Source organism: Zingiber officinale, chromosome 8B (assembly GCF_018446385.1).
Source record: "Zingiber officinale cultivar Zhangliang chromosome 8B, Zo_v1.1, whole genome shotgun sequence".
NCBI lineage: Eukaryota > Viridiplantae > Streptophyta > Magnoliopsida > Zingiberales > Zingiberaceae > Zingiber > Zingiber officinale.
Genome location: NC_056001.1, coordinates 96,289,974 through 96,361,583, shown reverse-complemented (window position 1 = coordinate 96,361,583; position 71,610 = coordinate 96,289,974). Strand labels below are relative to the sequence as shown.

The window sequence follows — 71,610 nt, the reverse complement described above, 5'->3', positions numbered from 1 at the left end:
TGTTAAATTTAGTGAAGTTTTTAAAATAATTTTTAAATGAGTTTAAAATAAATTTTTAATTAAGTTTTAACATAATTTTAAGTTCCAATTAAGTTTAAAATAGGTTTTAATTAAGTTTTAAAATAAGTTTAATTAATTTTTAAAAATAATTTTAATTAAGTTTTAAAATAAGTTTTAATTAAGTTTTGAATTTTAAATTTAAGTTTTTAAGTATTAATTGTTAAGATAATTTATTAATTGAATGGACATTAATTAGTGAGTTAAAGTTTAAATGATTAATCATTTAATTAAGATTTTATTTATTTTATTAAGTTTTGATTAATGTTGGAGTTTTTAATTTGTTTAATTAAATTTTTAATAATTAAGTTGATAGTTTTAAATAGCTTAGTTAAGTTTAATTTTAATTAAGTTTAAAATTAGGTTTTAAAATAAGTTTGAAAATAATTTTAATTAAGTTTTAAAATAATTTTTAATTAAGTTTTAAATGATTTTCAATTAAGTTTTTAAATTAATAATTAATTAAATGTAATTAAGTTTTAATAATTAAGTTAAACTTTAGTTAAGTATTTTTGAATTTTGAAAAGGTTGTTCAACCCATGTTAGATTTAAACTTAGTTTTGGGTTAATCAAGCGAGCTTCTTAAGGATAAGTTTTCAGTTCAGTGGTGAGACATATGACCTTCTTGTGTATCAACGATGGACCACTTGCTGAATACTTTCCAAAATAGTCCTACCCAAAAAACTTAATACTAAGTTTTAGTCTAACTTGCCCATGTTTGACTGGAGTAGCTTCGGTCAGATCCACTAAGTCTAGTGCACCAGGTAGAATACACAAGATTCAGCCTAGACATGTCTTCAACAAAGTTTCCTTGACGTATTATCATCCCAATCTATTCTGATGCTATGTTGTTAGGGTTTGGTAAACCTTTTTAACTAACCATTCTAAATTAAGAGAAGATGCATGACATGTTATATAACAAATAAGTATGTATGATCATAGCAAGCCAAACAATTCAAATAATTCAAACAAGTCATGCATGATACTAATTGTTGGTGTTGTTATTGTTGTTTTTGTTGTTTTATTATTGTTTATTAATATTATTATTTTGTTGTTGTTGTTTTAATATTATTGTTCTAATATTATAGTTTTATTGTTGTTGTTTTAATATTATTGTTTCATTATTATTGTTTTATTGTTGTTGTTTTAATATGTTGTTTTAATATTATTATTTTATTATTGTTGTTTTAATATTATTATTTTATTGTTGTTGTTTTAATATTATTGTTCTAATATTATTGTTTTATTATTGTTGTTTTAATATTATTGTTTTAATATTATTATTTTATTATTGTTGTTTTAATATTATTGTTCTAATATTATTGTTTTATTGTATTTGTTTTAATATTATTATTTTATTGTTATTATTATTATTTATTAGTTTCATAATTAAAGGGTACATGATTATAATTTGGTTTGTGAAAGTTTTGTTTTAGATTTGGTTTTTTTTATAACTTGATTTTGTGAGTTGATAAAATTATTAATAATGTTTTCTAATTTATCAATTTTATTTTTCAAAACATTATCTTGTTTTTCTAGTTTTTTAAAATTTGATTTTGTATTTAATTTATAGTTTAGTTTCTTATTTTTATTTTCTAAATTTTTATTTAAATTTTGTTTATTATTATTTAATTTTAGATAATTATTATTTTGATTCAAATTATCTTGAATATATAAATTTTGATTAACTGGATCTAGGTCTTGATTGAGGTTTAGGTTGATTTGGTCAATTTTAATTATTTGAATTAATTAAGTTTTTATTAATTACATTATTTTTGTTAAGTAATGTTAATGTAGGATTTTTCATGCATTTTTAATTTCATATTACAATTCAAACAAGAAGCATGCAATTTTTCATGTAAAATAAATTGTTTTACCTTAATTGCTGTAAAATAAATTATTTTACCTTAATTGCTCCCCCTGGATCCTTGGATATTCTTTCCGGACATTGAGATTTGTAGTGTCCCAACTTTTTGCACTTGAAACATTCGATGTGGTCCTTCATTTTTCGGACTCTAGGCATCATTTCCTCCTTTGCCTCCGGTTGTGCGAATCAGTTCTTTGGACATTGATTTTTGTAGTGTCCTTTTTCATTGCACTCAATGTCACGCCCCCAGAGGAGTCCCTGTCCGAGAAAATTTCGGCAGCATCTCCCCTGTACGGCGGACAATCAAAAATTTCTACAAGCACTAAATACTCAGCCACATGCGGCTGGAATCATAACAATAATAAAAATCAATCACCACGCAGTTTATATATATATATTCAGCCTCTGGCTGACACAACCACGCAGTAATAATACTCTGACTCGAAATCCACCCTACTCCACTACACTCGTAAAGCTCAAATCCGACAAACTTACCTCTTCTGCCGTCCAGGCAGGCATGTAGTAGAATAAAACCAAATCCAATTTCATCGACATCATAAAATCCATACAACGTCCATAGGTGGAATAAATCTAAAACATAACAAGTTTTAAATAGTCTATAACAGAAAAGAAACCAAAACGGAAACCAAATCCTATCCTCGAGGTCTGCAGGGACCAGCAACTGGAACTCTCTCCTGACAGCATCAACCTGAAAATATCAACAATGGAGGCGGGGTGAGTCCAACACTCAGCAGGTACAGATGATATGCAAAGTAAAGAAATAACACCTAACACTAATCATGCGTACAGTCTCCTGATATAAGAAAGATATAAATATGCATCTGAAGTAAACAGGAGAATGCTGTACTAACCAGGTCCTGAGTATAAGGTCAAACAGTCCGAGTGGTATAGGAATCCTGTATGCATGCCAAACATAGGTATACAAACAATTATGCAACATATAAATGCAACAACCACAAACACAAGAAATAAATGCATCATGCATATGATGCCAATGATGCGTCCTGGTCACCCCTGACGCCAGTCGATCATCTCATACAAAAGTGAGGCCGAGTGGGTAGGGCTGTGACAACCGTGCACTCTGTCGTCACTACTCCTGATGAGTGACCGAGTGGACGGGATGCTGTCGGAGTACACCTATCCTCCTACCCCAAATCATAAATGGGGGAGCGCAATGCTCTCATCTCCCAGTACGTAATGACGGGGAGGTATAACTGCCGGCTACCACGCTGCGTCTCACTACCCATGAGCGGACCAACGGTGCCTAACAGAGTCCTGCTGCAACACACTCTGCCTGAATCGACCACTAACCCATGAGTGGTGGTGTGTGCAGATCCATGTAACTGGCGATGTGCTCAACAATAATGGAGCGGACTATCGCACAGCATGCAATCATGCAAATGGTGCATGGCACTAACCACAATATATCCTGAGCTAAACCATGTTATATATAGAAGGTGCACCATAAGTTAATGAATCAAAACAACGGTACACAGATCAGATAAGGTATACAACCTAGGTCCTGAACATGGTGAAGCATGGTATAATCAAAGGTACACTGAAGGTATAAAAACCTAGGTCCTGAACATGGTCAAGCATGGCATATCACTACCCCTATAAGCATGTATAAACAGGTAAAAATATACCTGAGATGCAAAACCAATCAATCAATCAAGCATGTAAGATTTGGGTAGTGATTAACCGAAAACAGATAAGAAACACAATTAATGCAACATGTTAATTTAATTACTAAGCATATCAAATGACATAAGTCAAAAGTACCCGCCTCCGATAAAATGGTCCAAATCCTGACTCCGAGATACTCGTCTCGCGTCAAAGTCCTGTGTCACCATATTTAATTTAGTTAATTCTATCATGCCTTCATTAACTAAACCAAATCATAATTTCAACCTACCTTAATTAAATAGCTAAATAAAAATCTCCTACACTAGATTAGGGCACAAACCCTAATCAACAATCCCATAAATCTAACCCAGAACCCAACTCATACCTCTGTAATCTGAGCCCCAAAATCCACACTTGCTGGCCAAGACTCAACAGGTTCTGGTGTCACTGCTTGGATCTGAAATCCAACACAGATCAAAAGAGTACTACATACAAGGAGGAACAACAAGGATCCGTTGCTCACCTCACTCACCTGTGAGCGGAGAAAGAAGAACGACAGATCGGCAGTGGAAGCTAAGCCGCGGGAGGGAGAGCCTCTGGTCCAGAAAAGCCGATCACCACAGATTTTTAGGAGAAGCCAAGGCTCGGAACTAGGCACAAATGAAATCCGGCCACCGTCGCTAGGGCACAGAAAAGGTGGCACCGTGAGATGGGTGTCGCGGCTGAGGCTGGGCAAAGAGGCGACGTCGCTGGACTGCTTCGTGCGGGAAGAAAGAAATCGGGGCAGAGGCTAGGGCAGGAGGGAGGTCGACGGTGTCTCGTCGGAGGGGTAGCCGGCCACGGTGCTAGGGCACAACCCAATCGACATTGGCGTTGCTGGACGGTGTCGGCCGAGAGCAATGGGGAAGGTCGGCTACCGGCGCTCGAAAGAGGAGGAGAATCGGGTGGTGGCTCGACCGGCTCGGCAGAGAAGGAGAGAAAGATGAGAAGAGGGAAGAAGTGAAGATCGGCTCGGGAGAGGAGAGGGGATGAAGAATCGCCTCGAGCGGTTAGGGCTCGGAGGCGTCGGGCGCGCGAAGAGGAAGAAGTCGGCACGCGGGTTCAGCGTCGGAGAAAACCGGAGAAAAAGAAGAAAAAAGAAAAAGAAAAGGAAAAGGAAAAATTTAAACTTTTCCTCATTAAAACAGGGTAGCCTAAACAGGCTTTTCCGGACCCCGTTTTCATCCCCGTTAACTCGTCCTTACGAGCTCCGAAAAATTCCCGAAAAATTCCCAAAAATTCCGGAAAATTCCCTTATTTATATTTGTCATTTTTCCGGTATTTTACATTCTCCCCCACTAATAAAAATTTGGTCCCCAAATTTCAATATCTACCATCAGCAAGTACAAACAACATACATAGAGTATAAATGCTGAACGGTAAATAAATCACATACCTCAAGTGAAAAGATGAGGATATCGAGCTCGGATAGTGTCCTCGAGCTCCCAAGTAGCCTCCTCGTCCGAATGGTGCTGCCATCCGACTTTAACCAGCCGAATGGTCTTGTTCCGCAACTGACGCTCCTTCCGGTCGAGAATCCGTACCGGAATCTCCTCATAGGAAATGTCAGGCTGAACTGGAACTGGAACATCTGCCAGCACATGCGTCGGGTCTGGCACGTATCTCCTCAGCATCGATACGTGGAATACATCGTGAACACCTGACAGGGATGGTGGTAGTGCCAGTCGGTAAGCTACTGCTCCGATCCTCTCCAAGATCTCGAAAGGGCCAATGTACCGCGGAGCTAGCTTACCTCTGAGGCCAAATCTCTTCACCCCTTTCGTGGGTGAAACTCGCAGAAATACATGGTCGCCAACAGAGAACTCTAGTGGTCTGCGTCTCCGATCAGCATAACTCTTCTGGCGATCCTGCGCCTCTGACATCCTCCGTCTGATAGTACGGACCAACTCTGCATCCTGCTGAACTCTATGAGGTCCCAACAACTGAGCCTCTCCAACCTCATCCCAAAAGACGGGTGTCCGACAAGGTCTACCATACAACGCCTCAAACGGTGCCATCTGGATAGCCGAATGAAAGCTATTGTTGTAGGCAAACTCAACCAACGGCAGATGGTCCTCCCAACTGCCTCCGAAATCCATAACACATGACCTCAGCAGGTCCTCTAAAGTCTGAATGGTCCGCTCTGACTGTCCATCTGTCTGTGGATGGAAAGCTGTACTGAAACGGAGCTGTGTGCCCAAGGCCTGCTGCAGACTCTGCCAGAAACGAGACGTAAACCGTGGATCTCTATCCGAAATGATACTCAATGGAACGCCATGTAGTCTGATAATCTCTCGGCAATACAAATCTGCTAATCGATCCAGGGGATCAGTCCTCCGAATCGCTAAGAAGTGCGCTGATTTGGTTAATCGATCAACGATTACCCAAATCGCGTCATGGCCTCGTCGTGTCCTCGGCAACCCTACCACAAAGTCCATGGTAATGTGATCCCACTTCCACTCAGGAATAGGAATCCGCTGAAGTAACCCTGCAGGTCTCTGGTGCTCAGCCTTCACCTGCTGACAAACAAGACATCTAGCTACGAAATCCGCGATGTCTTTCTTCATGCCGTTCCACCAGTAGGAACGCCTCAAGTCTCGATACATACGGGTACCGCCTGGATGGATCGCAAATCGAGAACGGTGTGCCTCCTGTAATAACTCCTGTAAGACCGGATGAGACTGAGGTACGCATAATCTGCCTCGGAAGTATATGATACCCTCCTCGTCTCGTGTAAACTCGGTCTGCTGCCCGGAAGCTATCTGACTGCTAATAAACTGCAAATGCTGATCACTAGCCTGTGCCTCTCGGATCCTCGTCCTGATCGACGACTGAGCAACCATGGTAACAAGAATACCCTGCTCGCCTCAAGATCTAACTCAGAAACTCAATCAAGTCCGTGATCAAGTCGGTGGCAAGCCAAAGTCCCTCTGGACTTCCTGCTGAGTGCATCGGCAACCACATTAGCTTTCCCCGGGTGGTAGCTAATGGTACAATCGTAGTCCTTCAGGAACTCCATCCATCTCCTCTGTCGAAGATTAAGCTCCTTCTGAGTGAAAATATATTTGAGACTCTTATGATCAGTGAGAATCTCAAATGTGATACCGTATAAATGATGACGCCAAAGCTTAAGAGCAAAGATGATGGCAACAAACTCCACGTCATTAACAGAATAGTTCTTCTCATGCTCCTTCACCGAGAAGCATAAGAGACTACTCGGCTGTGCTGCATCAAACCCCGTAGAGACACGTCGGTGTAAAGTACAAACCCATCCTCTCCGAAGGTAGAACCAAAATCGAGCCGACACTAATCTCCGCCTCAGCTCCTGGGTCGCAATCCTCGGACCATATGAACTTCACGCCTTCCGGGTAAGACGTGTCAGCATAGCAATACGCGAGAATCCTCGACAAAACGCGTCGGTAATATCCGCCAATCCTAAAATCATGGATCTCTGAATCGACTTGGTTGCTCCCAACCTGTGACCTCGATCTTCGAGGATCAACTGAAATACCTGCTAGAAACCACGTGTCCCGAAAACCAATCAAGATAGCCGAATGCACACTTGTCGAACTCGCTGATGCCGTCTAAGAATCTCCAAGACAGTGCGAAGATGCTGTGCATGCTCCTCCTCGGAACGAGAGTAGACCAATATGTCATCAATGAAAACGATAACAAACTGATCCAGATACTCCAAAAAAATGCGGTTCATCAAATCCATAAACACCGCTGGAGCATTGGTAAGCCCAAATGGCATTACCAAAAACTCATAATGACCGTATCTGGTACGGAAAGCTGTCTTCTGGATATCAGAATCTCTGACTCTCAACTGATGATATCCGGATCGCAGATCAATCTTAGAATACACTGAAGTACCTCTGAGCTGATCAAACAAATCCTCGATCCGTGGTAATGGATATTTATTTCTGATGGTCACTGAATTCAGCTGCCTGTAGTCAATACACAACCTCATGGTACCATCCTTTTTCTTGACAAACAGAACTGGAGAACCCCATGGTAAATCCCCTGTCTAAAAGCTCCTGGAGTTGAACCTTCAGCTCGTTCAACTCTTTTGGTGCCATACGATACGGAGCTTTCGATGTCGGCGCGGTTCCCGGAATCAGCTCAATAGCGAACTCCACTGGCCTTCTGGGAGGCAAACCTGGAAGCTCCTCAGGGAATACATCTGGATACTCTCGAACAACAGAAATGTCGGAGAGCTGCGAACTACTGCTGTCCTCAGTACTGATCAACGATAACAGAAAACCATAACAGCCGTGAGACAGCAGCTTCTGCGCCTGAATCGCCGAAATAATCGAGATGCCGTCGTCTCTGATGCCAGTGAAACTCCACGAGGGTTGGTTCGGAGGCCGGAAGGTGACCACCCTCGTCTGGCAATCAACGGTAGCATGATATATTGACAGCCAATCCATGCCAAGAATGATATCAAACTCGACCATCTCCAATACTAGAAGATCTACCGTAAGTACCATGTTGCCAAAGTCTAACGGGCAACCTCTGATCTCCTGGGTAACGTCTAAAGTATCACCGGACGGTAGGGAGACAGTCAATCGCCGCAACCTAACAGTAGGTAATCTACCAATCTCCCGCATAAAGGTACGGGATATAAAAGAATGCGAACTACCAGTATCAATCAAAATATCAGCGGAAAATGCATAAATAGAAATCGTACCACGGAAAACGGATCCGTCGGCCCGCCGAGCATCCTCTCTGGTAATCGCATGAACACGACCGGTCTCCGGCGGAGGAGGAGGTGGTAATCTTGCCGGGCGTAAGCTCGAGGCGCACTGGACTATGTGCGGATAAGACCGAGAGGATGGTGATCGATATCACCGGCCGAGATCGAGTCTCGACATCGCCCGAGTCTGGATAATAAGGTCCGGAGCAAAACTGGGGGTGCTATGGCACCGAGTACTCTGCCCAAGCATGCCAAATCTCTGCGGAGGAAGCCGCCTCGCCGTGAAGATTGGGCTTCGCCCTCCTCGATATGCCTCGATCGACTAGACTGCCCCTCGACCTAACCCTCCGAAGCCGTGTCCGAGCCTTCACCGACAATCTCGGCTCAGGTGCCCCGGCAGTTTGCAATAAAAGCAAACTGATGTCCCAGAGAGCAAGCTGGGCAAGGTGATCTCTGGATCCACATCTGAAACAAGGAGTATCACTGGAAGGTGGTGGCCGGTTCTGCTGAGAAAACCGGGAACGTCGTGAAGAAGATGGCCCTGATTTCTGAGGCCTACGTGACGCCCCAGAAGTACCCTGACCTGCTCTGAGGCTGTCCTGTAGCCTGTGTCTGCTGGACCTGCCCTAAAGTCTGACCCGAATGCTTTCTTTTCCTGTCCGGATATGCTGTCTGCCGAGCTAACTCTATCATCAAAGCTCGATTCAATGCATCAGAGTAAGATGAAATCCCTAATCCGGCAAGCTGTACATGCAGATAACCATCCAATCCCTGTATAAACTGCATCATGCGAGTTCTGTCCTCCGCAACTAACTCTGGACAAAACTGAGCCAACCGGAGGAATTCAGTATTATACTCGGTCACAGAGCGATTATTCTGCCTCAGACTCATAAAATCCTGTCGGCGAGCCATCTGATAGGACAGTGGAAAGAAACGGCTCTCAAAAGCCTCTCTGAACCTGGTCCATGTGACGTTGCGCTCACCCATAATAGCACGCTGAGTAACCCACCAGGCATTAGCTTCATCCGTAAATGATAGGCAGCTCCGCTTTCTCCCACTCGGAGCAAGCCATATAGAAGAAAGTCTGCTCCATAGTCTCTATCCACGACAAAGCCATACTCGGATCGAGATCCCGCGGAAAAGAGTGAAACGAGTCTTCATCGACTCGGCCAGTGCTGGAATCCTAGCTCGTGCCATGACAATATCGATGATCGTGACGGCTGCAGGAACTGGTGGAAACACTGGAGTGCTACAGGTGGTACTGCTGAATAGACCGGAGGAGGAACTCCTGGTATAACGGAGCATAAGCCGTCGGTGGTACCGCCAGGAACAAAAGTGGTGGCAATCGGAGGCACTGTAGGTAAAGGTACAATGTGGAGCAGCCATCAGAGGCAGGGGTACAAAGCACCGGTATAGGATACTGAGATCCAAGTGGTGGTGGCAGAAAACGTCGTGAGGTGCCGGTGCGTATGTCTGCACACCAATGGTACTCGATGGTACTGTAAGTAGGCGTGGATACCGGTGTGGCCAAAGTAGGTATCTCTACAGGAGCTATCGGGATTTGAGAGCCCGATGCTCCTGCTGCATCTGACTGACAGGCTCACTAACAGTGGGCATCTCTGGCATATCCAGAGATCCCGTGGTCCTCCCACGTGGTCGTCCAGCACCACGTCTCGCAGCAATACGAGTAGATCGTCTCATATCTGTTAAATTAAATTACAGATATCAATACCAATATAACAAACATAAAATAACAACATACCTATTTGCTGTCTGGAGATGTTCCGTCGCTGTCCAGTCCCCAAAATTCCGAACGAGAATATCGCCGGAAATCCAAATAAATCCGAAACGGAAATCCGAAACATAACCATATCGAAAATCCGATAATGCCCAGTTTGACTCGCAAACCTGGCTAACCCAAATATCCAGAATACCAACAACCGGTATCCGATAAATCTCCAAAAACCAAAAGCAGGTATCCATAACCTGCTCTGATACTAATAAATTGGTATCAGATAAATCCCGAAAATCCAAAAATACGAAACAAAAGATCGTAAAACTGTGCTCTGATACCACTAAATTGTCACGCCCCCAGAGGAGTCCCTGTCCGAGAAAATTTCGGCAGCATCTCAAAAATTTCTACAAGCACTAAATACTCAGCCACATGCGGCTGGAATCATAACAATAATAAAAATCAATCACCACGCAGTTTATATATATATATTCAGCCTCTGGCTGACACAACCACGCAGTAATAATACTCTGACTCGAAATCCACCCTACTCCACTACACTCGTAAAGCTCAAATCCGACAAACTTACCTCTTCTGCCGTCCAGGCAGGCATGTAGTAGAATAAAACCAAATCCAATTTCATCGACATCATAAAATCCATACAACGTCCATAGGTGGAATAAATCTAAAACATAACAAGTTTTAAATAGTCTATAACAGAAAAGAAACCAAAACGGAAACCAAATCCTATCCTCGAGGTCTGCAGGGACCAGCAACTGGAACTCTCTCCTGACAGCATCAACCTGAAAATATCAACAATGGAGGCGGGGTGAGTCCAACACTCAGCAGGTACAGATGATATGCAAAGTAAAGAAATAACACCTAACACTAATCATGCGTACAGTCTCCTGATATAAGAAAGATATAAATATGCATCTGAAGTAAACAGGAGAATGCTGTACTAACCAGGTCCTGAGTATAAGGTCAAACAGTCCGAGTGGTATAGGAATCCTGTATGCATGCCAAACATAGGTATACAAACAATTATGCAACATATAAATGCAACAACCACAAACACAAGAAATAAATGCATCATGCATATGATGCCAATGATGCGTCCTGGTCACCCCTGACGCCAGTCGATCATCTCATACAAAAGTGAGGCCGAGTGGGTAGGGCTGTGACAACCGTGCACTCTGTCGTCACTACTCCTGATGAGTGACCGAGTGGACGGGATGCTGTCGGAGTACACCTATCCTCCTACCCCAAATCATAAATGGGGGAGCGCAATGCTCTCATCTCCCAGTACGTAATGACGGGGAGGTGTAACTGCCGGCTACCACGCTGCGTCTCACTACCCATGAGTGGACCAACGGTGCCTAACAGAGTCCTGCTGCAACACACTCTGCCTGAATCGACCACTAACCCATGAGTGGTGGTGTGTGCAGATCCATGTAACTGGCGATGTGCTCAACAATAATGGAGCGGACTATCGCACAGCATGCAATCATGCAAATGGTGCATGGCACTAACCACAATATATCCTGAGCTAAACCATGTTATATATAGAAGGTGCACCATAAGTTAATGAATCAAAACAACGGTACACAGATCAGATAAGGTATACAACCTAGGTCCTGAACATGGTGAAGCATGGTATAATCAAAGGTACACTGAAGGTATAAAAACCTAGGTCCTGAACATGGTCAAGCATGGCATATCACTACCCCTATAAGCATGTATAAACAGGTAAAAATATACCTGAGATGCAAAACCAATCAATCAATCAAGCATGTAAGATTTGGGTAGTGATTAACCGAAAACAGATAAGAAACACAATTAATGCAACATGTTAATTTAATTACTAAGCATATCAAATGACATAAGTCAAAAGTACCCGCCTCCGATAAAATGGTCCAAATCCTGACTCCGAGATACTCGTCTCGCGTCAAAGTCCTGTGTCACCATATTTAATTTAGTTAATTCTATCATGCCTTCATTAACTAAACCAAATCATAATTTCAACCTACCTTAATTAAATAGCTAAATAAAAATCTCCTACACTAGATTAGGGCACAAACCCTAATCAACAATCCCATAAATCTAACCCAGAACCCAACTCATACCTCTGTAATCTGAGCCCCAAAATCCACACTTGCTGGCCAAGACTCAACAGGTTCTGGTGTCACTGCTTGGATCTGAAATCCAACACAGATCAAAAGAGTACTACATACAAGGAGGAACAACAAGGATCCGTTGCTCACCTCACTCACCTGTGAGCGGAGAAAGAAGAACGACAGATCGGCAGTGGAAGCTAAGCCGCGGGAGGGAGAGCCTCTGGTCCAGAAAAGCCGATCACCACAGATTTTTAGGAGAAGCCAAGGCTCGGAACTAGGCACAAATGAAATCCGGCCACCGTCGCTAGGGCACAGAAAAGGTGGCACCGTGAGATGGGTGTCGCGGCTGAGGCTGGGCAAAGAGGCGACGTCGCTGGACTGCTTCGTGCGGGAAGAAAGAAATCGGGGCAGAGGCTAGGGCAGGAGGGAGGTCGGCGGTGTCTCGTCGGAGGGGTAGCCGGCCACGGTGCTAGGGCACAACCCAATCGACACTGGCGTTGCTGGACGGTGTCGGCTGAGAGCAGTGGGGAAGGTCGGCTGCCGACGCTCGAAAGAGGAGGAGAATCGGGTGGTGGCTCGACCGGCTCGGCAGAGAAGGAGAGAAAGATGAGAAGAGGGAAGAAGTGAAGATCGGCTCGGGAGAGGAGAGGGGATGAAGAATCGCCTCGAGCGGTTAGGGCTCGGAGGCGTCGGGCGCGCGAAGAGGAAGAAGTCGGCACGCGGGTTCAGCGTCGGAGAAAACCGGAGAAAAAGAAGAAAAAAGAAAAAGAAAAGGAAAAGGAAAAATTTAAACTTTTCCTCATTAAAACAGGGTAGCCTAAACAGGCTTTTCCGGACCCCGTTTTCATCCCCGTTAACTCGTCCTTACGAGCTCCGAAAAATTCCCGAAAAATTCCCAAAAATTCCGGAAAATTCCCTTATTTATATTTGTCATTTTTCCGGTATTTTACACTCAAAACATGTTATGTGATCTTTAAATTTAGAATTGACAATTTTACCTTCTAAATCCTTGTTAGGATTCTCCCCCTTGGACATTGTCATCTTAGATTCAGACTTGGACACTTGTTCTGACTCGAGTTCAGATCCATCAGCCTTCTTCTCAACCACTAGTACGATGAAGTTGATTTGGTCTTGTTCTTCTAGGCCTAGCTCTGAGGATAGCTCTCCAGATTCAAACTCTGATTCAAGCTCACTTTCGCCTTGATCTTCTAGCCTCGATGGAGTCTCATGAAACTCGATCAATTTTGTCCATAACTCGAATGTGTTCTTGTAATCTTCTAATTGACACAAAATTTTGTTAGGCAAAACACTAATTAATATGTCTATTACCTTTGTGTTTGCTTCTGAGTTTTGAGATGATTATCTCAATGTGGTCTAGTTGTCAAAATTGTTGCTTCCAATGAAACATTCTATTATTTACCTCCAGGAATTGAAGTAGACTTGATCATACGGTGGAGGGTCATAGATGCTTCGCCCTTCTTGATATGACATCGGCATTCTTGCAATCAAAGAATTAAAATAAAAATATTTCCAAGACTTTCATCTTGGGATTAGTAGTGCGGGATAAAGAAAAAAATATTACTTAAGAATTAAGAGAAAACACTTTTAAAGAAAAAGAAAATAAAATAAAATTGCTCGAAAAATGATTAAGTAATTTCAGAGCTACCAGGCTCTGATACCAATTGTAGGATCGAATGAGTGCGATAGAGGGGGTGAATATCGCACTCTTAAAAAAAACTTTTATTTTCATATTTTAAAGACAATCAGAATATGCAGCGGAAAGTAAAAGACTCAGTTCGATTACTTGGTTCGAAACCTAGGTCGACTCCTACACCAATGCCCGTGATCCTTGACCACACCGATGGGCAAGCCACTAAAATCCTTCTTTCTGAAATCCTTGGAAAGAAACAGATCGTACAAATGCAAATAGAAGATAGTAACGACTACTATCTTCTTTTAAACCAAATACAATGCAAGCTTTAAATAATTATACCGATAAGAGTAGAAGATGAAGCTCGATCGGCCGGATGGAGTAGCTTGCTTGAAGATGTGTAGAAGACTTGTAGTACGAGTAGCTTGCGCAGAGATGAACTTCGAACCGATCAAATTGTGTTTCCCAGCCTCGGATCTCAAGCTCTCTTTTATAAGAATCATCGATGTTCAGTCGACCGATCCCTAGGTTCGATCGACCGAACCCACTCCTTTCCTTCTTTGCTAAGATCTAATCTTTGAGCATTAACTAATCTTTAATGGTTCAGTCGATCGATAACCTTATTCGGTCGATTGAAAGGTGAACTTCCCTTCTCGCCGAAATTCGCACTTAATGCTCCATTAATTCTTTCATTGTTCGGTCAACCGAACCTCATTTTCGATTGATCGATTATGCTGTGATACCATGTTTGCGAGCCTGATCTATTTTGCTAATTTTGCCTGTTCGGTCGACCGAACCTTCGTTTGGTCGACTGATAAAATGTCTTTTTTGATCGACTGAACCTCTTGTTCAGTCAATTGAACCCTTGGCTAAATAAAGGTTTCTGAGTGCTAGACGCGTGGCCATTGACAGAGCCTGATTCTGAGTTCTGAGTCAAAAGTTATGACTCTTTGAAGTTCAAGGGGTTATATGATTCTGTAACACAAAGTTAGTTCGATATAACAATAATATTCCTGCAAAATAAAGTTAGCACAACTATATATGAATAGTAAGATGCATGAGTAATATTAGACAGTAGAACTGTCTTAATCTGAATTTGAAAACCTTCCCGATTTCTTCAGTTGGATCAGCGATCTTAGGTTGTTCCTAACAGGAACACGACCTCACTGTCGCTCCTCTAGTTGCTTACCTCAACTTACCTGCCAAACATTTGTCCTCCAGACTTGTTTGGACTTTCTCTGCTTAGTGTCTGATCACCTGATCCACTAAGACCTTTCCTGCAATACTACATTAGACAGCAGCAATAATAGTAATACAGAATGCTATAGTAAAACTAAACTTAGAATCACCAAGATCCGCCGATCAATCTTGCTTGGAGTTCACTCCTTTAAGACTTCTCGTTACGTAACGTTACCATTCCCTAGGGTTTTCTCCACCTGGCTTCACTCACCAAGACTTAGTATTTGGCTACCCAGGGATCAGGTCCTTTAAACCTATCCACCTGGCTTCTACGATCTACTGAGACTTCCCTTCCCTAGCCTACAACTAGGACTCAGTATTCGGCTACCTAGGGATCAGGTCCTCCAGACCTATCAAATTCACTTGACTTCCATGATCTATTGAAATTTCTCTTGCCTAACCTACAACTAGGACTTCCCTTGCCTAACCACAGTTAGGACTAGTCACTTGGCTAACTTCCCACCCTTGCCTAGCCACAACTAAGACTTCCCATGATCAAGCTCCATTAAACTTACTTAAACATATTTGTCGGGCATTAAAACCTTGGAGGTCGATTACACCAACAGTTCCGACGACAGATTGGCCGTAATATGGAGATATATGTGTACGACATATTAATAAAATCCCTCTAAGCAACTGAACTTTGTGCAAATGTCAAAGAGACCTGCTAAACCTTGAGGGCGTACGAGATCAAGCTTAACCCGAGTAAGTGTCTGTTCAAGGCGAAGAGCGGACACTTCCTTGGTTACATTATGATGGAGAGGGGGATAAAAGCAAATCATGTTGGATCGAGTCACAGGGGGGGGTGAATCATGTGGTTTTAAAAAACTTATCTTTTTCATTTTAAGAACTTAGTACGCAGCGGAAAACTACGAAAAAAAGACTGAAATAGAAAAGCAAGTAAAAGAACACACATTTGGTTTTACTTGGTTCAGAACCTTTGTCGACTCCTATTCCAAGACTCAGGTCCCACGGACCTATCAATGGGTAATCCACTAAAATACCTTTTCCAGTACCTCCGAAAAAGGGAATCGAGTACACAGAAAGAAGGAACAAGTGCAACACCCTACACTTGTCCTATTGCAAGTAATTAAGTATGCAAATTATAGTTTGTTACCCAACACCTTCAAAGATTGTCAACTTAGGCTCGGTGTCGGTTGGTTCCTCGACAGTAGTCGGGCGCAACCGCATCGTAGCAAAATCACAGTGGTAGGCCGGAATAGTCAAAACCTCAATCGGACGCACAGAAACTTGAATATGAGTTCTGTCTTGAATCATGCACAAACAAGGCTTATATAGGCTGTGGAAGGTGCCTCCACAAGCAAATCTTATCCCCTATCTTCGATGATGATAAAATCTGCTAACTTTGGGCTTTATCCTTTGGAAGGCACCTTCAAAGTATTAGTATTAGCCCTAGTATCAATTATTGGATGATTGTAAAGGGCTCCTTTTGCATCATATTTCATTATCAATAAAAGGTAATGTTGGTTATTATATTTATTTCAGTTAAGTGTCGAATGAATAAGTATAATAATGTCCTAGGGCAGTAGGTTCTAATCTACAACATATCAATTGGTTAAATTGATAGTGAGATATATAAATATATATATAACACCACTCTAAACTATTCCTAGTCAAGCATTAATATACAAGGACAATATTAATGCATTGAGACTAGCATGTAGGTCAACGGATGACTTAATCTTATAAGTCATAGATATGAGATATAAGGTTGATACATGGGTATATATTAGAGAATATATACTGAATGACCCGCCAAGAGAATGTTCATGGATTGTTATATGAGTATCATAAACATTCTCATGTGACTATTAGGATGAATACTCATTAGACCTGAAGTCACTACGATTCCCTACATAAGGAGTTGTGTACTTTGGTATCGTCAAACGTTACATGTAACAGGGTGGACTATAAAGTCGATCACTAGATATGCAATGAGTTATGCAGAGGGATGTGAGTGATGTAGATAAGATATATCCCTTCCATATGACAAAAATGATATATGTGGGCCCCTTGATTAAAAGGACACAAGAATGTATAGTCATGCTCAAATGAGTCAATATGTGATATTGAGCTTATTTGTTTTAGTATGTCTACTTAGAGATCAAGAAACACAAAGATTGATAAGAGCATGACACGATCTATGCCTTATTGATCAATCTAGATATCAAGGATAGAAGGACTGAGTCATACAAGATAATAATCATGGACAAGTTATGTCGGATCTCGACATTCTCGTCACTTGGGTAGCAATGGTACTTTGCTAGATGTCACTCATTGCTTATGTATCTAAAATAGTTTTAAAGACATTACCAACATTACAAGAACCTATTGTATTGGGTCACACACAAAAGAACATATTAATTTGGAGATAGGTTCATTTTAGTCTGACTAAAATGTAATGAACCATTGGATGAGATTATTTTAGTGATTGACACTTGAGCTAGTGGAGATTATTAGTATTAGCTCTAAGAGTCAATTATAAAATGATTGACACATCTAGATTAGAATCATTGAGTTAGACTCAAGTGAACCCAACCATATGGATTCAATCTAATCTGAATTAGACTTGAGTTAGACTCAAGTGAATTCATTCACTAAAGAGGATTAATGGAGATTAATTCTTTATTCAAAATGACCTTAATGGAGTGTTAATGCTCATTAAGTCTTATTAAGTGAATTAATGCTCATTAAGTAATTTCATTGGATGAAGTACAAAAGACATTTTTGTCTCATTTTTTAGGGGAATTCATTCTTCTTCCTCTACTCTCCTTCTTTGGTCGAAGTTCATCAAGAGGATTGCTAGCACAACCTTGAGTGTTAGTCTTCTCTATTTTCTTGTATTCATGTGGATACCGAAAGAGGCACGGACACGTGATCGTGTTGAGATCCTAGCTGTCGAGAGATCGAGTGCACGCTTCAAAGGTATAACTCCCTATTATCATGAAACTTAGTATATGTTGTTTCCTTCCTTCGCATGGATCTTCTAATAGGAGCTAGATATTTTCCGCTGTGATTTTTGCGTGTTTAGCTCTCTAGTTCCTTACACAAAGCACTTCAAGGTGCCTTCTAGCAAGCTCAAGGCGTCTTCTACTGCTTGAAGGCGCCTCCAACTGCTAGTTTGACACAACAATCTTCTAAAGGCCATAACTTTTGACTCCAAGCTCAGAATCAAGCTCTGTCAATTGCTACGTGTGTAGAATTTGAAAGTCTACATTTTTCTCTATAACATAGAGTTAGAAAAAATATATTCATGAATATTTTATAAATATTTATGAATTAGATCCTGTCCTCCCAAGACCCGGAACTAGTCAAGATCTCAAATTAGGGATTCGAAATGGACCTAATCTGGACTGACGCCTACTGTCCCCTCAATCGGGATGCATTCTCACTTAGTCACTCTCCTCCAATGACTTACCTTTACTTACCAGTTTGTCATTTGTCTGGTCTGCATACCCAACTAGACTTCCTGTCAAATATTCAATCGGTTCGTCGACCTATCTGAACTTTGCACTAGTTATCTGATCAACCCATTGACCTAGCTAGACTTCACACCAGCTATCCGGTCAGCCTATTGACCTAGTTGGACTTCTCGTCAGATATCCGATCGCCCCGTTGACCTATCTGGACTTCGCACCAACTATCTGGTCGGTCCGTTAACCTAGCTAGATTTCCTGCCAGATATTCGGTCGGCCCGTTGATGTATTTAGACTTCTTCTGCATACTTGGTAACGTGGTTAGATCACAACAACACCTAACTTAACTCACTTGTCATTCATCAAAACTTGAGTTAGACCGTTAGTGAAAAATGCACCAACAAATCCAAGCAAGGTGAAGACGCTGTAGGACATGTCCCCGCCCCATAACTTGAAGGAGGCCCAGCGATTGACCGGATGGATCACTGAACTATCAAGATTTATCTCTAAGTCATCCTATCGGAGCCACCCATTCTTCAAGATTCTGCACCAAGCGACAAAGTTTCAGTGGGACACAGAATGCGATAAGGCGCTGGAGGAGCTTAAGAAATACCTAACCTCATTACCTGTATTGGCTAAGCCCATCGCTGGCGAGCCACTCTGGATATACTTGTCATCCACAGAATGAGTGGTTGGCTTGACGTTGGTGTGGTAAAATGATGCTGAACAATAGTCGGTGTATTTCTTAAGTCATATATTGAAAGATGCAGAATCCTGCTACATCTGTCTCAAAAAAAATTAGTGTACAGGCTAGTTCTCGCTGCTAGGAGGCTTCATCCATACTTCCTCTCACATCCCATAGTGGTGCTAACTGACAGGGCACTGGGAAGGGTCCTCCTTAACTCAGAAGCATCCGAACGACTGATCAAATAGACCACCGAGTTAAGTAAGTTTGACATATAGTATCAAGCCCGAACGATGATCAAGGCTCAAGTCTTTGCTGATTTCATCACTGAGGTACAGAACACTGAGTCGGACGTGACGTGGAAGATATATGTGGATAGATCATCCACCCAGCAAGGCAGCAGAATAGGTATCCTCTTAATATCACCGCACGAGGATAAAATGCAACTATTTGTGCGGCTGGACTATCGGGTCACAAATAATGAGGTAGAATATGAGGCCTTGATAGTCGGTCTGCAGGTAGCTCGGCATGTGGGAGCCACAAGAGTTCTCATCCACTCAGATTCTCAAATGGCAGCTCAGCAACTATTCGGAGTGTTCAAGATAAATAACGCCCGGCTTAAGTTGTATGATGAGGCTTTCAAGAAATTGAAGGTAGGTTTCCAAAAAGTGATTATACAGAAGGTCCCCCAGTTAGATGACTAGTATGCGGATGAGCTGGTCAAGTTAGCGAGATCTTTATCTTCGGTCATCCTGGATAGGTCGATCAAGCAAGTTTTGCTAGTGGCACATATTGACAGGGCAGCTGGAATGGCTTACAAAGTGACTGGAGGACTCCACTAATTGAGTTCCTTTGATCGGGTGCTACACCGACTAACTGGGAGGAAGCTCGGTTGTTAAGGAGGGTCGAATGGTTCACCCTAATTGGAGATCACTTATACAAGAGAGTTTTCTTAAGGCTACTGCTCAAGTGTATCGAATCAGATGACAGTTAATATATATTACAAGAAATTCACCAAGTCTCCTATGGTAGTCATCCGGGTGACCGATCATTGACCTACAAGATCTTGATGGTCGAGTATTTTTGGCCAACACTACAGCTCGACACTGCTTGGATGATGGCCACATGCTTGTCCTTCCAAAAAATCATAATATATCACACCAACCTACTGAAGAGCTGAAGGCATCCACTGTATCCTGTCGTTCGATCAGTGGGGCATGGGCATCTTTGGACCATTTTCCATAGTGATTGGGCAAAGAAGATTTTTACTCATAACGGTCGATTATTTCTCGAAATGGGTGGAGGCTGAGCTGCTCGCCAAGATAACCGAGCACATAGTTATCAAATTTATATGATAAAATATCTTGTGTCAGTTCGACATCTCTCTTAAGCTCGTCTCAGACAATGAGAGGCATTTTGCAGGGCGGAGGCTTAGAGAATAGTGTAATGACCATGACATCTTGTAGGCCTTCACATCGATGGCCTACCCATAGAGTAACGACTAAGCGGAAGTCACCAATAGAGAAATCTTCAGAGGGTTCTGGGCTCAGCTTGACCACACCAGAGACAGCTGGGTCGATAAACTCCTGAGCGTACTGTGGACCTACCGCACCATGCTCAGAGAAGCAACCGACATAACTCCGTTCCACTTGGTGTATAGAGGTGAGGCAGTGGTGCCAGTCGAAGTAGGGATAGAGTCCGACCGGGTGCAACTCTACGACGAAGGAAATGTCGATCAGCGGCTTATAGAGCTCGACTTGATAGACAAAGTTAGAGATAAGGTCATTGCTCGGCTCACAGCATACCGATGGTGCATGAAGCAAAGATACAATCGAAGGGTGATCCCAATGTCATTCTAGGTCAACGACCTGGTATGGAAGAGAGTGAAGTCAGTCGGTAACGTCACCAAGCTATAGGCCCCTTTGGAAGAACCATATAAAGTCATTCAGAAGCTCCATTCGGGGGCTTACTATTTACAAGATGAAAATGGGAGAAATCTCGAGTGGCCTTGGAGCGCAAACCATCTCCAGCTCTACAGGGATGGGTGAGAGGTTCGTAATTAAATTTGGATACATTTGTATAAATATTTGTTCCATGAGTGCAAGAGAATATGAATGAAAATCCACCAAGTGTCCTAGAATCTTGAGTCATCCGACTAAGTTATAAAGCAAGTAGAGTTTTTGCATAAAATATGAAAATCAACAGTCAAGCGATAACTATATACCCTTGAGCAGTGATGCTTAAAGCCGAGTGACAGCTATAAACGTTTGTTACGAAATTACTGTAAGATGAGCAGTGGCTATAAACTCTCGTTTCAAAATGACTGAAAGTCGAACGACGACTATAAACTCAGGACCATCATGAAATCAACAACCGAATAATGACTATAAACTCTAGCCTGTTAGAAATTAAAAGTCGAGTGACGACTATAAACCCTGAAACTAGTAATAGTCATTAGTCGAGCAGCTGCTATAAACCTAGGAAGGAACAAAAATCATAAGCTGAGCAGTGGCTATAAACCCTTGTATGCGAGAATAATAGTTGAGTGGTGGCTATAAACCTATGTGAAAGTAATAACAGCTATAAACCCTAGCATCATCATTTGATAAAGGTCGACAGCCGAGCGGCGACTTTAAACCCGAGCACAATGGAAATTGACAATCAAGCAGCGATTATAAGCCCTAGATTCAAGCAGAAAGTTTCATATGTCGAGCGGTGACAATAAACCCTTAAGCATTGATAATCTAATAGTCAAGCGATGGCTATAAATCTTGGGCTAACAAGCGAATGAATAGTTGAGCAGTGACTATAAACCCTTGGGCCGTAAACTATCAACAGTCGAGTGACAGCTATAAACTCGAGCACAATGGGGAATCAACAATCATATGGCGGAAACTCTAGGGTAGCAAATAACCAATAGTCAAACGACAGCTATAAACCCTTGCATGTGAGAATAGTAGTCGAGCAACGACTATAAATACTTGTTTGTTAGTTGGCAGCAGCCGAGCGGCGGCTATAAACCCTAAATTCCAAGTTTAAAGAGAGTATTGAAAGCTGAGCTGTGGCTGTAAAGCCTAGTAGGCATCATTGAGACTTTCAAATAAAAATACAAGTGTCAAACACTCTTAATCTAACCGGGTGAATTATAAGTGAGCAGTAAGGAATCTTCGTATGAAAACGTCAAGGGTGGGAGATACTCGACCCGATCGAGGCAAGCGCCCGTTCTAATTTTCTACAAAGGGATGCCGCTCAGCCACAGTTCATGGGAGAATCAAACTATTGCATGAGTGATTAAGTTATATAGAAAGAATAAAGAGGATATAAAGTAGGTAAATTTTAAAGCACCGAACGGGGGTGCATGGATTAGTACTTAAAAAAATTTACAAAGACGGTTCCCCATTACAAAATGTTGGAATAGAAAAACTATGCCAGATCGGCAATGATGCCTCGGGGAGCAAGACCACAAGATCATCCTTTCAAACGAATGTAACGGAGACATCGACAAACAAGTGGTCGCCATCCTTCAACTATTGAATAGTGTCGGCTATGCCGAGATCGAAGAGCCATAGGATCCGATCGGAGAAGAGCTGGTTGAAGACTTCTGAGTCGAGATACTTAGCTGGGAAGTCCTCGATCCGAGCGGGCTCATCCTCTTGAAACCTAGCAAGCTGGGCCTTGGATGCCTCCAGCTCAGCCTTCAAAGATTTCAGCTCAGCATCTTGGTCGGCTATTTTTTGTTGCTCCAGGGATCAACTCAATTGTTCTTACACCAAAGCTGTCTTGGTTTCCTTAAGTTTCTTGTCCAAGGCCCAAGCCTTTAGGTTTTTCTTCTCTAAGTCCTCTATGGCACGGAGTTTCCTAGTGTTCGCCAATTTGACCTTGGAATCAAAATCCCAAGCCTGCTTATTGAGCCGCTCGAGCTAATGAGCTTGCTCCTGGCTCTTATTCTTCACTGCCGACAGCGCGCCACTCGGAACCCACCAGCTGTTTGGAAGATTTTTCTAGATCCTCCTTCAACTGAACCACCTCAATGGTGAGCGCTTCAGCAGCAGCTCGGGACGCACTTGCCACTCCGATCGGGGTCGATAGTTGCTTATTTTCATGCTCGAGGAAGGCCAACCTCTGACACAGCGTCAAACTCTCCACCCAAAATTGTAAAAAGGAAGAATCAGAATGGTGCAACAAAAGCGAATAAAAACTTTTGAAGAATGTAACTTAACATAGTGGATTTTTTAGTGAAGCTGTCAACTAGCTCCCTAGGCAGAATGATCATCGCCTTCTTCTCGACATCCACCCAGGTCTGGCCCAGAGGACTCTAGATGTGGATCGTGTGCTCAGGTGATCGGGGCATATCATCGTCTGGAGACTATTAGGCGTTAGTGGGTAGGTGAATCAGAGCCGATAAGTGTCTACGGTCGATCAGATTGGAGGGCTCTAAAGTTGCCTGACCCTTGGATTTGGACTTCGAGGAGTGGATGGTGGAAACTGGGGCCACCAAATCAACCGGCGGCGGGAGGAAAGAAATTGGTTGTGCTAGAATCCTTCCGGTCGGTAGCTCGAGCACTGATGGAGTCCGGTCGGACGAAGGCGGCGTTGGTAAAGTGAATGTCCTCTTGAGGATGACAGAAGATGAACTCTCACCCCACTCGGATGGGGGTCGGGAAGTGGGCATTTCCATAAGCGCCAGTGTTGAGGCTCCCGAGCGGGAGGTACCTTCGAACAGAGTCTTTTTCTCTGTTGGCGTCGAAGTAGCGGCTTACCAGAGCTTGCTGACTTAGTCGGCACCGACTCAGACGGTATGGCCAAAGGGACCATGGTGTGCCGCATAGGAGGAAGTTCCCCAATGGTAGCGGCGACATTGCTCCCTACCACTCAGCCCGCCTCACCGGTCTGATCAGTCAAGTTGCCGACTGGCGGAAGTCCGCGGTCTTCTAACTCGGGCTCACCATGAGCATTGATCTCGATGTTAGAGAGCTTGCTCTTGCCGCTCAGCAAGGACTTCAACATGACTTCAGTGTAAAAATGAAAGTGAAATTAGTTAGATTCTAAGGCAATATAAGAAGAAAAAGTTTTACCTAATGAGATGGGCAGCCATGAGCGAAGGGGACTTAGTCTAAAAATATACAAAATACCTTTGTGTAGCAGCTTATGTATGTGGTACTTCTGACCGGCCAGATGAGCGCAAGGATAAAGATGCTTCGGAGTATCAAAAATGAAGAGGAGTAAAGGTTTAAAAACCTTGGGGGCGACCGCTCTGGGTCATCCGATCAAGGGCTTCGGAAAACAAAGCCTCAATTTGGTGTTGAATTTGAAAAGGCAGCCATCATATCAACTGTAAATATCTTCCTATCACATCAAACGTGCGGCGGGAGAAAGTGGGATACGTGGTGCTCTGTAACAGGGTGCATTAATGAGGCTTAATTAAAGGGCATGGGTGGCATGCTCGGTACTAATGGTCGGGAATTTACACAGTCTTCAAGAAACCGAGATGACGTCAGCGACCTAACAAGGCACTCACTTGCCAAAGAAAGCGGCGGGAAGTTGAAAAATTATTAAGTGTTGCCCACAAGCATCCCGAGTGGACTGTGCGGATTGAGAAACGGTCGAGCGGAGATATAACCAAGTGGCGGCTCTATACCCATGGTAGAAAACAATAACTGAGCGGCGACTCTAAACCCATGGCAGAAAGCAACAGCTGAGTGGTGGCTCTAAATCCCAGTAAAGTCGAGCGGTGACTATAAACTCTTAATTTCAAAACTCAAAGTCGAGTGATAGCTAGAAGCTCTTGATAAGCAATGATGTGAGCCGAGCGGCGGCTCTAGGATCAAGAATGTCTGATCGGGTGGAAAGGTCACTGAAGACACGACTTGTCTAGTCAGTCGGACTTATAGCCTCCTTCGACTAGATTTGAGGGGAAGGCTTGTGATGTAGTGGTAAAAGGAGCCAGTCAAGGACAAGTCAAAGGTGGGAAAAGCAGTTGATATGGAGGTCAAAGTCAAGGCGGTCAAAGACATGTATTCACCAAGTCATGAAAGTTGGCCAAGCATATGGCAACGGGTTGATCGGGCCTAAAGGGTTTGATTGGGCATGGCCGCCCACTCAGCAAAAGGAAGGCCTAGTATCAGGGTGCCGCCCGGGGCAATAAGCAGCACTTCGATAGCCGGATGACTAAAGGGAGGAGAACAGATATTCACAACTGTGACGACCCTATAAGGGCTAGTCCGACCGGATTGCCTATTCGGCCATACAAGGAAAAAACCTACCAAGCCGAGCGACCATAGAGAAGAACATCCTCAAGTGACCAAGCGGGGAATCCCGGCTGAGTGGCTCCCTCGCTTGGCCAAACAGTGGGACCTCTTGCTTAGCTCATCATATCCTTATGAGAGTTAGTATTGCTGACAATAGATCATGGTCAACAGGTAAATCATACGGCGGCGGAAGCTTCCACTGTCATGTCAGGGATTTATACGTCCTATTAAGGAAAAGTGTCAGGGATATTTTTTTGACTTGTCTTTTTATAGGACAGTTGGAAAAATGTGCACGCACCTGGAGAAGCATGCACGTCTGCTACTGGAGCACTATATAAAAGGGGGTTCATGCACCAAAGGAGGTATGTGTTATTTGTGATTATGCTCTTGTTGCTGCTACAGTTCTCTTTGTCATTCACTATTATCGGTGACTGACTTGAACGTTGGAGGGTCAACATTGGGAACCCCTTCCCTAGTCCTGCACTGACGTTCTTGGTTTTACAGAGCGGAGCGGAGTCTTCACACATAAAACCGTAGAGTCACATCCCTAGCCAGCTGTCTCCACTACTTTCAGGCATGATCTCTTATTATATTTTAATTTTTGTTATGTGATGATTTTTTTTATATATGTATTTGTGATATCTCGCTCTTTGCCCCTCTTGATAACATTTCTATATCCGCCCCTAATCGCGGGTGTCTAGGTGACAACTTGGCGTATTTTTGCTGCACCTTAGTCCTGGGGGCATTGTCAATGTTTTCTTGCCCCTTTTTCATATACTTATCAAGTTGATCAATATAAATCTCTATCTTCATTTTTTTAAAATCCAGGTATCCAACTATTTAAAACAACTAATCCTAAAGGTCACTAGCTTAGCTACTAGTTAGGATAAATTGGGAAGCGCTAATGGATGCATATCTTGTAGGACCCTTTGGCGGTCGGCTAGAGCGGGGTGAATAGCCCCGTAAAAGATAACACGAACCTTCCTCGAAAGTTATAACTTAATTAAACTAACACTTGCATAAAAAATAAATAAGAAACTAGAAAGAAGAGGCACAACGAAGTTTACTTGGTTATAACTAGGGAGGTTGTTAATCCAAGAAAATTGAAGTTTACTATCAAAGTTTCTTTCAGGCAGAGAAGCCTCTTACAGCGTTAATCGCTCACAAACAAGTAATAGAATAAACTAGAAGTGTTTACAAGTGTTATGTCTAAGTTTCTGGGACTAGGGCTGTATTTATAGCCCTGGTCGGGGGGGCTAGAAGGGTTCCAAGTCCCTAGAGGGGGATAAAATTTTATCCCCATCGCAATAGATTATGTTTAACGCGATTTAGATAATTTTCATGGTTTGGGCGCATGGACTGAGTCCAGGTGCCCAGATCAAAGTTAACCTTATGTTAACTTATTTGGTATGGGTTCTTGCTCCGGCTCCGCTCGCTTAGGTCGGGGTCTTCTGCTCCGGCTCCAGCTCCACTTGCTTGAGTGATTTTGGCCATCCGGAATAGGGCTCAACTGAACCCATTTTCCAGCCTTCGAGTAGTCTTTTGCTCCGGCTTCTCGTCCCTCAGAAACATCACGCGCCTCTTTCTCGTTTGCCCGCGTACTCTTCCGTAGCACCTCGTCCCTCAGACGCACCGAGTCTGTCAGTTCTCTCCCGTGACATCTTTCTCGCTAGCTGCGTCTTTTGCTCGACTTCCTGCGCTTCTAAGTTCCTGCACACTTAGACACATAGGTTAAAAACTAACAAGACCTAACCTGACTTGGTTGATCACATTAAAACTATCTTGGGGCACTGATGTGAACAACCCAAGTTAAGTTAGGATAAACAAACATAAAGAAATAATAATAAGGTAATAAATTTGCAACTCAATAATGTGTAAAAAGAATTAAATTACCCTCCCCCTAAACTTAATCTTCCCTTCTCCCCCTTTAATCACATTAAATAGGGTAATTTTTAAATAACTTTGGAAAAGCTAAAATTAAAGTCTAAGGAAAATAAAAAAAATTAAAAATTTACATTTGGATAACTAATTCATAGAAAAAATTTTAATGGTTAAAAATTTGGAAGAATTGTTTAGATATAGAAAAATAAATTTACTAAAATAACTCTAATAAATATGATTTTTGAATTTTAACGATTAGAATTTTTCTAACAGAAATTTTGACAAACAATTTAAAGCATTTAGTTAAAATAATTAAATATTTTATAGCTAGTCAATTAAATATTTATTTCAGTGATTGGATTCCCAGCTGTAGCGAGGCACTAGGCTTTCTTAAATATTAGAACAACAACCACTTTCTAGACAAAATCTTTTAAAGAAATTAAATATTTAGCGTTCTCTCTGAAAGCAAAAAAAAAAACAACTTAAGCATATTTTTGGAAACCAATATAGGTTCCTTCCTACTGGTTCATTAAAAATTTTTGAGGAATATATTTTCTAGATAATTTCTAATCTCCCCCTTGTAATATCTAAATTACCAATTTAACCCTTTATAGTTCTTGAAATTTGAAGCAGACAAATTTAAACATGCAGAATTTTTTAAATTTCCTATTTGATCCTTTAAATTTACATTCTCAATTTCCAGTTTCTATTTCTATTTTCAATTTTAATCTTGTCAAGATCTTCTAATCGACAAGATATAGCTAAGATTGATTTTAACTCTTTATTTTCTTTTTTTAATTTATAGTAATTTTTTACAATAGTTTTATAAACTAAATGACTTGTCAGGAGGAAGAGACCGTACTTGACTTACCTCATCGATCTCACAATCTAAAGCTCCCCCTGAAGTGCTGCTTTCTTCTGATGTTGCTCCCCCTTCATTGATGCTCTCGATGCTCATTTCGGATAAGCTTGCTTCGTCTTCGTCTTCTTGGTGACTTGCCACTAGCGCAAGTCCGACGAGGGCTTCGATCTCTGACTCAGCTAACGTTTCGTCCCACGTCGCTTTTAGATTATGCTTGGTCTAAGCTGACTTCTTATTCTGTTCTTTATCCTTGCCCTTGTCATTGCTCTTCAATTTAGGATAGTCGTCTTTCACGTTCCCTTCTTCATTGCAGTTATAGCACTTTATTTTTCTCTTCCTTTTTGTACCTTGCACTTGATTAAATCTTTTAGATTTAAATAATTTTTTAAATCTACTTACCATGAATGTCATTTCATCATCCTAGAGAGAAGATTCAGAATCTCGTTTGTCCATCTTTGTCTTTATAGCAATATTGTGCTTTGACTCCTTCTTCAAATATGCATATCTCGTTTTATAGACTTCAAAAGTTGAAAACATTTCTTCTAAAGTACTTGATTCTATATCCTTAGATATATAATAAGCATCTACTAATGATGCTCATTCAGTAGTTATAGGAAATGTGTTAAGCGTGTATGTTAGTGAATCTCGGTTGCTTACTTTTTCTCCAAGATTCGTGAGTCCGGTGATGAGTTCCTTGATTTTTGAGTGGAGGTGTGCAACGGCTTCGCCTTCTTCTAACTAGAGGTTGCTAATATGGTTCCAGAGCAGGTCTCATCTCGCTAGTTTTGCCTCTGATGTCTCTTCATGTAGTTCTAGGAATTTCTCCCAGAGCTCCTTGGCTGACTCGTAGGCTCCGATACGGTTGACTTCTTGAGGTGGTAAAATGCTAAGCAGATGAAACTCTGCTTTACTATTTGCCACAAAGTCGGCTTGCTCCTTCTTCGTCCACTGATATTCTTCTTTATCTTTCAGGACTACAAAATTATATTTCATAATTATTAATAATTCAAAATCCATTTTAAAAATACCTCCATCTTTTTTTCCAGCTCGCGAATTCCCCCTCGAACTTCAGTGGGTTGATACTCGGTCGAACCATCTTGTGTGCTTCGTTCGGCGGTTAGTCCTCCTGAAGCGAACCCGCTCTGATACCAATTGTAGGACCCTTTGGCGGTTGGCTAGAGGGGGGTGAATAGCCCTGCAAAAATAACATGAACCTTCCTCGAACATTATAGCTTAATTAAACTAACACTTGCATAAAGATAAATAAGAAACTAGAAAGAAGAGGCACAACGAGGTTTACTTGGTTACAGCCGGGGAGGTTGTTAATCTAAAGAAGTTGAAGCTCATTATCAAAGTCTCCTTCAGGTGGAGAAGTCTCTTACAACGTTGATGACTCACAAACAAGTAGTAGAATAAACTAGAAGCATTTACAAGTGTTCTGTCTAAGCTTCTGGGACTAGGGCTGTATTTATACCCCTGGTCAGGGTGCTTGGAAGTGTTCCAGATGCCTGGAGAGGGATAAAATTTTATCTCCATCACAACAGATTGTGTTTGATGCAATCTGGATAATTTTCATGGTCTGGGCGTCCGGACCAAAGTTAACCTTATGTTAACTTATTTGGTCCGGGTTCTTGCTCCTGCTTCGATCACTTGGGTTCGAGTCTTCCGCTCCGACTCCATTTTCTTGGGTGATTTTGGCTATCCAGAATAGGGCTTGCCCAAACTCATTTTTCAGCCTTCGAGCAGTCTTCCGCTCTGGCTTCTCGTCCCTCGGAAACGCTGCGCGCCTCCATCTCGTCCGCCTGCGTACTCTTCCACATCACCTCACCCCTCGGACACACCGAGCCCGTCAGCTCTCTCCCGTGCTATCATTCTCGCTAGCTGCGTCTTTCGCTCGACTTCCTGTGCTCCTGAGTTCCTGCACACTTAGACACAGAGGTTAAAAATCAACAGAACCTAACCTGACTTGGTTGATCATATCAAAACTTCCTTGGGGTACTAACATATCCAAGCAGCCTATGTTCTTAAAGTTGTCGTTCCACTGGAGGAAAATCCATGCAATGCACCGTGGTTGGGATTTGACCCACCCTTAGATGCTTGGTTAATCACTTGGAGGGCCTAATCGTTGCATCATAGTTTCGAGGGCATAAATCTCTATCTCCAAGATAGTTAAAATGGAGGAAAGTATAATCTTTATCTCCAAAATGGTTGAAATGGAAGAAAGTGTTATGAGGTCTTTGTGATTGTAAAATATATCTAAAACTAAAATGGAATTTCTACAAAATGGTAGTTGAACCTTCTATATTATATAAAATTGTATGTTAGGATATGGTTCAAGTATGTAAGCGTAAGGTGAGAGTTGTAAAGATGAGAATGTTATAAGAAAAAAATAGACAAAAATAAAAAATAAAAATATTAGAGAGAAAGTTGAGATTGCACGTATTAAGAAAAAAATTTGAGAAGTATGTTTAAGATGGTATATACATATACTTAGACAATCAATAAGTATTCCAATTAAATGATGTGAAACTATGACAAATACAACTTAGACAAAAAAACCTTAATTAACAATGATAAACTAAAATAAAATAAATTTGATTTAAATATGGATAGTGATATAATAGGAGATACACTATAAAAACAATCGGTTTTAGCGACCAAATTAGCAATAGATTTATATTTTCATCACTAATTAGTGACGAAAAACCTAATTCCATCATTTTTTTCATTTCTAAATCAACGATAGATTTAAATTTCCATTGCTAATTAGCGATAGATTTAGATTTTCGCCGCTAATTAGCGATGGAACATCAACAAAATTAGATTTCGTCACTAGTTTAGGGATCAAAATTAGGGTTTAGTTCCTAATTTTGATACCTAATTCCATGTCACACTTCTCTTATCCTCTCCCCGGCGATTTTACTTGCGACCCTAATCACTGGCTAACTCCTCTCCTCTCTGATCTCTCTGGTACACAACCTCTTCTCCTCTCCATCGGCACGCTTCTCTCCCCATCCCTCTTATCTCCCCTTCTTATCGCGAGCTTGAGGCTGTTAGCTCATGGCTAGGAGCTTGTCTAGTCGCGAGATTGGTCGTCTGTGACTTTGCAAAGTCGAACTTGACCTGCCACGAACTCTGCTACAAGCTCCCCTGACTGTGAGCTTGGTCAGCCATGAGATCTACTGCGAGCTTAGCTAGTTACAATAACTTCAACACTTGCCTTAGCCATGCATGCCTGCGAGCTTGGTTGGTCACGACCTCAGCTGGTCGCGAGCTCAATTGAAGAAAAGAAAAAGAGTTAGTAAATAATTAGCAGTTTGTCGAATGAAGCCTTGCTTAACCATAGAATGTTGAACTCTATCATGACCCAAAATCATGATGTATTTTAAAATGAGGAAGTAAAGATACATTTAGTTGATACACAAATTCAATCCACATCTCAATTACTTGCATATGTCAATGTCATTTATGAAGAAATACATGATGGAGAGATGTCCAACAGTGAGAAGCTTAACGTATATACTAGGGTATAAGAATGAAGACTTACAAATTGTTAATGTTAATGATTCATATTCTTAAATCTCACTAGTTCTACCCTATAAGTCATTAATGTTAAGGTAAATTTCTTTTTCAATCTAAATTTCACTAGTTCTACCCTATAATCATTATTGTTTTGATTTGATTATTATTTCAAATGTATATGTATTATAATGTTGTTTTACAAATATAGTTATGTCGGATACTACAGTAATCCATAGCGGCCAAATTATTTTGAGGATTGTCAATGATTGGTAATTACTGATCTTATTAATAATTCAAATTCATCTAATCTTTTATTTATTTATTTGAATAATGAAAATTTTTCATGTAGTTTTACTCCTGACAGTCATCGTGTATCTATGTACATCACAAATAAATTTAAAGAATGAATGTGTGCTTTTAGTTCTATGTAAACTTAGATCTAAAAGATTTTTATTATGCAAAATTTTTGGTAAGTAATTTGAATATTATTAATACTATATAATATAATTTCCTTTTATACTACTTTTCTTAATATTATTGCAAAACATATATATCTCAGAGCTAGTACACGAGACAACATTTAAAGATACATGAAACAATTATTGTACTAAATTATACAAGGACTTATTATACAAGTGGAGAAAGAAGGGAACAAGATCATCCCATGTATCCATTGAAATTTAAGATGCATGGAGGAATAGTTGGGTTGCAAAAAAAAATGATAGCAAAATTCAATGATTACTCGAAACAATAGAAATAAAGAGTTTGCTAGCTCAAGCATCGGATTCACAAAACATTCTGCTGGATCACAATCTATTATAGAGCATACAATAGACTTGGTAAGTTTACAATAAAGTTTAAACTATAACTTTTTAATTATCAATAAACTTATTTTTATTTTAGTTTATAATAAAACTTGTGTATGCAGGAAGATACATTACAGAGACCTCCCATTTATTGGGAATATTTACCGAGACATACCAAAAAAAGGATGACACATTTATCTATTCTCGATCAAATGTTATAGATGTAAAATTATAAACTTTATTACTATTCATAATTAACAACGACTAGCTTTATTATTGGTATATTAAATACTAATAATTTTTTATTTTAGATAGGATGAAATGACTAATCAAGTTGCATAAGCGTCTCAGCCTGCTATAGAGGGAGAGGAGTTACAGACTCTATCCATTGATGCTATAAATGAGATTTATTATGATATTGTCGGTGAAATAAAAAAAAACTCCCTCTATGGCCTGGGCTCTTAGGCAAAAGTCGCTTTATGAGCATGTGACGACTCCTAGGGGTCAATCTCCTAGTTCTTCATCATCTACTGAAATGAAAGCCTTAAGAAAAGAATATCAAGAATTGAATGATCGAATAATAGTTGTAGATTTGTCAATTGATGATAGGGTCCAAATGACAATAGAGCGACATGTGTACGAATTCTTTACTCACTTTACATTAATAAGTTCTTCTGTTTTTTCAATGTCGCATGCTTTTGACTCAAGAGACTTAATTTTTATGTTTATCACTTATAAAAAAATGCAAACATAGTTTTGCTATTTTTGATATTATATGTATCCTTAATTATATTTCATATTTTTCAAGAAGAATGTGGATAAAGGTTTATTCTACCACCATCAACAAATATTCAAACTTTCATTAAGGTATATATGTTTTTTCATTTTTCTACAAACTCTCATTTATTGCTTATATTTTTCTGATAAATAATTTTGAGTTCTTGTATATTTAGTTTAACTTTAGATTCATATATGAGTATGCTTATTTCAAAATAAAAAATATAGTAAAGTTTAAACCATATGCTTGTATTTTATACTAATCTATTATATCGTGCTTACTGTAGGATCGGATGATAGATGTGACAATGATGAGTAGTGTCTTGGTTTTTTTTTATCATGATCATGTAGATTTGAACACTATATGTTTGATTTTATGATGAAAAAATATTTGAAATATTTTTGAATCATGTATGATGATTTGTTAATATAATGAATGTTGAATGTATTATTATTTTATAACTGTGTTGGTTTGTTGGTTTGTATTTGTTTTGTTGGTCTAGTGAATGTTGATGTAATTGTTAATATCATTATTTATGTGATATCATTGTTGATATTGTTGATATGTGAAAATATATAGGATTGAAAATTCAATTAAGGGAGGTTCTTAAAATTTTATTAAAAATTAGCAATGAAATTTATTACTGTCATTAATAAATTTTTCGTTGCTAGTTTTAATGAAGAAATATTTTTTCCATCATTAATCAGCATTGACGACCGAACTTCTAACGACCAAATGATTCAATCACTAATTACACTTAGCAACTAAAATTGTGATTATTAATTCAATCACTAATTACACTTAGCAACTAAAATTGTGATTATTAATCTCGATTATTTATATAGTGATAGAGTCCAATAATATAGAAGGATGAAAGTCCATCAGCCCACCCACCTAACAAGATGAGTAAGCAAAGCTGTTATATGGATTTACATATTTATATTTAAAATTTGAATAAAAAATGAACATATAAATGTTTTTTAATCAAAATTACTTTTAGATCATTTAATTACTTTTAAAACATAAGTAAACCTCAAATCAATAGATTCAATTAAAATTTTTAGATAAAAGTGATTATGACTTTTTTTTTTTAAGATGTAAGTAATTAATGAACAATTCATTTTAATAGTCTTTTATAGCACATGTATATATTCAAATTTAAGATTTAGATAAAAAATAATAATTTTCACCAAAAACATTACCGAATTATTATTATTATTATTATTATTATTATTATTATTATTATATATATATATATTACAATTCATTATTATCATTTTAATCTTATATTTTCATAAGTATTTGTAAAATAGAAATAACCCTATAAGGGGTATTTTAGAAAACCTATGAATTTATAGAACGTAAAATGAAATTTAGCTTTATATATTGCATATTTAAAGACAATTAAAATTGACTAACCAACTAGAAGCTCATGTTAATTGAGACCGAACAGTATTTTTATTTTTATTTTTTTTTAAAAAAAGATTAAAATAGTATTAAATTATAAAATGAAGAAAATGAACCTTCACCCACCTCGCTCCCTTTCTTCTTCCTGTTGAAAACTTGCAGTAGAAATGAGTGAAAGAGCGAGAGGAGATCTGAAGAAATCTGATCGATCGTGCATTATTGAGAAGCGAGACGCTCAAAGATCAAAAGTAAAAGGGAAAATCTGTGGGTGTCCGTCCAATTCCACAGAAGAAGCCTCCAACTTGAGGTACCTGACACCGCTTTCTCCTTTGCTTTACAGCCCACACAGCAGACATCCTCTTTCTCTATCTATCTATCTATATATATATATATCTTACTTCTTCGAGTTCGTCCCCGCCGTCGAGCTTTTCCGACATTTCGTTCGGAAAATCTGCAATCGGATTTGCCTGGGGTTGTTCGGGAAGGGAGCGAAGAGTCGAGGAGCTAGAAACAGGTAACAGAGTGAGAATTTTTCTTCTACATTAATTAATTTCTTCGGGTTTGTCTGTCGTTGACCCTTTTTAAGATTTTCTTAGAAAAGCTGATGGCTTTAATGCTCCTGGGCTGTTTGATTTAACATCGGTTTGGCTTGTTTGGGAAGGAAATCACATGTCAGGGAGAAGAGGAGGCGGCCATATGAGGAATGATGATTGCTTAAAAGGTGTTGAGTTAAATTATCGCTAGATCGGGAATGCCTGAGGCCACCGATCTAGAGGCGATCGGAGGACCTTGTTCATCAATAACGACTTTGGGGGCAGCTGGCAGCACCTTGTTGAAACCCCATTAGATGTGTTTCGTTGAGCGGGCATGTACATAGATGATGAGCGAATGAAGCAGCATCGTTGTGAGTTCAAATCCTCGTTCTGGAAAAGATTGCAGGTAACTAGTTTTTCTTCCATATAATGGTTTGACTGTAAAGTCACAATGTATTCAACTTCTCTGAACACATATTTAGAGCTTTAGTTATTTGGTTTTGCATAAATCTAGCATTTTGTTTGACTACATGAGTTTCTTTAGATGATTTCTTTCGTCCAGTCATCTTCTGGATGTAGATAACCTGATTAATGCATAAATACGTCTGCATTTTGTTTGACTACACGATGGTTTCTTTAGATATTTCTTTATCTCGTCAATAATGAATGCAGATAGTCCAATTACAAGCACTTTGGTCTTGGATACAATCTCATGGGAATCGTTTCATGCTTGGATTATGAATAATTGTGTTATTAATCATTGAGGTATGTAGTTGATTCTCATTATCCTGACATTGATGTGTGTTGGATCATTATAGTGAGGGTGCACCCAGGGACGGAGCTAGAATCTTGGTTGAGTATAGGCAACACTATAATATATAATTCATAAAAAATATATATAAAATCGAATAATCAGTTCAAGGATATAATGATTCAAATTTTTTTTAGTTTATTTTGATGCTAATTAACAATAAACTTCAATGTGCGCTAATGAAAAGTATGAACCATTGAGCTGAGATTTGAGAGTCAATATAACTCTAGATGTTGGAGAGGCTTGGAGTATCTTCGTTTTTTTATATATATATATAGTAATCTCATACCCTTACAACCTGACTATTCTTAGAGGTGGGCGGCCTCCCCCCTTGTTTGCCCACCATGTAAATCTGGAAGTGCTCGTAATAGTGCGCCTAGTAGTCGACCTCCACAACTCGCCTCCTACTGTTGAGCCGCATAGGCTAGTTAAATGGTTTTACAAAACATTGTGCACCACTTTGCACATCTGCTATGCCAATTTGGCTTGTCAATTGGTTTTACAGGACACTGTGCGCCACTTTGCACAGTCGTTATGTCAATTTGGCTTGTCAATTGGTTTTACAAGACATTGTGCACTGTCTTGCTAAGTCGCTTTGCCAATTAATAGCCTTATTGCATGCTCCAAGCTCCGTGAATCCACTAATCGTCTTTCTGCTGCACCTTATTGCATGCTCCAAGCTTTGTGATGCTCTTTGAATCCACCAATTATCTTTCTGCGATTCACTAATCGTCTTTCTGCTGCACCTTATTGCATCCTCCAAGCTTTGTGATGCTCTTTGAATCCACCAATTATCTTTCCGCTACACCGTGTCTGGGACAGACTTGGAGTATCTTCACAATGGTATAAGATCAAACTAATAAAAATGGGAAAATTCGAATTGAAATATGGGAAAATTATTATTTTTCCTTTTGCATATAAATCTAATATTGTTTTGGGGCACGTAGGCTATTCCACCTGTGGTGGATCATGATATCAAGTCTGCCAACATATTGTTGGGCCACTCTATGGTGGCTAGGGTATGATTTTCTATCATTTTCATGTATTTGATGCAATAATTAAAAGGCAAACATATTATTTGGACAACTATATGATTTTTTTGGGGCACTCGCCAGCTATGTTATTTTTTCTGGGCCTAGGCCAGTTGCCCGCACTGGGCCCATGTAACCTCCGCTATTGGGTGCACCCCGAGTAGAGGGGAAGGGTGAATAGCCATGACTTAAAAATAATTTTTTTTGCAAAGACCCCGGGTAGAGTCAAATAAAGGTGTTACTTCATGTGAGGTGCTTCTGTGTGGGGTGGTTTGGGTTGAATATTGTTTGCTATGCAAATAATAAAAATAATAAAACAATATTAACATTATTAGTTTACATGGTTCGTATTCCACGATTCATAACTCATTAGGTGAGTCACTCTTAATCAATCAACTACAGTTGGTCATTTACAAGAGGCAAGCCTCCTTACATTTCCAATCCTTTTGGATGATTACAAAGAGTCTCTCATCTTAAATAGAAATGAAATTATAAGCTTATGGAGAAAAGATTACTAAGGACTTGTTGAAAAAGCCTTCAACTTGATTCCCAACCCATTGGAGAGTAGTTTCACTCAAGCACTAGATCACGATAAAATCTCATATATTTTAATGCACCCTTAACCACTCAAGAAACCTCTAAGGCTTAAATAAAAGTTGTTCTAGTGGTTCTAAGGCTTATAAAAAGTTGATCCAAATGGCTTTATTTTGCTTGCCTCCAATTGATTGGAAATGACTCTAGAATACTACTTGGGCAGATGAAATCTTTGAACAACCAATGATTATCTAGGGAGCCAATTGCTCATCCTTTAATTGACTATATTGAACTTCTAGTCAACTGGTTGGCTAAATTCAACTTTAGTTGATTGTTGCTTAGATAGAAATATTTTGTTCACCTAACTCTTGTGTTCAGTCAATTTCTCAGTTAAATGAACTCTATAGTTAGCTAAGATCAATCTCTAGTCAACTAAATTTATTTAGAGACTCCTTCTTTACTCGGCTTACACCCTCGTTAGCCTATGGGAAGTCTCATGATCAAGTTTAGCTACAAACTTCAGCTCAAGGCTTAATTTCCGTCGATCAAGTGCTTCACAAAAGCCACTAGGCAGCGTAAACCCTACTTTTGCACATCATTTTTGGTAATGTTACTCAAAAGCAAAAATATCAAATGGCACACTCTCTTGTAATCTCTCATAGCTCTTCATTGCCTGAAGCTCACCTCATGTTAAACCCTCAGTCCCTTGGACGCTCTAAATCATCCTTCACCACTCACCTATGATCCAACTCGCTTCCTGCCACCTCAAAGTACACCTAGAGTCAGTCTCTTGGTTTCTTGAACACACCAAGCTCTCTAAACTCCCATGTCATTCTTCTCCCCTCACATTCTGAGTTCATCTCTTATGAGGCGATCAACCATCAAACCATCCACAATCAAACAAGTTGACTGCGTTGAGTCACCAAACTTTCTGACCTTTTATTTCATTGTTTCAAGTCTCTGCACACTTGATGCACATGTCAGCAACACAACTCAAAGCTAACTTTAATGGTTTTCCAAATACATCAAAATAACTTGGTCGAACCCCACCGCTTGGGAGCATCATTGCACCAATAATTAGTTGTTGATAAAAGAACTTTGATTATGGTGCACTTCTGATATCATATTAATCAGTAATAAGTTGATTTTTTTATAGTGTTCTGTTCTTGAAACGTTCTACAACGATAAGTGTTTTGTTAACATCATCTACCATATTTGTATCGAGAAGTCATCAGTTCTAACTTTATGCTCAACCATGCATGGATTTGCTGCGTGAAAATCTATAGTTAATAAATATAAGTTAGTAGAACTTCTACTTGCATTCTTGTTTTTTTGTATGAGCCAAGAGGTGTCTCCCATTTGGGGCGAGAATGATAAGTTAAACCCCTCCTAGTAATGCTATTATACAACTTCTAATGAGAGCAACACGGTTACTTGCAGTCTTGTTTTACATTATCAAATACTCATCTTTGGTTTACTCTTACCCGTCTTGTTTATTGTTTCAGCACTTCATGCCATGATCATTTTCTTTTGATTTAATTATTTGGACAATTATATTTGGTAGATAGTTGTTTCAAAATTATTGCCCTTTGAGATTTGATTGACCTTTCAGGCATGCGAATGGACTGCAGAAAAGGTTCTATATGGTTTTAGAATTTTTTTTTTTTGCCCTTGAACAATCCTTTTGGTGTCGATAACTAACAGATGCTCATTACATGCTCGGCTAAATGTCAAGAGAGGCTAATTTTCAAAAATTCGTTCCTCTGCACTGAAGTGGATTCCTATACCAGATGTCAAGGACTCTTGCAGCAGCTCTAGGAGGTGCTGCAGGAGCCATGACTGTTTTGGGGTTAACAGTTATGTTTGTATACTATTGTTTCCTGCGTAATAGGAGCATCTCAAAAACATCAGAGACAAATTCTTCTGATTCTTCTATACAAGGTTACTACTGTTACTGACATTTTTCTTGGATCTTATCTACTCCATCTTTTCTGGTGAGAATACAAGAAACAATAAAATTAACTTCTTTCGACACTGAACCTTCCAGCAGGACAGAATATTGAGACAGCAGAATTGCATGGAACTCAATGCTTTACACTTGAGGAGTTAAATTTGGCTACAAAGAATTTTGATGATATCAATCTGATTGGCTATGGCTTGTTTGGACAAGTGCACAAGGGTTTGCTTCAAAATGGCATTCTTGTAGCTATAGAACGAAGGTCATCTTCCCCAAGTCCACAATTTATTGAAGAGGTAGGTATTCAATACAATACAACTGAATGCCAAAAAGATTTGCTCAATGAAAACATGCATACTATCCAACTCTACATGGTTGGAAATGACAACATAAGTAATATTCATTGTGACATTTGTTCGCTATATCAATTGATGGCCTTTGATTCTCTATACCGACAGACGGCAGCAATGATGTGAAATTCATTTTAAGGTTTAAGTTGGGAATAGTGGTGTAATTTGAGATTGCTTTCTGTAGGTTCACTATCGTTCTTCTATTTGCCACAGAAATCTTGTGAGCCTTTTAGGTTACTGCCAGGAGAATGATATGCAGATGCTTATCTATGAGTATATACCAAATGGCAGTGTTTCAACTCGCTTATATGGTAATTTCTAATTCTACTGGGCCAATAATCTGTTTGGTTGCACCATGTTGTTTTGACTCTTAGTTTCTTTATTCAGGTTCAATTCAATCTTCAAGTGGAAAATTGGAATTCAAGCACAGGCTTTCCATTGCCCTTGGGGCAGCTAAAGGTGATGATTTCCCGAATCACTAGCGTTTGTGTTTTCCTCTTGTATTATATTATTTTTGAGCTAGAAATGTAGCTCAATTAAAGAATAACATCTTTTTATCACAAAATATTCAATTAAAGAATCCTTTCACTACTATCAATTTTCTAGTTGAAGAATAATGTTATTCACTTCCATGTCATTATAATCGACAATTCTTTTCTTTGTTAACTGCACTGTATTGAGATTTTGTTCATTATTAAATCCTGCACCTTGAGATAATTCTGACAGGAAGCTAATAAGATAGTTTGTTTTGAGCAGGCATGGTTCATCTGCATTCCCTGAATCCACCTCTGATTCACATGAATTTTAGTACAGTGAAGGTTCTTGTAGGTGAGGACTTGACACCCAAAGTTGCAGATGCTGGTGTCCGTAGTTTACTTAATCGTGTTGATGGTGCTGCTTCGTGTTCAAGGATGTCTGAAGATGATCCTTTCCTTGATCCCGAGTACTTTTCTAATTTCATGTATCCTTTTGGAAAAATGATGTCTTGCATAATTAAAAAATCCTTCTTCATATATGTAGCTAGTACTACCAGCTTACAAGTTTCTGGACACATGACAATCATAGAACTTGTGATTAGTTGATTGTTTTGAATATTTCTTGCTAATTATGCAGAGTATATGAGTCTGGAAGATTCTCTGTAAAGAGCGATGTATATAGCTTTGGTGTGTTCCTTCTTGAGTTAGTAACCGGAAGAGATGCTGCATCTGATAAAAGCATCATTCATCAGGTATGCAACAGCCATTTGCAATTTTTTGATAACATTCATTCCCAAAATAATAAGACTTGGTGCATTAAGTCCATTCCTGGTTAGTTATCTCCCGACTATTGAACAAGTTACATTATGATTATAGCTTCATTGGCTGATTGACAATTTTATTCAAGCAATGCATGGTCTGTTGCCATAAGTTGGTTGTACTCCTTAAATATGGTATAATTTACCCTAATAAAGATAAAAAGTTTTTTAATAAAAAACTTTAAAAACTTTTAAAGATTTGAAATTAGAAGTAACCCTTCAATTTAAAAGCTTTTAATAAAGATTTCTCATAAGATTTTAAAGAAATCATAAAGTTGACTTTTCATATGGTTAAAGAAAAGTTACAAAGTAGATTCTCATGGTTATAGTCTTGTACAGAGATCTGGAGATTTCTTATAAGATTTACAAAAATCATGAGACAACTTTTTATATTATTAAAGAAAAGTCACAAAGGAATTATTTTTTTAATCAAAATTGGGCTAAATAAGCCGTACACAGTGTTAGTGCATAGGGCATCACAGGATCTGGTTAAAAAATCATATCCTCCTGATTTAATGAATGAACCCTTTTGAGGCAATGTTTAGGGTTTTGCGTGTTGGATTTAATATCCCTTAAGGTGGGCTCACGTGTGATTTAAGAAACTTGCAATACCGAAACCGTTAAGTGATCTAACTTAAGGTTATTGGATTTCAGGTTATTGAATGTGTGTTTAATGTGTAGAACCCTTTAGTCCAATTCGTTATTATCTATGGGCTGATAATGGATTGAATTCTATATAAAGGGGAGGTCCCCAAGGGTTTAGGGAAACCTTGACAGAGCTTTGGTTCCCCATTGACCTAGAGCTTTTCGGTGTCGTCATCCCCTAAGCCCCATGAAAGATCCTCCCCATTTACTTCCACTTCTTCTTCCTCAGGATCTTTCAGACGACACTAAAGGACAAAAACATGACTCTTCAATCAGGTTTTTTTGTCATGCTTTTGTATGACTTTATTATGTCATGTTTTATGTTGAAACTAGATCTTCTTGTTTTTATTTTTCCTATTCGAATTCTTATTTGATTATCTACAATCCATGCAGCTTAGGTTTTACGAGAACTAATATGTGGTATCAGAGCTAAGGCTTTGTATCATCGTTTTCATGGCAATAAAGAGTTTTTTCTTCGATTTGTTGTGTTGATGCTAGATTATGATTTACTAGTATATACCATGTTTGATCGTTGAAAACTCTTGATATGAAAACCTAGGAAAGGCTTGTTTTCCCATATTTTTCATAGTTCTGTGAAGAACACGAACAATGTCAGAAGAACCGTCGTGTTTAACCTAACTTTTAGGTCAATCGATTAAAGCTTTCGATTGGGAATTTTTTCCAATTGATTAAAAGCTTTGAGTCGCGATAAAATCTTGTTGTTAATTGATTATAGGTTGAAATCGCGACAAATCGATTCGAATTGATCAACCTAATCGATTGGTTCTTTCAATCGATTAAGATTGATATCCAATCGATTAACAACCTTAAACTCGCGTCTACGTCAATTTTAATCGATTGAGTTTGTTTCTTAATCGATTGAGATAATTTTAATCGATTAAGTTTTATTTTAATTGATTAAGATTAACAGTGAATTGATTGCATGCACGCAGTAGTGCCTGAATGTTTAAGAAATGATTGTTTTGTCCCTAATTGATTTAAAAATACCTTTAATCGATTCATGCGTGAGAATGCATTGAAAAAAAACAAAAAACACTGTCTCAACGAGAAATCATAAAAAAAAACATTAAATAAATTTTAATGCAATAATTAAGGGATTAAATAGTATTAAATAATGCTATTTAATTATAGAACTTAAAGGAAACTTTAGCTTGGAGGGTTCTATATATAATCATATAGTCGCATGTAGTAGGTTTTCGAATCGATTGGAATAATTGATTGGATCATACCAATTGATTACCAGTATCAATCGATTAATAAGCCTAATTTTGGGTTGTTAAGGCTGATTAAGTAATTTCTATTCGAATCAAGTTCCTAGGGTTTTCTTAAGTCTATCTACACAACGTGCTACTAAGTTGTACTAATGTGTCGGCCCAAAAGAAGGCACCTTAGGTAGGTTTAGTGCATTTTGTGTTGGTAGACGTATATCTATGCTAAGAGAAATCGACCCAAAGGAAGATTACTTTTATGTCAGATATATGCACAAGGTAGCTTACAACTATGGAACAAATATTATTTTGTTCAGATCATACACAAAATATGTCGGCCCAAAGGAAGACATATTATATGATTGATTAAGGTTGTTGTGAGTTATGAACCAAAATATAACTCATATAAAGTATCATATTATGTACACAATGGGTCGACCCAAAGGAAGACATATTGTATGATCAATTAAAGTTTGAGTTATATCAGAGAGTACCGCTAACAAATTATATTTTAGTCCATAGAGTAAAATATAATATTGTATTTAGTATCTCATAAAGAGCTCATTTATATGTATTTAAAATTTTATTTTATTGGCATTATCTTGTATTGGTTTTAATAAAATTGTGAGCTTAAATAAATTTCTCTCTTTAATTTCAAAGCAACTACCAATATTAATAACATCCCGACATTAATTAGTTCGAATTTTGCTGAATGGAAAGAATACATGATCATAGTCTTAAGCTGCATGGACTTAGACTATGTATTAAGGAATGATCACTCCATACCTCTGACCAGTGCTAGCACTATAGAGTAGAGGGTTGAATTTCAGCTGTGGGAGAAATCAAATCGCATGTATCTGAGTATCATGAGACTTTCCATGCACCAATAAAGGGCTCAATAACTGAGGGAGGAGATGTTAAGAGTTTCTTAGATCAATTGACAGATCGATTCACCTCATATGAAAAGGTCGAGACTACCACACTTCTTACGAAATTGATAACCATGCAATACAGTGTTAAAGGAAACATGGGAGTACATTATAGATAGGGTTGTAAATGAACCAAGCGTTCGTGAACAAGCTTGGTGTTTGGCTTGGTAAGAGCTTGTTTATGTTCGTTCAATATACATAGGATTAATTAAACAAACAAGCTTGAACAGCTCGTTAAGCTAAACAAACAAGCTTGAACACATATGCGTTCAGCTCGTTAACGTTCGTGAACAACGTTCGTGAACAATGTTCACGAACCATATTTATTAATAAAACTCTTTTCAATATCCTAGATAAATAATTAAATTAAATTAAATAAATAAATAAATTTAAATTATCAATCTTAATAACCAATCAAACAATTAAAAGTTTCAAACAATCAAACAAGCTTGAATTGAGAGCTTGATATTATCTAAACGAACCAAGCTCAAGCCAAGCTCAAACCAAGCTCAAGCCAAGCTCGAACCAAGCTCAAGCCAAGCTTGAATTGAGAGCTTGATAACATCTAAACGAACCAAGCTCAAGCCAAGCTTCAAACAAGCTCAAGCTCATAAAAAATAAACCAAGCCAAGCTTGAACACTCATTTCAAAAGCTTGGTTCATTTTAAGCTCGGCTCGGCTCGGTTATCTTATCAAACAAGCTTGAACACCCCAAAACTCGGCTCGGCTCGGCTTGTTTACAGCCCTAATTATAGAAATGTCCAATATAGCGACAAATCTGAAAGCACTAAAACTCGATATGTCTGAGCGTATGTTAGTGCATTTCATCTTGATGTCTCTGTCTCCATGGTTCACTCCTTTTAAGATATCGTATAATACTCAAAAGGAAAAGTCGACATTGAATGAGCTCATTACTCAATGCGTGCAAGATGAGGGGAGACTAAAGATTGAGACATCTGAAAGTGCTCACTTAGCATTTGGTTCTCAAAGTACGAGTAAGAAGCGAAGAGGATCAATAATCAAGGAAAAGGAAAACAAACTGCAGATTCTGGAGGTAATGGTCATAAAGAGCATAAGAAGCAGGATAAAGAATCCATTTGTTTCTTTTGTAAGAAAAAAAAGTCATATGAAGAAAGACCGCCTAAAGTATGTCAATTGACGTGTAAAGAAAGGTAAACTTCTCAACTTTGTTAGTTCGGATGTCAATTTAGCTGTTGTACCTACTGACACTTAATGGATAGATACCAGTGCTACTACTCACATAAATGTCACTATGTAGGGTTGTCTCAGAAGCCGACTTCCGCTTGATGGTGAAAGATACATCTATACAGGAAATGAAAAGAAGGCTAAAGTCGAGTCAATTAGTGTTTTTAGGCTTTGTTTAGGAATTAATGTCTTTTTGGATTTAGAAAATACATTTATTGTACCGTCTTTTCGACAAAATTGAATTTCAATTTCTTGTTTGGACAAATCAGGTTATTCTTATTCATTTAGAAATGAAATTTTCAATATTTTCTTTAATTTAGTGTTGAATTTTCAGTATTTTCTTTAATTCAGTGTTCATCGGTAATGATTCCTTGGTTGATAAGCTTTATAAATTGGACACTTTTACTCCTACATTTGACAACGTAATAATGCATAGTATAGGTATGAAACGCAAATTGACCAACGAGAATTCTTCCATGTTGTGGCATAGGCGTTTAGGATATATATTCAAATAATGCTTAGAAAGGTTAATGTCACATAGAATTCTCGATTCCCTTGACATGTTAGACTTTAATGTCTGCAGAGAATGTGTTAAGGGGAAGATTACTAACAAAATGGACAAGGGACTAGTCGTTGTAGTGACGTTTTGGATCTAATATATAAGGACATTTGTGGACCATTCCCTAAGACATCTTGGAATGGACACACATATTTTATTAGCTTCATAAACGAGTATTCCAGATTTGGCTATATGTATCTTATTCATGAGAAGTCGTAATTTTTGGACATGTTCAAAATTTTCAAAGCCAAGATTGAACTTCAACAAGGAAATACATTTTTTTTGGAACCAATGTTGTTGGGATCGAGATTTACTTAGGAATGACTAGCAATTGATAGGATCATCGTAAAAACAAACGGACGATGTAAGATCCTATAATTTAACAAAAACATCTTTTGCAAATTATAGTTGGTATTTATAATTTATCAGATGAATTCAATTTTTGATATCTAGTATTATTACTAACATTTTAAAATTTGCATCATTCTGCTATTAAAATTATCCATTTGGTAAATCTATAAATAATAAACTGTGAATTTGTTACATTTTTTGTAGCAGGTACTAAATTTTATATGATGCTGACAATGACAAAAAATTTAAAAAGATTTTTTATTTATAAGTTTTAAAGGATTCTCATATAATAACAAGTCTCATAAATGATATGGTATGCCACAATGATATATTTGAAATGAATTTGAAGTTTCAAAATGTTTATGTGAATGCAAGCATCTTTCAGGATTGAGATCGTACCAAGAAATGGTGAGGGAGTACATGGACCTGCTCAGGAGTTCATAAGATTCTAGGCTTACTTAGATTCTACTGCAATTTGGATTGTTCAAACTAATTTGGATCATTAAGATTGGGATCACAATGTTGGCAATCATGTTAGGAATTTAGAAACATGAATTAGGGAAATCCTCATGGTTGATATAGAAGAAAATATCATTAGCTTATTGTACAAGATGACTCCACCTTCAACTGTCTCAATAATTATTGGGACTCCAAATAGTTGGGATAAATATGACTCTTATAATGAGAAATAATAGACAAGAATATCTTGTTCAAGTATATGATTTATTACTCAAAATTGATAATCGAGTTTATATGTTGAAGTTTGACAGAGGCTTGCTTGTGTTTCTTTATCAACTTCCGAAACTAAGTATATGTAAATTTGAAAGCAATATACACACTTGCCACCTAGCTATTGGGCCTTGATGCCATTACGTGGAGACAATGCCATTAGGAGGAATAGGAGAAAACTATATCTATTGCATTACAATCATGATAAAGGCAAGTGCTACCTCCTTCAGTGTCAAAAGTTCTTCAACATGAATCTAAAATAAATCCACTTCCGAAAGATGGTATTCGTGTGATATCATGTCAATCCCTTAATCAGTAAGATAGATATGCTATTGGGTGTCTGATTATTGTTGGACCTTTAAAAGGGAAACATAGTTTATGTTTGATTATTTTGTGTCCTCCTAAATTTTGGCAAAATTATATCCAGAAAAGTCTTTAGAGCTTAAGATGTTTCTGAGCTCTGACACATCTGAAACACAGGAACAAGATATTCTTTCTAAGAGAATTCATAGTGTTTTCTCAATTTATCTTCTTTTCTTGAACACAACCATTCCTTTACAAAAGTTCAATGTTGGTGATTTGCTAAGTTGTCCGAGTTTCAGTGTCGGTTGGCTGACAGTGAAGGATTGAACCCGCTGCTTTTACTAAACTTATTTCCAATTTTGCTGCCTCTGTTGAGATATTAAGTTAAACAGGAAAGAGCAAAGATTGGTGTTTGTGCAAATCTCAACTGATGGACCAGTTGGTCAACTTTGTTTTCTGCATAGATTGAAAAGCTTAAATCCTTACAGAACCAAGCTAATGTTGCTGTTGTTTGGAACACAACAGTTGTTAACTTGCTATCTTGAGCATGTTTTTATTCTTGTCCTTCGCGTCAAAACTAAATGGTTGCTGTGTTTCATGCATGTGGCCATGTTGATAGGCATTGCATTGAACAGTTCGCAGTTGTTGTTTGTAAGACAATGTCTAAGGTTATAGGTCTCAATCATTCTTGCAGTCCTGGTTTTCAAACATGACATCCTACAAATACAAGGCCTACCTTTGCATTTTGTTTCATCATGTGTAAAAGCTTCCTTCAATTATGAACCCTTTTTTTTTCAACTTCTTAACTGATCTCTTATACCTTTGTTTCTGCTGGTCTGTAGGCGCAAAACTATCAGGATGGCAGTGATATCTCAATCCCCATCGATAGCAGGATGGGCAGCAACTTCTCCCCTGAAGGAATGAGTTCATTTGTGCGGCTAATCGCATGGTGTCTGAACTCACAAAGCGAGGAACGCCCATCCATGAGGTTCATAGAACTGGAACTTTGCCGAATTCACGAGAAAGAGCTGAGCTTGACTACCATCATGGGCGAAGGGACTACTACTGTGACCCTTGGAAGCCAGTTATTCACTAGCTAATGGAAACAAATGGCTTTCTTTCAACTGTATATCACCTCATTTACCATTGTTGTGGAACTCCATATCTGTGATCAGCTGCAAGATGTGAATAAGCCATCAGCTGCATATTCATTGATTTCTTTTCTTTTGTTCTTTTTTTTCATATATAATTGTATATCATTGTTGTGGATAGAGATGTGCGTTTATTATGTGATCATTAATGTGGTGGAACTTGGAGAAGAATGATTGCTTCACTTTCTTTGTAAATCTGGTCCCAGATGTTTAGTTGGCTAGAGAGTGATAATTTTATTATAATAAGATAATAGGTCAATTCTTGATGGACGCATACCTTCGAGAAAAAAATTTCTCTCACCTTTTAGTCATTTGATGGTCAATTTATAAGTTAACTTCATAATTTATATTCCTTTACATAACTTGGGGATAGATTGTAAATTATATTCCTTTACATAATCTGGGATAGACGGTAAGGGACGTCTGGGATGAGTGTAATCATTTTTTATTTTAATTTTACTACAAAAGTTAAATTAAAGGGGCAATCTAATGTCATAGGGCAATAGTATAGTGGCATGATGCCTTCTTAGTTTTTTTATGCATTTAATGATTGAGTCTCAGTTTCGATGAATTAACAAATGAATTTTTTTAATAGATAGTTGATTTAAGAATGTTGGATTGATATGAGCGCTTCCTAATTTATCGATATCTTCTACAAATTAAAAAGATAAAATAATAATTAAAGGGGCAATCTAGTGCATAAAAAGGACAATCTAGTGCATAAAACATCCGTCAATGAGAAATTATGAAGAAAAGCTTATTATACGTTAGTGTTATCTCACTTTATATGAGGTTATTTTTATGATTCCAATAAAACATCCGTCCTGCAACTCCTTCACTTTCTTATGTAAATGTCAATGATGAAAAATTATGTTTTTATTTTATACAGGGTTATCTTCTCTAATTAAGTAATTATGTTGGACAAAGGCCCTAAAAGACTTATATTTTTCATTAACACTAATTTGACAATCCGAATATAACAATAACAACAATTAAATATTTATTTATACAAATTCTTTTATTATATTTTATTATGCTAATTAAATCTACTTCCATTTCTCTTCCTCTATTAATAAATATATGTACTTATCATAATTTCATATCTTTTAATTATGATCTTTATTAGTAGTCTAAATATATTAATAGAAAGGTTAATAATAGAGATTTATTTTTGAAAAACAAAACGTCCGTAACGGTATTACAGATTTCGATATAACGGTGTCCCGTGGCGGCGGTATCGGGGTTCTGGTTCTTTGAATCCGCGCCGGTCTCCTCCCGCGCCTGCCGCAGTTACAAGTGTGTATATATATGTGAACCTCTCTGTTCCTTTGGCCCTTCTCTCAGCTTCGAACATTTCCGTCGAAAGTCTCTTTCAACGTCTTACCCTCCCGAGGGCCCCAAAGCGAACGACGCCGGCGGAATGGCGAAGGAGAAGGAAGCCGACGCGAGGAAGCGGAAGCCCACCGCCGAACCCTGCCCCGACGACAGCCATCAGGGACAAGGCGGCGGCGACGTCGCAAAGGAACCCCTGTTGCCGCCCTCGCCGGTGTCTCCGCCCTCGCCGGTTGCCCCGCCCTCGCCGGTTTCCCCGCCCTCGCCGATGGCCCCGCCCTCGCGGATGGCCCCGCCCTCGCCGATGGCCCCGCCCTCGCCGGTTGCCCCGCGCTCGTTGCCCATGGTCTTCCGCCGCCCAAGAAGTAGGCTTCCGCCCTCGCCGCTTGGGTCTTCGCACTCGTCGTCCCCCGTCGGCTCTCACTCAGCACGCAAGTTTCTCCGCTTCTTTGACAGAGAAACAGCGCCGATCCCCTCCGCAGCCTATCCCTACCCACAGAAGTCCTCGGAGGATGATGGACCCGAGCTCTCCCTAGGCTTCGTCGAGGTGAGATTCTTGATCCGGATCGCGGTCGGAGTTCTTGGGGATCTTGAGATTCTTGTTTCTTTCTCTTGCTCATTGGATCGGTATCGCATCGCGCAGGAGCCGGAACAGGACTTAATCGGCGGCGAGAAAGACAAAATCCCTTATATCGGAGACATGGTGAGCGATCTTAGCTTTCCCTCTTTGATTCATCGTTCTTCTCCATGCCCGCAGTTGTATCCCTCTTTTTTCCCCCTTTTTCCATAGATAGCTCTGTTCTTGATCTGAACCGCACGCACCGCTAGGGTTCGAGTTTTTAGATCGGCATCAATTTCTCGACTTGACTTGCTTCTTAGATGAGTTGTTAGGATTGCACAGTCGCTCCAAAATCAAGCTGCATTATTATGAAAACCTATGAATTGAATGTCTCTTCTTCATACTTGACAGGAGCCCCTTTCCTCATTAGCCGATGAGTACCAATCGGGCACTTTCATCTTTAAGAGGAAGATCGAGGTTCGATCTGAAACAATTGCTGTTTCTATGCATTCATAATCTTCATTGTAACCCTAAACTCTACTGGATTTGTGTCCTGTGTCAAGCAGCTTCTTCAGGAAAAACACAGAGGAATCAGGCGGGTAAAAAGGGATGGAAATTGTTTCTACCGCAGCTTTATCTTCGCCTACTTGGTAATCTTATACGCTCTAACTGGATGATGTTGAGCGGTTTGTGTAGTAATTCATATATGTAATGTTTGATGTGAAATTAGGAGTACCTTTGGGAGTCCCAAAATGAAGCTGAGATGGTGCGTGTTCTTGCAACTGCTGAAAGTTTGAGGGAGAAATTTTTTGAGCTTGGAAAGTCGCCGATTGTAATTTCAAATTCCTGCGACGTAAGATGTACTAATCCTCTTCATTTTCTTATTATATTTTGCCTCAGTTGTTTTCTGGCGTTAAATTGATAATTCCAGTTTTTCTTTTCTTAAAACGTGATTCTGTCTAATAATCTTACAATTCTGCCTTTTGGGAAGAAATAATGTAATCTAAATGCCTAAACTGGTTAGATTGATTAAGCCTAAACTGGTTAGGTGTACAAGTTCAAGATGAAACTTCTTTTACTTTGCTTGGGTAGGAGCCTAGGGATCGTAACTCCCAATTTATGTCCCATCCTGCATAGTTTAATAAACGCTCATCCTAGTCTGGGATATGCTCAACCTTGCTGAACTGAGACCAGATTGATGCTTTGGGATTTTAAATTTCCAGCAATGGAGCAATATTTACTGACGGATATGAAAATAAAAACTCAGGTATTCATCAAGATGGTGGACAAAATTCGGAAGGGGAAGCTGAAGTAAGTTTCCGTTGCAACTTAACTGACAGATGATATTTTCAAAATAATCTTCCTTCAGCGATAAACAATTCAGCTAACATATTCCTTTTGCAATTTTAGTCATATGGAGCTTCTTCAGAGTTGCCGTGAAGAAATGTCAGATAAACGTGAGAAAATTTACCCCAAATTTATTCAACTCATTCGTTTAGATATTAAATTAGTTACATTTGTTCTAACAAAATTCTCTGGGCAGTCGTTAAATTCCTCAGGATGGTTGCTGCTTGTGAAATGTGCAGAAGAAAAGACCACTACGAACCATTTGTCGCTGGGATGTCAAACACAACTGTGGAAAAGGTTCTCTTTGGCTGATAAAGCTTCTTACGGTTCTATATTTAACTACTTCACATCTTAGGCCATCAGTACTAAAACTACACCGATAGACATCACTGTCATTTAACATCTGTAACAGCTGCTCGTTTGTCTTCTGTGCATTGACATCTTGTTCTGCCTTTTCTTTCCTCTAGTACTGCCAGAGGTCCGTCGAACCACTGGGGGAAGAAACTGAAAACATGGAGATCCGAGCTCTATCTGATGCCTTAGGAGTGCCACTACGCTTGGTGAATCTTGACCAGAGCTTGACTAACGGCGTCCCTTTGGTAATTGGTTTTGACTTTGGACCCCCTGACGATCCACCAGACATTGATAAGCGTGCACCTCTCTTCACCTTGCTGTATCGGCCTGGACATTACGATATTCTGTACCCTATCTGAGATCAGCATGGGTATGGTGTTCTCTTACAGGTTTTTTTTTGGCTTGTCCTCTAACCTTTTATTGTTCTTAACATCTCTGATCTGTAGTGATTATTTTTGCACTCACCATCCTCGCAGGACGATAAGTGTGGCATGGTTTAAAGTTCCTCCAAATGTGGCGACTCTTTATTTCCAGGTGACATGTGTATATATATATGGAACAGAGGATATACAACATTCATCTTGATCTCTTGTGAATATTAAGCATGAATGAGCAAGTTGGTCAGATATATATCTGTTAACGCTAGCTTGCTCTCATTTTTTTTTTTTTTTTGAATAACTAGTTTGTCAGAGAAAATGAGTTGGTTAGATTGTTGAACGGTATGAATACTAAACGATTTTAAGCTGCCTATTTGAAGCCGCAATTCTTTCTATGCATAGCTCTCTAAAATATGAAACTTCATCAAGAACTCTGCAATACAGATTGGTAGTTTAGCAATTGAATTTTTTATTCATTTTTTTAAAATAATAAATAGGAATAGTGCATTTAAATTATTAGCCCTTTAAAATAATTAAATATAAAGCCTTAACGCAGACTCGTTCGCGTCTCTTTCGTATCTTCTTTTCCGGCCGCAGAAGCAACTCGCTATTCGGTTCCTTTTCCTAGCGATCGCCCTTGTCCTCGAAGGGTGAAGCGGAGGAGCCGAGGGATCGGATTCCCATTTGGATTGCGACTGCACCTTCTCTCCGGCCTCGTTGTTGGCGAGTGACTCGAGGGGATTTGGGAAGATGTTGGACGTTTCTAGGGTTCAGAAGGAGTTAGTGGAGTGCAACCGCGATGAATCCATTTCCGGCGTCAGCATCTCCCTCGCCGACGGAGGGACCGATCTGTCGCACCTCCGTGGCACCATCTCCGGCCCCGTCGACACTCCCTACCAGGGCGGCACCTTCGTCATCGATATCCGATTAACCAGTACGATCGCCCCTGTTTCTTTTTCTTTTATTTCATGTTCCTTTTTGCCATTTTTCGTGGTGAAAAAACCCTTGCCATTAGGTTTGCTTTTGAGTTTTGAAGCGGTTGTATGATGTCAAAACGGGAACAATTGGGATTGGCACCGCTCCTCTGTCGTTTTTTTTGTCGTACTTTTGGTTCTCTTTCCTTGTTTTGAAAATGAGAAGACTGATTGGAAACTGATCAAAAGATGATTATTTGGAAGGGGAAAAAACGTGAAACGGAGCCTTTCTGGTTGAGTTGTGATGATGCCCACGAAATGAGGAAAAGATGGAGAAAATGGTGGAAGAAACCTAGTTTTGTAAGGTGGAATTCTTCCTCCAAAGAATGCTACATATATTTGCTTTTTGCAAGTGTAAGAGAAAAGGAAGAGTAAACTCCACCAAAGTGATAAAGTTGGGATTCAAATCCATGACCTTGACAACTTCCACGTATTAGATAATTGTTTTGGTTTAAATACTTTTTACTCTTCATCTTAATTTTGAATCTTCAAGTGTTAAAACTCTGGGAAGAATGTAAATGTTGCATGTTGGCTTCATATACATCTAGCGAAAAGAATTTCCATGATTTATGATTTGTTTGAAAAGTAAAAAGTATGGAATAGTTGCAAGAGCCTAGAAAGTGAAATGATTTAGTAATACACTAAGAACAAAAATATTTTAGTTTCTACAGCAGCAATCTTTTCTTGCTTTCCAATTTTATATTAAAGGGCAGCCTAATGAACGAAGCTCCTGCCAATGTAGGGTTCCAAGGAAGAGTCTATTGCACGCAACCTTATCTTGCTTAAGACGTTATTTTCGAAACTCGAACCCGTGACCTCGAGGTCACATGACAGCACCTTTATCATTGTGCCAAGGCTCCCCTTCATCCAATTTTAGATTGTGACATTTAATTTTTTTTTATACCATTGGGTCTATCATTTGCATTCAATTATGTTGGCATTACTTCTTTACATTCATAATTCCTGCCATCTCCTTTTGCACTCAATAATTCAAATAAGCTTTCCTCCTCGATATAGCATCTTTGAGTCTCATTTTAACATGTGAATGCAATAGAATAAAAGAAAAGGCTTTAGATTGTCAATATTTGTTCTCCATGTAGTATATGGCAAATGGTTTATGATGTTTATGTTTATATGCAGTCTAACCGGATTTCTCGTTGGTATCATTAGCATTCCCTCCAATTTATCTCATACATCTTCTATCTACATAATCTCCACATATATTTTGTATGCTGGAATCTGGATACTTGTCTCACCATCATATGTGTCATCTTTTTCAGATTTATGATCAATGTCAGACACATCTTTTCTACTCTGCCATTACATTACCTCTGACATGTTTCTTGTTCCTTTGATACATCAAAGATTCATGTATGTCATTTTTTTTTTTTTTCATATTTGTGATCCTTTATAGATACTCATTTTCTACTTTGTCATAACACCATCCCAAAATTTTAATATACTGGTATTCATTGACATCTTGTTCTGTTGGTACTTAATTTTCTGCATCATAATTGTTTCCTCATTTAGCAAAATATTTTTCTCAGAGTTAATGATGGAGTTCAATTTGTTGCAGGTGGCTATCCCTTTGAGCCTCCTAAAATGCAATTCGTTACAAAAGTTTGGTATGAATATTTCATTCATCAACACTTAGCCTTATGCTTTATTATGCTTTTCCTTGATGTTTTGTGAATTATATCCATGATACTTATAAGTCAGCTGAGGTTTTCTAATTTGTTATCTAGTGTGTTTAGTTGTTTATTTGACAAAACAATTTATGAAAATAAAGTTGTTGAATATTTGGTATTAGCATTCTGGCTTGAGGAATTGAAACATTCACATTATTTTTGACTTGGTAACTTCATGGAATGGATGTTGGCGCCGGATGATTATTCATAATTGGTTGATGCTAAACAATGATCTTGTCCGCACAATATGTGTTATGCCTCCACTTTATACAACTTTGCACTTCTGATGCTGAATTTTCTTTTTTCCTTATTTCTGGTGCGCTGTTTTAGTCCACTTTGGCAATGGATGTAACCAACCTGGACTATTATTTATGCTGAAAAGGGTTGTTTCACCTAGAATCTTGCTTGCTCCTCCCTCATTTCATTTAAAATACGAACCAGTGTTGTTATTGGATCATGTTTGATCTCGAGTTCTTTTTATGATCTTCCTTCTACAGCTAATGTGTTTCATTTTGTATCACTATTTTTACTGTGTGATTACTAATTCTTTGTGGTAATCATAATCTTGAATGATCTGTATTGGATGGATAATTAGAGTTCTGAACGGATAGAATTTGTTCAAGCTATCTATTTTATTCATCTATCAGTGGTTTTGTGATATATTAAACTTCATTTATTACTTGTAGCAGAAAAAATATTATTATTGCTTTTCCATTGTCAATTTTGGAACAATGGATCACTTGCTGACTCTAGCCAACTATGTCTACATTGTTTGCTTGCATATCTCTGTTGAAGGCACCCAAACATTAGTAGTCAAAATGGGGCCATATGCTTGGACATTCTCAAGGATCAGTGGAGTCCTGCCCTCACATTAAAAACAGCTTTACTTTCTCTGCAAGCTCTACTCTCAGCGCCTGCTCCTGATGACCCCCAAGATGCTGTTGTCGCCAAGCAGGTCTAACTTACCATTTTTTTTTACACTTGGCTAATGCCTGAGAACACTTGGTTTCATTGCTTCAGTTTTGCATTTTTTTTGTCTAATTGGTACAGTATCTGCGAGAGTACAACACATTTCTGGCTACAGCTCGGTATTGGACAGAAGCATTTGCTAAAGGGTCATCTTCTGGCATCGAAGAAAAGGTATGGATTATAATAATCAACTTTAGTATTATTTCAGTTAAATTCCTTTTGCCTAGAATGAATCAAATCGCGTGTCCAGCCAGTCCGCTACTAGCTGATGTTGGCCGCATGACTTTGATGTTATTATATAAAATAAGTAGGGGTCTAATTTAGTCTAATGAACTTAACCTTTATGGTTTTGTTAATTGAATTTGCTGAGCGGCCAAAAATAGTTTGAATAGGGAAAGAATATCATTAAGCTGGAGGTCTACCCAGGTTGTAGCTGCTAATTACCACTACAAAAGAATACTTAGTTTGAGTGTTATATATACATGTACTTATGGATAGGCTGATGCTTTGTGATTGAGATGGGTTGATTCCAATGTTATGGTTTAGAGGAAACAACTTGAACCAACTAAAAAATTCCAATCTAGATAGGTTTGTTTGGATGGGACTTGTTTTTCATATATTTACCAATTTTCTTTATTTCAATAACAACAACAATAACCAAGCCTTATCCCACTAGGTGGGGTCAGCTATATAAATCCTTCTACGTCATTGAACTCTATCCTATACTATTTCTTCATTTATACTTAAATAAATTTTATTTTATTTTATTGTTATTATCCAAGTCTTTTTTGTTCTTCTTCTTTTGATTTGCGTATTTCTCATAGTTTCACATCGCTTAACTAGAGTATTTTCGTACCATCTTAAATGTGTATCTTGGAGTTTTCCCTCAATAGATACAATTTCGACTTTCTCTCTAATGCTCTCATTTCTTATTCTGTTCATTCTTGTATGCCCACAAATCCACCTTAATATCCTCATCTCTACAGCTTTCGTCTTCTGCTTCTTTTTTTCAATACATTTTTGAAAATTTTCCGTAAGTTGTTTGATGATGTGGTTGTTAAAAATGAATTATGATTTGATCTCATCAATTTGAGCGAGGTTGGATTTTTCTTTCAAAAAAAAATAGGGCATTGACTTCCTTTTAGAGAAATAGCTAAACTGTATTTTTAGTGATTTTTAAGCAAAATCCAAGACTAGACTAGGTCCAAATAAAAAACTGAACTTTTAGGTTAGATTGAGTTGTGTCAGGTTTTATGTACTTATGGTAAGGCAAGCTTTAGCAACTAGATGTACAAGATATCCAAAAATCTGGAAACATTTGACAACAGAAGGAACAGCCATCGCACTGGACTCCTCTTAGCCAAATTGGGCAGATAATGAAGTGTGTACAAGCAAGGGGAGAGAGAGAATAGAAATGGAAGGAAAAACTAAACCATGGTAGGCATGAGAAAACTAGATCATAGAAGGTGTGAAGATCTAGCAGTCCTTTAGGTTTGTTGCATTTCCCTCTGGTGCTGAAGGTGGTAAAAGTAGTTGTGTAGAAGGCATAGAAAGTGACATCTGTTTCCTTCATAGTTGATTTCCATCTGACTGGGAGTAGAAGCGCATAGGAAGTGATATTTGTTTACTTCATAGGTGATTTGATTTCCGTCTGACTGTTTGCTCCATGACCAAATCATTGCATGCCTAAAAGTTTTTTTTTTTTAATTAAGTAGCCTCATCTCTGCCCAATCAACACATAATGATAGTGGAGAGATCTAAGTTTTCTATAAAAGTTTCTAGCACGATTAGCTGTGGTGTGGGAATAGATGTCTGGACAAGGACCTTGTCCAGCCTGTTGCTTATACTTGAGAAAATACAATTATATATCTCCAGATGCTTGTTAGCTGAGGTTATGTCACAACACATTTCATGTTGCTAGAAATGTCTAAAGTAATGGGCGTCCAATCTCAAATTTACTTTAGGGCTTAGTTTACTTGGCTGCATAACTAAAGTGGAGGAGGTGGAGGAGAGGAAATCGACCAGAAATGCATAAAAGCAAATTGTTGATTTGTAATCAATGTGCAAGTTTGTGATCTCTTCTTCTCCCCTTCCTATCTTGCCCCAAGTAAACCAAGCTTTGAGACCTAAACGTAAGTGATGGACTGAAAGGGGATGAATAATATCGACCTTTTTCATTTGTATCTTTTGAAGTCAACTGAATCTTGGAATGACTATCCTCATTCAAATTATTATCAATTTCTTTCAAACGCAGCAAAGGCATTAAACTCTTCCAGATCATTATGGTTGCTTCAATTTATATGAACACAAGTGACTAGAATCTGAATATAGCATCATTTGTTGGGTTCAGGTTCAGAAGCTAGTGGAAATGGGTTTCCCAGAGAACCTGGTGAGGAGCACGCTGAAGAGTGTCAATGGCGATGAGAACCTGGCTCTCGAAAAGCTTTGCTCTTGAAAGGCTTTGCTCCCGATCGGACCTCATCTATCTTACTTTCTGTAAAGCATGCATCCAAATGGGTAAACCATAGACAACTCTATTCATCTTAGATGGTCCGTATAAACTCTATACGAAAATGATCAAATTGTCGAAAGCTTGTTTCAATTTCATAGGTTTGCCTCTTTTATGGGCTAGTGATATTGTTGGTTTAAAGTTTCTGACTAATCAAGCATTTTGAAGTTGAGATAACCTTTTTTAGTTCATTACAAGTATGTGATCTCTTTAATTTGGTTTATGCAAGTTCATATAGTTATTATAATTCTGATTAATCTGAATATTTGATGATTATTATGAAATTGAATGTCAAGCCCTCCGGTTGATGGTAAGTGCATGGTAGTTTACCTGTAGTGGTGGGGTGGGAATACATAGTTTATGTTTGTCCCATCATGTACTCAACACTTTTACTCCTGATGAACCTCCTTTCATTGACGTGGGATGCCATTAATTCGGCGGTTTCGCCAATTTTTAAATTCAAATCAATCAGTTTCCTGGAAACTATTATTATTATTTTGTCTTCGTTGTTTAGGATGCAACTAAAAACTCTGTAGAGAATTGGTCTGGACTAACCTATTTGAGAGGAATTAGTCGACAATTTGGTTCGGTTCAAGCCCAGACTGCAATTGAATTTGGTCCGGTTAAATCTTGTGGGTTTCCTCTCAATCGACTTGAATTTTAAAACTTTCAAAGGGACTTGAATTTTAGAACTTTCAAAGGGGTATTTGTAAGTTATTGAATTAGTTGGATAAATTAACCTAGTAAATGTGTATGAAGCAAGTGATTATTTGTTAAGAAAAAAAAAATGAAATTGGAGATTTTAGTGAATAAAATGCTAATCTTTCTGTGTCGTCAAACTCACTCTTTCATGATCTATATATTTATTTTAGATCTAAATTTTTAAACGTATGAGTCAAAGAAAGTCGTGTCAGTAAAGCAATTGGTTTAAAATTGAATTAAATCAATTAAAATTGATTAAAAATTGTGTTAGAATCGGTCGAACAATTAATTGATTTTTTTTATCAGTTGATTGAAGATATTATTAGTTGATATTCGAATCAGTTTAATTTATCAATCAAGTTGCTTAGTTATTATTATTTTTTTATTTTAAATTAACATTAGGTATCCTGTTAACTTGCGTAGTTATTGTTGGTAATATTATTAGTCCATTAATATTAGACAATCAAATTAGGTTGATTTATTAATCAAACTACGTAGTTATTATTGTCCTATTCAGTGATTCAAATATACTATTTATATTATAGCAGTTGACTTGATTTATGAAATTTAAAATCTAAATTGAATTGATCTTTTTCATAAAAAATAAATTTCTAAATTAATCTAATTAAAATTTTAAATTATGTTTTCCCATAGGTAGGTCATTGTCTTTCCTCTCTCCCACTGGGGACATAGTTATGTTCCTTCAGGTTCTTGGTATTAGACTGCAAATGTTAATTAGACATTTAAAATTTGATGGGAAATTTTGATGAGAATGATAAATTTTGATGGGATCGAATTGATCCCATTTAAAATTAATTCATTCACATAAATAAATATCTAAATTATAAAAAAAATAAACAGTTATGTCCCTTCAAGAGAGAGGTTGATATTGTTTCTGTCCCTAAATTTTTCTGTCCCCGTGTCTCTTTGTCGATCGGGCGGACAGATTATATCCCAAGGATATCTTGCACATCATAAGAATACTGTACATATTTTAAGGATATCATGATACCTTGAAATATAATCTGATCTGTCCGATCGATGTCCGATCGACAAAGAATATGAGGGACAGAGAAATTTGAAGGTAGAATATCCGAACACACACGATAATGAGCTGCTACAACTCGTAAGGAAATGCATGTTTGTGAGTCGATATGGGTTATTTTTTATTTTATTTTTTTTGTATATTGTATTTTTATCATTTATGAAAGTATACAGGTAAAATGATAACAGTAAAAAAAATAGTTAGAATAAATGCAATGCCACAAAATAAATACAACATAAATGATAGCAGTCGTTTTCGATCCAAAGTTTCTTGCCGTCGAACGGCAGTATGCAATCCGCGCGGTTACTCACCATGTGGCGCATATGGAAAACAAAATTATATTTATTTCCTGTATCTTTTGGACAGGAAACACCATATCACTTCACAAAGCCCACACGGTGTTGACGTCATCACGAAGCGAATTAGTGCGACTACACGTGTATGATGGTTCCCCATTGACAGGTGATCTGAAACTAACGAAGTGGGAAATAAATGGGTAGAAAAATGGAGGATGAAGCCCTCTCTCTCTCTCTCTCTCTCTCTCTCGGCGCACCGGTAAAAGCCAAATCAGGAGAGGCGGCGGGCGCGGCGTTGAATCCACCGGTCTAGGCCTCGAGGGACATCCGGAATCTAGGAGGTCTGTTGTCCAGCAGGTGTCGTTGCGGCGAGCAAATCGGAAACTAGGAAAGGTCCCATCTTTGTCATCCGCCTTCATCGGTTCGTGCCTGTTCGAGGTCCCACCGGGCTGCGAGCTGGCTTAGAGACGCCGGCTCAGAGTAAATGTACGCTGTCCCACCTCCGCGAGGCACGGGTCTAGCTGCCTCGAGCATGGAGGCGGAGGCGGAGGCGGATGCGCCGAGGGTGTACCAGGCTTGGAAGGGAAGCAACGTAAGTCGTGATCTGTTTATTCCGACTTCCTTAACGCTTATGTCCAGCTAAATCAGTTCAACCTTGATATTTTGATGTTTGTGCCAAATTAGGGTTTTCTCGTTTTTTTGTCCTCGCGGCGGATTGAAAATATGAGGTTTTAGCTCTTTATTTCGTGTTTTAACTGGAAGCTGTTTTGACCATTGCTTGCACTTTCAAATGCCCTCTTTTTTACTTGCCACGTAGAATCGAATGCAAACTGCGATGAAGGAGTAGAACTTTATATGAATAAGTTGATATGCAACTGGATTTGTTTTTTACTCGATCAAATTACGGTTTTGCTGTCATGTTTTATTTCAATCATTTAGTCCGTATTCTGCCTTATTATTGAACCATTTGTAACTATGTTGTGACAGTACATTGAAGGGGAAGGAGACGATGTCCATACAATTACTGATATGTGCACGAACTCACAATTAGAAAATTACTGCATGATGATCCTGAGGAGGATGTTTTTTCTTTTTTGTTTTTTTTATTATTCATAAGATATAGGAATCCATATATACTCGCATATGAAGTTAAGAGTACTAAGAAACTTTTTATAGATTTACATATGACTTTGGATGTTATGGCTCTAGTGGAAAATACACTGTGTATATGGTGTATTACCCGTGTGCATACATGGCTGCTGGGACCTGTAGATATAATGCTAACTGCTTTAACATTACTGTACCTACCAAGGAACTTGGCAAAGCGTAGAAGCTAGTAGGAACCAGTTTACATTAACTTCATCATATATAACCATCCTCATACTGTAATTATTCTGGTTGGATAAATTGAATAATTCTCTTCATTCATCCTTTATTATGATTGAGTTTGGCTCATTTTGTTAATCTTCCTGAAACATCATTTTTTGGATCCCCTATGCATGTTTGCTTATCTTCTGCAGATATTTTTTCTTCAAGGGAGGTTTATATTTGGCCCTGATGTGAGATCATTGTTTCTCACCATTTTCCTGATTGTTGCTCCTATTTCAATCTTCTGTGCATTTGTCGCTGGAAAATTAATGGATGATTTTTCTAATTCTCTGGGTATACCTGTAATGGCAGTAGCTATCATCTTCACTATATATGTAAGTATTTCTTATCCCTATATTTATCAAGACTCATCTGAATACCATATCTCGTTGCTGTTTTTCAGAAAACAGGTATCTAGTCTTATTTTCTGTTTTCATGAGATAGTTTGAAATTTTCTTAAGTTTTGGCTGCCGCAAAGATGTTGCTCTATTTGTTGTACATTAACTTTGATAAGATAGGTAGTTGATCATTGTTTTATGAACCAACAGACACTCATTTCATTATCGATGTGAAGTCCATATTTGAGATATAAGCTTCCAGATGTTTATTATTCAAAACAGATGAGAAATAATTTCTTATCTTTCTGGTCGGCTTCCTTTCTTCTGGTTGCTGTATGTGATAATAAACAAGCAACCCTGAAATGGTTCAATAGTATCATCATGCATATATATATGTATGTGTATATATGTGTGTGTGTGTGTGTGTGTTAAATTTGCCTTGGTCTTTATTTGTTATATTGAATGTCCATCTCATATGATAGGAATCATCTTGTTTAGGGATCATAAAAAATTAAATACTTTATTTGGAATAGGATTAATCCCTATAAATAAGTCAATGTCCAATCTAAAAAAAAAACCTAATCTATTTACTTTTCATTCTATATGAAAAATTAAGATGCCTTCAATGGACAATCTAATGCATGAGAATAATTTTCCAATCTAATGTGGTGTCTGTTCAGTTTGGTTAACTGCCATAAATAAGTCAATGCAAACAATGTCCAATCTAAAAAATCTATGGTCTATTTTATTTTCATTCTATATGAAACATTAAGACACTTTCCACAGACAATCCAATGCACAAGATTAATTTTAAAATCTGATGATCTAGATAAGCACATGGATGATTTATTAAAAGCTAATCAATTTTACTATTTAGTCTCTTGACTAGCAAACATTTCATTTTTATACTTTCGTCCTCAAGATAATGGCATGAGACATCTAGTTTAATTATTTCTTTCCCTCACACGTTCCTGTACTAAATTAATTGCTGTGCCTATGTGGCTTTCTCCTAATTTGTAGTTATGAATTATGATACAAAATTAATGTTATAGTTACATTTTGATTTGATGAATTTTTATTTAAGCATTACATTGAACTTACAATGTTGATGGAGTTGAATACGATATGGTTGGATGTTTTTAAATGGTTGAAGGATGCTATCTCTTAAAAATGTTAGATTCTTTGCTTTGATGTAGTGCCTCACATCCTGAACTTGGACATCTTTAGCAATTTCTCTGTAGCCCTGGATTTGTGGTAGGGGAAGGATGACGAACTGCTAAGTTGAGCTGAACTTGGAGAAATGGAGGTAGGATGGCGTAGGAGTTGAGAGGAAAAGGTTTTGGAAGAGAAGCAGTGATACATGTTTGATGGAATGGTGAAGATGAGTTAAAGAGAATCATGAACTAACTAGGGTTAGTAGAGAAAACTTGGGTTAGGGATGCCCATTTTATGTTCTTTCTAGATAGGATGGCAGTTGGATGATTCCTTGAAAGGGGGCTCAATTTGTTGCTATTGTCTCTTTGTATGAGTTAGGTCTTAATATTATTTATCATGTCATCTGTACCATTGGTTCCTACTACTGTTGAGCACACTAAAGTGATCATGAAGAATTGAAATCACTAGTCCTTTTTTGTACGTAGTAATTTGAGGATTTGAATTTACTAAATAATGGCCAGCATCAGTATCCTTGTCTCATGTCACTTGTTTTGGTTCCTTATGATGCGCCTCTACAAATCTAGCATAGATATATCAATTTTTTTTTTATCTCATAGGTTTTTTTATTTTTAGTTCTCTGACCAGGTTATTTTTAATAATAATTAGAAAGTCTAGATAATTTTGGATTTATTCTTGATAACATTCCCCTAGATAATCATCCAAGACATCTGCACTATTCCCTACGTTAATGTCCACTGTTAAAAGATATTTTCTTAATGATGTGTACAGTGTACATGTGCCACTCATAGGTTAATATGAATTCATAAAAAGTTAGAATAGAGAACAGGAAGAGAAAAATGAAAGAAGCAGCAGCAAGGTAAGAGTTGTAAGTGTTTCACTTTAGGAATGATGTTTTTATGAGATGATCACTACCAAGCTATAAAACTTATTTTCCAAGTAAAACCAACGGAATACTAATGTAATGTACTCTAGGAAAAAGCAACAAGGTCTGGCAATGTCCTATCAACAATCATGAATGGAAACACTATGAACCATCACAAATAATCTACCCTTGATACCAGTGTGTTATAGTTTAATTTAGGCTGATATGTCCTCATGTATTATCTAAAAATCAAGCAGAAGAATTATAGAACTTTGCGAGAAAAAATGTCAACTAATAACCACAGTTTATATGAAAATGAGATTAGTTTGTCTGAATTTCTAATGGATGGAGTTTGATTTGGATATCCTGGCAAGCCAACAAAAGTTGTACCCTTCTGTGCCATGTTTCAACTTTTACTAAAATAATCATGTAACGAATGTTGTTTGGGATTAACCATTGGGTTGTTAACATGCAACATGCTTACGGTTTTTGATTCGGGCATTCACATGGATGCTTAAGATGGTTAAGACATGTCTAAACAGCATCAAATTGATGAAGTGAGGTGAATGGGCACGTTTTAGTGGCCAAGGAGGGGTGTGTACAGGAAGATGTGCTACAATTAGAGAAGACAAGTTATTGAATTACCTATAACTATTATTTTTTTCCATCACGGGAAATTAATGAGAAAGATTGCATGTACTTTGCTAGATAGTAACTGCAGAAAGTTGTTGTCATAAGGTATTCTTATGAAGCTTGGATTGCTAGTCCCAGGGAGATCTACACTGCTATATTAAAAGTCAACATGCTAAAGTTGATAACTGGCACTCCATCTAGTAGCCTCTGCCTATATATTATCATGGAAACGTAGTCTCTACTTTCTAGTAATGATCTGATCAATACTGTCTGCAGTTAGAATTATTTCTTGGATGTATGGTTATAGGTCAGTTGAAACACAGAAAAACAAATATAACTAGCATGGTCCACCATCTACCACAGTATATGCCGTGGATATGCAAGGAAATTCCTGAAATTGGTATTTTAACACTCAGGATGCACATATTAAAGGATCAGTAATTATTCTTCGTTGTATCTCATGCTTGTTTATCGTATAACCATATACTTGGTGTAGGACAATTAGGTGTGACTTCAAAAAGTTTTGAAGTTTGAGTTTTAAGTCAAGAATGCTTAATTAATCAACCTCAGCCAATATTGTAGGATATGGATTTTAAGAATTTATTTCTAGCTTTAGAAAAACTGGATGGTGTAATTTATACAAAAATATAAGAAATTTTCAAAGATGGAATTTAAAAAAAATGGAAAAAGATATTTGATAATATTGTTGTTGCATGGTATTTTTTGGTTCCCTATATCCTACTTACCACCAGGCTGGAAACTTAAAAAGAATGCTTATTGGACTTCTGGGGTTTTAAAGTGTGACTGAGGTTTTACATTTCAGGATTTAACTCTATTACTTCTTGCCTCCGGTAGAGACCCTGGAATAGTACCTCGCAGTGCACATCCTCCAGAGCCAGAAATCATTGAGGGTGGTGGTGAAGTTGGAGGTGTCCAAACTCCACAATTTCGATTACCAAGAATGATGGATGTAACTGTTAATGGTATGACTGTAAAGGTGAAATACTGCGATACTTGCATGCTATACCGACCTCCTCGCTGCTCTCACTGCTCAATCTGTAACAACTGTGTGGAACGCTTTGATCATCATTGCCCATGGGTTGGTCAATGCATTGGACTGGTGAGCTGCAAAATCTCTCATCCTTGATTGAAATTTAATGCGTCAATCAGTTCAAGTCAATTTGCAAAAAGCTGCCTACTTACTAACAAGATCTTGTAGTAGATACAATGTCTAGATTTGTTGACTAGAATTAGTAATAATGGAAATTGTCTCAATATCATTACTAATATTTATTCTTGATGCAGAGAAACTATAGGTTCTTCTATATGTTTGTCTTCTCAACGACTTTGTTGTGCCTCTATGTGTTTGGATTATCCTGGGTGTGCGTAATAAAAATCAGAAATGCCGAGCACATAACTATTTGGAGAGCAATGGCCAAGACTCCAGCTTCCATTGTCCTCATAATTTACACTTTTATATCGGTTTGGTTTGTTGGAGGTCTGTCCGTCTTTCATTTATATCTGATGAGCACCAATCAGGTAATGTTTGTGGCTGTTTTCTATTAAAAACTGTTTAAGTATCCTTCCCATGTTACTCTCAATTTTCTGTCCTTTTTAGACAACTTATGAGAACTTCAGATACCGTTACGACCGGAGAGCTAACCCATATAACAGAGGCATCATGGAGAATTTTAAGGAGATTTTTTGTACCAGCATACCTCCATCAAAAAACAACTTCCGTGCAAGAGTGTCACATGAACAAGGACTTCAACCACGCTCCTCGATTGGAGGCTTCATGAGCCCAAACGTGGGAAAAGCTGTTGGAGACATTGAGATGGGCCGGAAGCCAGTGACATGGGATGAACTAAGGGCAGTCACGCAAGTTGGTGAGAATGAAGAGGGTCTAAGCAGCAGAAACATGATGGATGACAAGGATGGTGAGCTCAGTGAACCTTCCCCTGATTTAAGCAGGGAGGCTTACACGGGAGGCATGGAAGTGCAACCTACACAGCACCATAGGCGATCAAGTTGGGGAAGAGGTGGAAGCTGGGAGACAGCACCCGACTTCCAAGCTGTGGCATCTGCTGCGAGGGAAATGAGGACAGGTAGTGGCATTGGTAGCAGCAGTTCAGGTGCATGAAACTCGGCGACACAAGGCAGGTAACTTGTAGATGGAAAATTTGGGGATCAAAAGGTGGTGTTTTGTTATATTATTAGCTTGTGAGGTATCTTTTTCCATCCTTTCCTAAACTTTTACTTCAATAGCATTATCGTCATAATTCAACAGTTTCAGAACATTGGCTGGGGACTAGACTCACTTGGCGAATGTATATTTGTGATTTCAGAAGTTCTTAACAGTCTTACCCAAATGCTATGTGTCTTTAATCTTATTAGAATTTGTGGTGAGTGAATTCATGTGGGTAGTGTTTGAATGTCGAGTGGTGTTAAAATGGGACTAGCAAGTTAGTCGGTTTGTGTGAAATTTGGCGCACATATGTCCGCCATCTGAATGCCCTTGATAAGTGAAGGGTTTTATTCGCATCAATTGTCGCCTTGTTGAGTCTCATATTAGGGTTGGTTTGTGGTGATGGTGATGATGAAGTCTAAGAAGTTGAGGAAGAGAATGTTGTTTGTCCATCTAGAGATCAAGTCCAAAGCATGTGAGCAAAGGGAGATTTTCAATTGTTATCAAGATCTTTAGTAGAGGAGTTAACTATAACTTTCTCAAGACAAGCTTTCAAGTGTGAAAGATTGAGATAGTGTGCAGAATGGAGGGCCGCGGGTAGTTATGGATCTATGTGTCCAAGGATGTGGATATGAGTCTGAATTATAGAGCTCCTCGACGACCAAGGTCGAAGACAGTTTCAAAGATATGATCAAAGTCGAGCAGTTCATGATAGAGTTGTCGAGGGGCAAGTTCGCATGGCTTTGTGTTGAACTCGAGGATCATCTCACCATGCGGTTCAAAGTATGGAAGAACCTTTTATAACATGGAGTATGAAGGAGCTACATAATCTTGTGCTTTCATTAAAATTTTTTGATTTAGAAAATTTGAGATATCGATCATCCTAATTGTTTTTTTTAACTATCGACTAATCTATGTTGGAACTAGAAAGACCTTTGTTTGAAACTCGCAAAATTAATGTTTTTTTTAGTTGTTAAGGTTGATCACTTTAAAAGTTTTTTTTTTTTTTTTTTTTTGTCAATGAGCAAAAAGTTCATAATTACATTAAAATTATAAGCTTTTGTTAGTTTGAAAACCTCAAATATAAATTGCAATTATTCTTAGAACATCTCTTGAGTTACAAAACTGACTAGAATGATTTTTTGTTTTTTTTAAAAAAATTATGAATTAGTAAAAGGAACGATCTCAATAAAGTTTTGTCGTAATTTCAATAAAATTGTTCACTCTTCAATAAATTAGAGACAATAGGCTACAATGAACATATTAGAGAGAACTGAATGTGTTTTGTCCTTTCAGTATGTCGTTATCGTTCTTGTTGAGGTAAATTAAACAAAACACTTCATTTGTCGAAAGGAAGATTGACATAGAAGAGACTTACTAGATATGAATCGCATAAAACTTTATTAACATCTATTAATCGATCACCATCTTTCGTTATGTTTCACTAACATCTTGTACCTCTGAATAGATTCCCACTGTCATTCAGTTCTTCGGAGTGGTAAGTCGAGTGAGGTAGCCACACGCGAAAACGAAAATGAAGCGGCAGCGACTTGAGCTTCAAAACCCCCAGATGCTATGGAAGCGGACAATCCTACCGGTGAGAGTAGTTTCGTTATGCCAATAACATCTATACCGATATCGACTACAGAGGTATTGTTAAAACCATGAGTATACGAAAAAGGTTCTTTCCTTGGGGTTTACACATGTGGTTGAGGATTTGGAACCTCCCCGAAGCTTGGATTTAGAGTCGCAACATGATAAGGATCCGCGACAAAAGAGTGATCGAAGTGGGGGCACAAAGAAGCCAACAGTACAATCCAAGTCTCTTGCCAAAAATGCATCCAACCCCAAATTCTGAGACACAACATCTCCCCGATGACAAAGGAGAAGGTAACAAAGGAGAGGATTTGGACGAAGATAATGAGTGTCACCGACGTGTAGTCGCATTGTCACTAACAGAAAATTATGCTGTGACTCATGATGTGATGACTAAAGACACTATTCAAAGTAAACATTAAGCCACAGGAAATCTTAGAATCCTATTGTTATGAAGAATTACAATACAGACATGAAGACTCACATAGAATACTTACCAAATGATCCTCTTTTTCTAACAAAATGACATTAGATTGGAGTATGGCCATACTCTTCGATGAGTTGTGTAGTAAGAATCAAAAGGTCCACGAATGAACTAAACGATGCACGCAGAAACCTAGCCTCCACCGCTTCAAATTGTCTATATTAACAAAGAAAAATAAGTAAAGTGTGAAGAAAAGGGTATAAAGTAGACATACGATAAACTTACACTTTAAGCTTTCCATCGCAAATGGATATCTGCCTCTTAACCTTGTCCGGCTGCAGCTGAACATTGAATCGACAGATAATAGTAAACAATTTATCCAACATAGGAATAAAGAGTATTCTATTTGTCTTGCATCCACAAGGATGCAACTTGTGCAGAAGTAACAAGAGTTAAAAGTTGCAAACCTCCTTATCAACAGCTAATGCGGAACCTGCTATATTTGCATTCTCATTCGATCCAAAATCAACTTCAAAGTCACTGCCGACAGAACATAGATGCGGTAATTAAAATGAAGTGGGACTAACATGAAATAATATTAGACCAAATCAATTAGAAAAGATAAGGTATAGTTGACACCACAAAAAAGTTTAGGCCTTGGTGTATATCACAGAAACAGACATTCAATCATGACAAACTAAAAGCTGAGAAGTCTACTATTTCCATTTCAATAACTGTAAGGTATTAAAGTTTCGCGTGCCATTAAACAGTGCGAATAAAAATGCATCCCATGCTACATCATTCCCCAAACCTCGTTTAGCAATCTAATCACAAACATTCAATGTTTTACTGGTCATGTTTGTTGTGAGGCTAAATTCTTTTATATGAATCAATATTGCAGATGAAATCATTTTCTATTGTCGTATAAAAGTTCATGATGAAATTTCTTACATTGTCTCATGCACCATGTAATGCCTCAAGGAACAAAGAAACAATAATCAAAGCTTGAAGACAAGTACATATTGATTCCTGATTCTTCTAAAATCCCAATGGTAACTGAAAGAACCCCTCGTCCATGCCATTTAATGTTTCTTACTCAACAATAGCATAAAGAAGCTTCGAAGGAAGGAAAATAGACACCAACATCTTCATTGCGAATATTCTACATCCAAATCTAGACACAGATAAGATTGATAAAATTAATCTCGCATCTACCCTAATCCTCGCAACTCAGCTACACTCCCTTTCCAACTTAACGCTTACCATTTGTTGCATAGTATTGCCTTAGCAGATTCCTAATTTACAAACTTTCAGCTGTTATGAAACAAAACAGATCCCAAAGCCTCAGAAGGCTACAGAAAGAAAGAACTTCACAGATTCCAACACTTCAAAGCGAAAAGAGATCTCCAAACGGTCATGGGCAAGTAAAGCTGATTTTTTTCTAAAAAAGATCGGAACTTGAGCAACAAGACCGGGCGAGGAAGAACTGACCATATGAAATCCCATCCGTTAGAAGGAAGTGATGCCGCCGCGACGTCGGCACCGGAGACACTGGATTCCATTGCTAACTATCCCCCAGACGGAAAGTGAACAGGGATTAGGGTTTGGAGCGGGAGGTGGCGGCTATAAATTGATTTGAGTCAAACTGAACCAAAATGTCGAACCCATTACAAATATTACTATTCTATTAAAACACCTAAAAATAATTTTAAGATTTATTATTAATTTCACTAGCGAAATAATAAGTGATATACAGTTCTAGACTCAACTGACATATTATTATAAATTTTTCTCATCATTAATTTTCTCTAATTATTTTATATAAAAAAATATAGTTCTTTTTAGTACCACTTCTTAGAATTGACAATCAAAGAAGTTTCTATAAATATTTTCGATGACAATGTTAAAAAATATATTTTTCTTAGTTTTTTTACTAAGATAAGTATAATATTAAATTAAATTAATTTTTTTAATAGGAAAGTCGTAAGGTGACACTCGAAAATCTAAACAATTCGAATTTTCAAAGACACAAATAATTCAGATTTTCAAAAGTTAAGTACTTTACCCTAATAACTTTACTTTAGTATTTTAATATTAAAATACTTTAATTAGTATAATTTTATGATAAAAAATCAATATGATAATATATTACACACGTGACGCGTGTACCTGATCACTAATATTTAATTAAAAATGAGTGACTCAATCTCAAACTTTATTTTGATCGAACGAACATATATATGTATATATATATATATATTTTTTTTAAATTTTTTTCCCCAGAGTTCGTACAGGACCTACCATCATGATTTACCATTTAATTTCTGACAGATATCTCGTGTGTTGTTTTGGACTCTTGGGTTAAACATAAAGGAAGGAAGTAAATCATAGTCCGAGAGAAGATATATTTGAACATATATTAAATTTTTATTTAAAATTTTATATGATAATATTTCATATTTTAATTATCGCACAATCTTGAGAGGACTTCTGACAGATATCTAATGCTCCTATGTAGGAAGATCGCTCAGTTAAAATCATCTCCAATGTAAAATTTTTTTAAAAATTTATGAAATAAATAAAATTAAATAAA

The 71,610-nt window shown here is 38.2% G+C and overlaps 5 protein-coding genes across 12 annotated transcripts; 4 read left to right on the top strand and 1 right to left on the bottom strand.

Moving 5' to 3' along the window:
• The first annotated feature begins 34,801 nt into the window (after positions 1-34,801).
• LOC122015632 (probable leucine-rich repeat receptor-like protein kinase At5g49770) lies at positions 34,802-48,451 on the top strand. Of its 8 annotated transcripts, none has more exons than XM_042572627.1 (10): positions 34,802-34,978; positions 35,097-35,185; positions 35,333-35,610; positions 35,877-39,521; positions 39,628-39,833; positions 40,072-40,198; positions 40,275-40,346; positions 40,644-40,830; positions 41,001-41,115; positions 47,975-48,451. In XM_042572627.1, exons 4-10 carry the CDS (start codon positions 39,371-39,373, stop codon positions 48,230-48,232), a joined length of 1,116 nt encoding a protein of 371 aa, XP_042428561.1. In that variant the 5' UTR covers positions 34,802-34,978; positions 35,097-35,185; positions 35,333-35,610; positions 35,877-39,370; the 3' UTR covers positions 48,233-48,451. The 8 variants fall into 8 exon arrangements, with proteins under 8 accessions (XP_042428561.1, XP_042428560.1, XP_042428563.1 ...); XM_042572626.1 differs by having other exon boundaries at positions 35,079-35,185; XM_042572629.1 differs by having other exon boundaries at positions 34,802-35,185; positions 39,193-39,216; positions 39,316-39,521.
• A 1,252-nt stretch (positions 48,452-49,703) lies between these two features.
• On the top strand, positions 49,704-52,234 carry LOC122014057 (OVARIAN TUMOR DOMAIN-containing deubiquitinating enzyme 1-like). The gene is made up of 8 exons (XM_042570250.1): positions 49,704-50,318; positions 50,586-50,651; positions 50,741-50,824; positions 50,905-51,034; positions 51,398-51,485; positions 51,585-51,631; positions 51,718-51,818; positions 51,989-52,234. The coding sequence occupies exons 1-8, from the start codon at positions 49,704-49,706 to the stop codon at positions 52,232-52,234; spliced, it is 1,377 nt and encodes a 458-aa protein (XP_042426184.1).
• Positions 52,235-52,814: 580 nt separating this feature from the next.
• LOC122016788 (ubiquitin-conjugating enzyme E2 27-like) lies at positions 52,815-58,583 on the top strand. Its single transcript, XM_042574185.1, has 5 exons — positions 52,815-53,186; positions 54,803-54,851; positions 55,710-55,869; positions 55,965-56,054; positions 58,234-58,583. The coding sequence occupies exons 1-5, from the start codon at positions 53,003-53,005 to the stop codon at positions 58,336-58,338; spliced, it is 588 nt and encodes a 195-aa protein (XP_042430119.1). The 5' UTR covers positions 52,815-53,002; the 3' UTR covers positions 58,339-58,583.
• Positions 58,584-60,658: 2,075 nt separating this feature from the next.
• Positions 60,659-67,181, top strand: LOC122015631 (probable protein S-acyltransferase 7). The gene is made up of 5 exons (XM_042572621.1): positions 60,659-61,027; positions 61,956-62,138; positions 65,636-65,932; positions 66,118-66,351; positions 66,431-67,181. Exons 1-5 carry the CDS (start codon positions 60,920-60,922, stop codon positions 66,950-66,952), a joined length of 1,344 nt encoding a protein of 447 aa, XP_042428555.1. The 5' UTR covers positions 60,659-60,919; the 3' UTR covers positions 66,953-67,181.
• Positions 67,182-68,980: 1,799 nt separating this feature from the next.
• LOC122016326 lies at positions 68,981-70,680 on the bottom strand. Its single transcript, XM_042573585.1, has 4 exons — positions 70,509-70,680; positions 69,485-69,557; positions 69,303-69,358; positions 68,981-69,233 (listed from the first exon to the last, which is right to left on the bottom strand). Exons 1-4 carry the CDS (start codon positions 70,577-70,579, stop codon positions 69,122-69,124), a joined length of 312 nt encoding a protein of 103 aa, XP_042429519.1. The 5' UTR covers positions 70,580-70,680; the 3' UTR covers positions 68,981-69,121.
• Positions 70,681-71,610: the final 930 nt, after the last annotated feature.

Coding starts and splice junctions, on each gene's coding strand:
- LOC122015632 (XM_042572627.1), top strand. CDS start 39,371: ATGTCAAGGACTCTTGCAGCAGCTCTAGGAGGTGCTGCAGGAGCCATG. Junction 39,522..39,627: donor TTCTGATTCTTCTATACAAG/GTTACTACTGTT, acceptor TGAACCTTCCAG/CAGGACAGAATATTGAGACA. Junction 40,347..40,643: donor TGCCCTTGGGGCAGCTAAAG/GTGATGATTTCC, acceptor TGTTTTGAGCAG/GCATGGTTCATCTGCATTCC.
- LOC122014057 (XM_042570250.1), top strand. CDS start 49,704: ATGGCGAAGGAGAAGGAAGCCGACGCGAGGAAGCGGAAGCCCACCGCC. Junction 51,035..51,397: donor AAATTCCTGCGACGTAAGAT/GTACTAATCCTC, acceptor TTAAATTTCCAG/CAATGGAGCAATATTTACTG. Junction 51,632..51,717: donor TGAAGAAATGTCAGATAAAC/GTGAGAAAATTT, acceptor TTCTCTGGGCAG/TCGTTAAATTCCTCAGGATG.
- LOC122016788 (XM_042574185.1), top strand. CDS start 53,003: ATGTTGGACGTTTCTAGGGTTCAGAAGGAGTTAGTGGAGTGCAACCGC. Junction 53,187..54,802: donor CATCGATATCCGATTAACCA/GTACGATCGCCC, acceptor AATTTGTTGCAG/GTGGCTATCCCTTTGAGCCT. Junction 55,870..55,964: donor ATGCTGTTGTCGCCAAGCAG/GTCTAACTTACC, acceptor TAATTGGTACAG/TATCTGCGAGAGTACAACAC.
- LOC122015631 (XM_042572621.1), top strand. CDS start 60,920: ATGTACGCTGTCCCACCTCCGCGAGGCACGGGTCTAGCTGCCTCGAGC. Junction 61,028..61,955: donor AGGCTTGGAAGGGAAGCAAC/GTAAGTCGTGAT, acceptor TATCTTCTGCAG/ATATTTTTTCTTCAAGGGAG. Junction 66,352..66,430: donor ATCTGATGAGCACCAATCAG/GTAATGTTTGTG, acceptor TGTCCTTTTTAG/ACAACTTATGAGAACTTCAG.
- LOC122016326 (XM_042573585.1), bottom strand. CDS start 70,579: ATGGAATCCAGTGTCTCCGGTGCCGACGTCGCGGCGGCATCACTTCCT. Junction 69,359..69,484: donor CATTAGCTGTTGATAAGGAG/GTTTGCAACTTT, acceptor TTCAATGTTCAG/CTGCAGCCGGACAAGGTTAA. Junction 69,234..69,302: donor TGCGATGGAAAGCTTAAAGT/GTAAGTTTATCG, acceptor TTGTTAATATAG/ACAATTTGAAGCGGTGGAGG.